Raw genomic sequence first — 72,089 nt, 5'->3', positions numbered from 1 at the left:
TTTAATTAAAATCTTATTCATGGAAGTCGATTTTATAAAATGTACTAACCTGGCAAACTTCGGAATTATGCCATGGTCACGGGACCGCAGTGAAAAACTTAAAGAGCTCAATAATCTCGCTCTCAAATGTCGTAGCTTGTGAAAACGTCGAACACATAAAACCATCTCCTCCCCGAAGAGGTACTTGATGTGAATCTTCAGGTTTTCGCGGCGCAAAGACTGCTCCATTAGGTTTCGGGAATGCAGCCGCATAAATTCTGCTTCTTCTTCTAATATTTCGGCTGTATACCTTTCAGCCATCTTCAGAGAGAGCCGTACGACTGACGCTCCAGCGCTCGCTCCATCCTTTTAAACTCGCGGACCGCGCCACTGCGCATGCGGCCACAGATAAACAAGGCGCCAGTGATGTTAATCGGCGGCAAAGACGTACAATATGTATGAGTTACGTCTGTGGCTGCGCATTCGATCCATACTGGGAGGTCGATGTATTACTGGGAGCTGAACTGTAGCGACGTCTTTGTAAGTTCAATATTGAAAGTGCCGGATTCCATGATTTATCTAATGTGAAACCGCTGTCTCTATTAATTAAATTCTTCGTCAAGCGGATTTCAATGGCCTCTTTTACTACGGAGTCCCAGAAAGATGAAACAGAAGTCAGAATTTCGACATTTTCATATACCATAGAGTGACCAGAATCAATACAATACTCTGCCACAGCCGATTTACTGGGTTGTAAGAGCCGAGTGTACCTGCGATGTTCCGTACACCTCTCTTGGACTGTACGATTCGTTTGTCCGATATATGAAAGGCCACATTCACATGGTATCTTGTAAACTCCAGGCTTGCGGAGTAGTAAGTCATCTTTAACGGAACCCAGGAGTGCAGTCGTCTTCGCCGGTGGACGAAAAATCACTTTTACTTTATGTTTAGTGAGGATCGGTCCTATTTTGGATGAAAGGCTTCCCACATACGGCAGGAAAGCCATGGATTTAAATGTTTCCTCGTCATTTTCTGCATTCCTTACGGACACCTTAGGTTTCATTTGTAGTGCCTTACGTATCTGTTGTGGAGAATACCCGTTGTCCTTTTGCCTACACCTGCATTCATCAGTGCCGTTGAAGAAGCTGTTCGACCACTCTCTACGGATTCTGCAGATGAAATAAGACGCGAAACTTGTCGAGCTGTTATGAAGGCTAGCCCACAAAGAAGCAATATATCTGTGGCAGAGAGGACTGCACTACGTATGCTCCGCCAAGATACTGAAACGGTGGTTCTCCCTGCTGATAAAGGTAATGTCACTGTTTTAATGCCACGTGACGACTATCATGATAAGATATACAGCTTACTGAATGATAGTATGTACCGGAAGATCAGTAAGGACCCCACCAACAAGGTGGTAAGGAAGACGGTGTCGCTTTTGAATGCCTCCCCATTTCCACCGGAAGTCATACGAAGACTGAAACCAAGTGGTGCAGTGCCTCCAAGGCTTTATGGACTCCCAAAGATCCATAAGAAAGACGTTCCTCTACGTCCTATTGTCAGCAATATTGGTTCTCCCAACTATGATTGTGCCAAGCACCTGGCGTCACTATTGAGGCCGCTTGTGGGAAAATGTGATCATCATATAAGGAACTCTGCAGATTTTATTGGCAAATTAAAATCTTTGAAACTGAACACCTCCGATCTATTGGTTAGCTTTGATGTAGTGTCGCTATTTACTAAGGTACCTCTCTCTGAATCTTTAGATCTCATTGGAAAAAGTTTTGATAATGAGATTTTAGCTTTGTTTCACCATGTGATGACCTCCACATACTTTTTATTTAATAACGACTTTTTTGAACAGACTGACGGTGTTGCCATGGGTAGCCCTTTGTCACCCTTGGTGGCCAATTTATTTATGGAGGACTTCGAGGAGAAGGCCCTTGAGTCTGCTAGTTTGAAGCCTACAGTGTTTTGGAGGTACGTTGATGATACCTTTGTAGTGTGGCCCCATGGCGAGGACAAACTGCAGGACTTCTTAAATCATCTGAATTCCATCCATGGACAAATTCAGTTTACAATGGAAGTGGAAAAAGAGGGATGTCTTCCATTTTTGGATGTCTTGGTTCGGCGCAAAGAAGATGGCACTTTGGGTCATGCAGTACATCGGAAACCGACCCATACGGACTTATATTTACATGCAAATAGTTGTCACCATCCTTCGCAGACGAGTAGTGTTCTAAGAACTTTGGTACACCGAGCACACGTCATATCTGATGAAAGTAGTTTAAAAGACGAACTTTTACATCTGAAGAGAGTTTTTGAGGACAACGGGTATTCTCCACAACAGATACGTAAGGCACTACAAATGAAACCTAAGGTGTCCATAAGGAATGCAGAAGATGAGGAAACATTTAAATCCATGGCTTTCCTGCCGTATGTGGGAAGCCTTTCATCCAAAATAGGACCGATCCTCACTAAACATAAAGTAAAAGTGATTTTTCGTCCACCGGCGAAGACGACTGCACTCCTGGGTTCCGTTAAAGATGACTTACTACTCCGCAAGCCTGGAGTTTACAAGATACCATGTGAATGTGGCCTTTCATATATCGGACAAACGAATCGTACAGTCCAAGAGAGGTGTACGGAACATCGCAGGTACACTCGGCTCTTACAACCCAGTAAATCGGCTGTGGCAGAGCATTGTATTGATTCTGGTCACTCTATGGTATATGAAAATGTCGAAATTCTGACTTCTGTTTCATCTTTCTGGGACTCCGTAGTAAAAGAGGCCATTGAAATCCGCTTGACGAAGAATTTAACTAATAGAGACAGCGGTTTCACATTAGATAAATCATGGAATCCGGCACTTTCAATATTGAACTTACAAAGACGTCGCTACAGTTCAGCTCCCAGTAATACATCGACCTCCCAGCATGGATCGAATGCGCAGCCACAGACGTAACTCATACATATTGTACGTCTTTGCCGCCGATTAACATCACTGGCGCCTTGTTTATCTGTGGCCGCATGCGCAGTGGCGCGGTCCGCGAGTTTAAAAGGATGGAGCGAGCGCTGGAGCGTCAGTCGTACGGCTCTCTCTGAAGATGGCTGAAAGGAATACAGCCGAAATATTAGAAGAAGAAGCAGAATTTATGCGGCTGCATTCCCGAAACCTAATGGAGCAGTCTTTGCGCCGCGAAAACCTGAAGATTCACTTTAGTAGTTGTTTAATAATGATTTATTTCCAAGAAAAAAACTTTCACTCACTATTTTTCACTCATAGGATAAAAATTTCCTAAATGTTGAAACACGTATTACTTTAATTCTGGCTGAGAAATCCTATACCAGTTTTAGTAGGTCTAGCTTCAAAATTGCCTTAATAGCGACATTTTTCAGAAGAAACTTTCATTCCCTATTTAACCCCCTGAGGTGTGGAATTTCGAAAGATCCCTTCTTAAAGGACGCCTACCATATAAGATCCACACCCTCTCCAAAATTCAAGTTTCTATCTTTAGCAGATTGAGGTGGGTGATGATGAGTCAGTCAGTCAGTCAGGACATTGCCTGTTATATACAGTGTGCAGATGTTCTTTCAAGATTGGCCACTTGTAGGGAAGCAGCCTACTCACGCTGTAGTAAATTCACATCAGTCTTTCCATTGTGTGCCAGCCAGTCTGCTGTAACTAGCTCTGACGTCATAAATGTTGCGCAATACTTTAAAAATCAAGCAAATAACCTAAAACTTTTCTAGCATGTCAGAAGTAATACTAAATTAATATGTGTTAAATATCAATTCGATAACTTCAGCCATTTTCGAAATTTGGACGTTTTTCTGAAAAAATCATTGGCGCAACAGAAAAGAGCTAGAGACTTCAAAATGTATATTTAGATTCATCTTTCATAATGATTTAATAAAAACAGCACTTTGGATTTCACAAATTAAGATTTTAGTGGAAATTCATGATTTGTGGTTTTTGTCTCAAAACTGAAGGAAGCAAGATAGATTAAGTAGGCTAATAAATAAGGCTAGGATGTTTAGATTTAAATAGGTTGGAGGTCCGCTATGACTATGAAGATGTGAAAAGTTTCTTTTGAATACCTATAAAATTATAGCGATAGCGGATCTCAAAAGGGCCAGTTCAGAGCTCATCTACTGCGTGCAGTGTAATTTAATTAATTCTCTCGCCCAAAATATTTAACTTAGCCACGTCAAAATTTTATTATCAGTACTTACCTGCGTGCTGAATGCACATTTAAATTAAGAGCTTCATCGGCCATCAGCAAAAGAAGCTATAATTTATTATGTAACTTGAAGTGGTGCGTTACTAGCCCAGTGGCTAGTCGGAAGAGCCGATTTGATCAGGCGTTCCCTTAGCCGTCCGCACCGCGGCTTTATATATAAGAACGCTGCGCGAGGAAGCAAGGCCCCAGTTCTCTCCAGACGCTGAATAACACGCCATCTGTGTCGGGAGTCGCGTCGCGCCGGTATCACTGCTACAAACAGCCTCGGGTGCCGTATTAAGTTACTAGAGATACGCGTAACCATGAAATCATTTCGAGTGAAGTGTTAATTCTGGGTTGACTTTCATTATCTAGCTTCAGTTTGCGTATTGTCGTATTTTCACGTGCCGTCGCAGGACAGACATTCTACCAATTATTTACCGTGGCGTTTGATGAAACTAATCATCAAATTATGGCGAGCATTCATTTCAACATTTAATTCGGACATTTATAGTTGCATCAGCGCATTAGACTCTGAACTGCTCTGATAGTTAGGTTGTAGGGATACTTGTGTTTTTTTTTATCTGTGACTTTGAGAATATACTCAACTATTTTGGAAAATCGTTTTTGATTAGAAATCCCGGACAATCTCCTAATTCCTCAGAGCTATAAGCTGCAGCTATAATTGTATTCTCAGATGAAGTGGGCACTAGGAACTCTAATTACAGGCTTCACGTTTTGTTAAATCACTTTCTGGGTGCTAAAAAGTAAATAGAGAGCCAGTGTTGAGAACGGCGAAAGACAGCATAAATAACATTCTAAATAATAGAAACAGGAACTGATTCAACATTCAAACATTTATACAGCAACAACAATATTTACAATTAACCGCCGCCCCACACACTGTCAAAATCTACAACAGTTTGTGGCAACTATTGTAACCTATTCTGGGGCATTGCCCAATTGTTTTCAGTATTTATCATGTAGCTGTCATGCCAGACAGTAAACGAGTTTTAAGGCAGTTTGTTATGATCTTAAGAGGTCAGCATCATGTAGAGGAAAGGATACCTGAGTTGCTTGGGGGACTTTAACGTAAACAAGCAAAAATGTTTTTTGTTCATTGTTGATTGATGAAATTAATATTTAAGACACTACCTAGTTGAACTAGCTTTCTCTTGAATTTGTTTATCCTCAAGGTATAAGGATACCAAGATTATTTCACAGAGTAACTTGCAGTTTTTACTTCGCATAAAAAGGATTCCTATTACATTTAGAACTGCAATTTAAAACAAGTAACTAGCACCTGAAAGGAAATGACAGGCCTTTCAGCCTCTAATTCATATTTCCTAATGTGGAAGCAAACTTCATTTAAAATTATAGCTGAATTTATTTCTGCAGTCATGCCTGATGATTGCTCAGGGTACGAATGTACTCAGATATCTCGAAAAATGTTTGATGACTGTTGCACATATATTTGTACATGTTCTGTAACTCGGCTGTATTTTGTGTACCTTGATGTATTTGTTTACTTGTGTAACAGATCTTGTTTCATCCAATTTCTCCTTAACATATTACCTTAAGCCATTTTATATGCTGAGAATTTTGTGACGGTAGAGAATCCTGACAAAGGCTCGCCTTATACTCTGAAACATTTCCAAAATGTTAGGAGCGCAAGATTACAACCCTTGTGATGAATGAAAATTTAGTTGTGTGTCTTCCACCTTTGCCCACCAAACGTATGCCGAAGCTGCATGGTGTAATTGTCCTAGAGTCATCTTGGGAGCAGCGCAACTAAATTGTGGACAATGGAATTTTGAAATATAAATTGCATATCATGATATGGTAAGCACTCTATGCTGTGTAACTAGTTAAATTTCTCAGACTTCTTCTTTGAATGACAGCAGGTTCAGGTTGTACAATAAGCGAAAAAGATATTGAAAATTTGTTACGAACTCACGTCAGTGGCAGATAGGTGCCACAACGAAATGTTGCGTCTCACCTACAAAAGGCCGAAAAATAAAACTGTTGATACATTGGTAGCATAAATATGTGAACTGATCTTGCATGAAACTATATGAACAGATTTTGTTTAAGAGCTAGCTTAATATATTATAAGTTATACAGAGATACAGATTACCATGCTTAAATGATAAGAAAAAAGACGGCAAAAGACAGATGCGAAGTGCCAGGCATCTCGTAGCTTCCCTCAAAAAAACTGAAAGGCCGTGTCTTCATTTATTTATACAGATAATGTAAATGTTAACATATTTTACACAAAATATAATTTTTAGGAAGATGTATTACTATACCCCCTGAATGATACGAAACAATTTGTTGCTTTATAGTGAGTAGTAGATCAAGAGAGAAAAGAAAAAAATTAATGTACACTTTTTTACAAGTTCGACGAGAATAGCCCGATAAATGAATGACTTATGAGTTATCAAGTTCGTGGCACTGGCTTGTCCATGGAAACGCGTCAGTATTACACGTGAGCAACACTATTGTTCTATGGGTTGTTGCTTTGAGTACGCAATGCAGTGCAGGACGCAGGTCCAGTGGGGGACGTCAGATACGAGTTGCATGACGTCACCAGGTGGCGGCAGGCTATGTACACAGTGGTGTGTTATTGCCTCTCACCCCACTACCCGATGTCCACTCACGTACGTGCAGCAGTGCCAAAGCACCAAGGTTCAAGAAACATTTGCACTGTGCATTTGTACCTCCTGAAAAAGGTGAACTGCTACGTTGCATACAGAGTTAAAATACATACACATTAGATAAAGTTTAAATTTCTTTGGTAATTACAAATAGTAATACGAGTTTAGAATTTTCTTACCGTGTTTAACAGAAGTTATTCCTTTTCATTGGACTTTACTAAATTGCAGAAACTTGGGCGTTGCCCAATCCAGACCAAGTTCAAAATTAATTTTTACCTTTTTTCTCGTTATGGTAAGCAGCTTCTCAACAAAAGTCAAAAGTTGATAAGTGTATGCGAATGTTATAGCGTCCATGTTTTTTTTTCTTATAAGCATGTATATTTGAATGTTCAATAATGCCCATCGCACAACCTCTCGGCAACGATCACATTTTACTGTGGGCGCTACCCCAGCTTAGTTCAGATATAGCCATTCGATGCAGCCCACCCTGCTGATTTGATCTGAAATTTCTCTGTGAAAGTTGGTTTTCCCATGAGATATGTGCACACCTCTTTATATAGCAGAATTGCTGTTTATTTGTTTTAATGTTCCTTCAGCACCCTGCCAGGGATTGGGATTACACACGATGCACTAATTCTGTACCCCAACACACGTTTGGTCATCTTTTTATCACTTACTCATCACTAGTCTGGTTTCACTATAACAGAAGCTTAGGCAGCTTTGTACGAGGTTTCTTATTTACTAGGGGCATTTTTACATTTACAGATTCTCTGTCCGAGGTATTTTATCTACAATTTTTTTGTCAACATACTTTTACACGTATCATGTAGCCTTTCTCAGCCTTTTAAAATGTGTTTTAGAAACTGGGGGTAGGATTCGTATACCATTAGGTTAATATTTCATTTGTGATGTACATATAAAAGTGAGGTCAGAGAAAGGCACTACAACACATCCCTACCGAAAGTATATGAGTCGAAATTAGCAAAGTATCTACTATTATAAGCGATGCAAGCATGCTCACACAAAAGGAGCAGAGGAAACAAATCTCTAGTTACACGTCTCACTTCAAAAGTGCGCTAGCGGTCATGCTGCCTAATAGTATATTGTGCGAGTGCACTACTCAAGTTTACTTTTTGAGTAGGCTAGTGCATCATGCATATGCATGTGATTGTGTTATGTTTAGACTCTGTGCAGTGTATCTGCATAAATATTTTCATTTACTGCCAGATTATCATTCTCAGACATTTTAATGTTCACTCAGTTTTATCAGTCCTGATCGTCATTCACTTTCTCCACGATATAAATGTCATAGTACTAAAATGCGCTAAGATTGAGTTGCACTTTTTCAATCGGAGAAATCAACGTTATACGTGTACATGTAAAAATACGTTTCCTTGTCATCAGCTTTGTGACCGGTTTGATGCGGCCCACCACGAATTCCTCTCCTAAGCCAACGTCTTAATCGCAGAGTAGCACTTGCAACCTACGTCCTCAATTATTTGCAGGATGTACACTCCTGGAAATTGAAATAAGAACACCGTGAATTCATTGTCCCAGGAAGGGGAAACTTTATTGACACATTCCTGGGGTCAGATACATCACATGATCACACTGACAGAACCACAGGCACATAGACACAGGCAACACAGCATGCACAATGTCGGCACTAGTACAGTGTATATCCACCTTTCGCAGCAATGCTGGCTGCTATTCTCCCATGGAGACGATCGTAGAGATGCTGGATGTAGTCCCGTGGAACGGCTTGCCATGCCATTTCCACCTGGCGCCTCAGTTGGACCAGCGTTCGTGCTGGACGTGCAGACCGCGTGAGACGACGCTTCATCCAGTCCCAAACATGCTCAATGGGGGACAGATCCGGAGATCTTGCTGGCCAGGGTAGTTGACTTACACCTTCTAGAGCACGTTGGGTGGCACGGGATACATGCGGACGTGCATTGTCCTGTTGGAACAGCAAGTTCCCTTGCCGGTCTAGGAATGGTAGAACGATGAGTTCGATGACGGTTTGGATGTACCGTGCACTATTCAGTGTCCCATCGACGATCACCAGTGGTGTACGGCCAGTGTAGGAGATCGCTCCCCACACCATGATGCCGGGTGTTGGCCCTGTGTGCCTCGGTCGTATGCAGTCCTGATTGTGGCGCTCACCTGCACGGCGCCAAACACGCATACGACCATCATTGGCACCAAGGCAGAAGCGACTCTCATCGCTGAAGACGACACGTCTCCATTCGTCCCTCCATTCACACCTGTCGCGACACCACTGGAGGCGGGCTGCACGATGTTGGGGCGTGAGCGGAAGACGGCCTAACGGTGTGCGGGACCGTAGCCCAGCTTCATGGAGACGGTTGCGAATGGTCCTCGCCGATACCCCAGGAGCAACAGTGTCCCTAATTTGCTGGGAAGTGGCGGTGCGGTCCCCTACAGCACTGTGTAGGATCCTACGGTCTTGGCGTGCATCCGTGCGTCGCTGCGGTCCGGTCCCAGGTCGACGGGCATGTGCACCTTCCGCCGACCACTGGCGACAACATCGATGTACTGTGGAGACATCACGCCCCACATGTTGAGCAATTCGGCGGTACGTCCACCCGGCCTCCCGCATGCCCATTATACGCCCTCGCCCAAAGTCCGTCAACTGCACATACGGTTCACGTCCACGCTGTCGCGGCATGCTACCAGTGTTAAAGACTGCGATGGAGCTCCGTATGCCGCGGCAAACTGGCTGACACTGACGGCGGCGGTGCACAAATGCTGCGCAGCTAGCGCCATTCGACGGCCAACACCGCGGTTCCTGGTGTGTTCGCTGTGCCGTGCGTGTGATCATTGCTTGTACAGCCCTCTCGCAGTGTCCGGAGGAAGTATGGTGGGTCTGACACACCGGTGTCAATGTGTTCTTTTTTCCATTTCCAGGAGTGTATTCCAATCTCTATGTTCCTCTACAGTTTCTAACCTCTACAGTTCCCTGTAGTACCATGGAAGTTATTCCATGCTGTCTTAACAGATGTCCTACTATCCTGTCCCTTCTTCTTGTCAGTGCTTTCCGTATACTCCTTTCCTCTCTGCTTCTGTAGAGAACGTCGTCATTCCTTACCATATCAGTCCACCTAATGTTTAGCATTCTTCTGTAACACCACATCCCAAATTCTCCTCTGTTCCGATTTTCCCACAGTCTATGTTTCACTACCATTCAGTGCTGTGCTCCAAACGTACATTCTCAGAAACGTCTTCCTAAAACTAAGGTCCGTCTTTGATACTAGTGAGCTTCTCTTGGTCAGGAATGCCCTTTTCACCGGTGCTAGTCTGTATCCTTACTCCCACTGTCATAGGTTATTTTGCTGCCTAGGTAGCAGAATTCCTTAACTTCGGCTACTTCGTGATCACGAATCCTGATGTTAAGTTTCTCGCTGTTCTCATTTCTGCTGCTTCTTATTACTTTCGTCTTTCTTCGATTTACTGTTAATCCATATTCTGTACTCATTAGACTGTTCATTCCATTCAGCATATTCTGTAATTCTTCTTCATTTTCGCTGAGGACAGCAATGTTATTAGCGAATCTTATCTTTGATAACCTTACATTGTGAATTTTAATTTCGATCTTGAACCTTTCTTTTATTTCCGTACTTGCTTCTTCGGGGTGTATATTGAACAGTAGTGGTGAAAGACTACATCCCTGCCTTACACCCTTTTTAATCTGAGCACTTCATTCTTGATCTCCCACTCTTATGGTTCTCTATTGGTTCTTGTACACATTGTATGTGAAGGAGATTAGTGGTATGATTGCACCAAGTTACTGCATCGAAAGGGAGTAGCTTAACTTTTACAAACATTGTGTCTTTTTTTTTCTTCTAACTGTCCTTATCCCATGCCTTCGTGTGATTGGCTAATCTGAATTTGGCAATGTTAGTGTCAGAGAGTGGCCAGACTTGCCAGGGTAGCCGAGAGCGCTAACGCGCTGCTTCCTGGACTTGGATCGAATTCGCCCAACAGATTAACGACGACGGCCGGTGTGCCGGCCAGCCTGGATATGGTTTTTAGGCGGTTTTCCACATCCTACTAGGTGAATACTGGGCTGTTCTCCGCGTCCCACCTCAGTTACACGACTCGCGGACATTTGAAACACATTAACACTATTTCACGATTTACCCTAGACACAAACAGCTGGTGAACACTAATTCCATCCCGGGGGGGGGGGGGGGGTATGTGATGGCGGCAGGAAGGGCATCCGTCCACCCCTTCCACTTAACCATGCCAAATCCATACTTAACCCTGCTGGCCCTGCGCACAATTTGGGATAAAGGCGGTAGCAAAAGAAAGAAGAAAGGAAAGTGTCAGAGATTGGTGTTTGCAAATCATGTAACTTAGGTGATACATGGGTACCAACCCAATATTCACCTAGTCAGACATGAGAAATTACCTAAAACCCAAACCCCCTCTAGGCAAGCCAGCAATCCCTCACTCGTTGTTAGTCCACTGGGTGGATTCGATCTACGGCTGGCACACCTCCCCAAATCACAGAAGCTGCACACTAATTTTCCATGTGTGTATATGGGGTTCTCTTTACAATTTACATTAATAAATACGTATATCAACAATGCAGTTAATTAATGTAACATTAATTTAAGCAGATAATTAACTTGATTTATGGGCCCAAGTAAATAATTTTATTTGTTGAACTTTTGCCATTTTAATCAGCACCTCAACTGCTCCATTCTGCCTCAGGTTTGTCACATTTCATGTTGTGAAACATGTGTTGCAGTCCTGTGTTCATAGATGTGAATCTGTCTTCTGCCTAAAATGCAACATCAGTTGTTCTGATGGTTGTTGTTTGATGAGGAAAAGTAGACATGATGAGGAAAAGTAGACATATAAGACAGTATAATTTTATTTTTTATGTTTGCTCCCTTAATTTCTATGTTACTGCATCTGATTACTGCTTCAGCCTTTCTTTTTTTAATGTAAATAAAATGGATCTAGAACATATTTCATTTGAGATCACTTGTTTTCTGAGAATCTGCTTTAAACGTAGTTACATTGCGTTGTCATTGCTTCACCGCCTGTAAGATAGATTGCAGCTACTAGCTGGTTGCCGAGACTGCTGACCACAATGTTATATTATTTGTTTTGGCGAAGTGTGAAGTTTATTTCTAACTGTGTAGCCATTTTATAAACTCCTTCGCATTAGAGCAGCATTCATGTGTTGTGTGACTGGATTGGTGCAAAAATTTCCAAATTCAGTTTTACGGTTTCCACAAGTTGTAGTTGGGCAGATTTCCAGCTAATACAGGGAGGGCGCTATCAGCAGTGGCACCTGTCAGGTCAGAATTGCAGTATTGTAGCCCCAGAATGTGCTTTGCTGATGTGACAATGGGCTGAACCAAATGCACTGAAGATGTACAGAAGGACAAGGTGAAAAGAGAAGATCTTTAGTAGCAGCCTGCAATGTGAGAGTGAAGATCCATTTTACCCACCACTTGGAAGTATGCCATGTAACTAGAACATTACAGCTGCGTGGGAAAAGAATTTTTACAGGTTGCTCTATGACTTTTTAAATTGAAAATAAATGGATAATTCGATTTCAGATGGTAGGACAAGGCATGCATATAGGTACCAGTTGTAACGCCGGAAATGTATATCCTCCTATTTCCATCTATTGTGCTATAAATTTTTTCTTTATTTTGTTACCTGAAGATATGACATTTCTGTGTCTTTATATATTATAATTGTTTTACTATATATATATATATATATATATATATATATATGTGTGTGTGTGTGTGTGTGTGTGTGTGTGTGTGTGTGTGTGTGTGTGTGTGTGTGTGTGTGTGCATTTATGTCGATTTATAATTGGTTTGTTTTGTAAATACTATTTGTATTTTTACGCTGGGTCTTGCCTAGGGAAAACTATGCTACCGAACGATTACATCGATAGGTCGTGTGGAGAACCAAAGTGTTTAGGATTTTTGGTAGTGTTAACTCTGCCGCGTGGAGCGCGGGCAGAGCAGAGTCTGGCTGGAGTAGGGCGGTGTGTTGAGTGACGCTCCTGAGAGTTGCCGCGCTTTCGGGGTCTGGCAGCATGTAATTGCGCTCGACTTGCTATAATAGTTTCTGACACGGTGTCGCGGACGGGAAGCATTAGCTGGCGCACATCAAGAGCCCGTTTCGCCTGGTGACCGTGTCGAGAAGAAGGCGCGCCAACATCCAGCTTCTGCAACAGCGACGGCCGACAATGAGTGACTGTCGCCACCTCCTCGATCGACGATTTCAAACCTTCAATCAACCAACAAGGAAGACTGGAAGCACGTAAAGTTTTATAACTGTATCGCAGACCTCAGCTTTTCAAACTGTTCCATTTGCCTCACAAAATTACAGCAACTTAGCATGAACCTTTGTTGCTCATTGTCCCAATTGCATTACCAAGCAGGGTCCCTTCCTTTTCCGGAATGAAATCGAGTGTCGTTGAAATTCAAACGCCAGCATTAAAGTAATATCATTCCATTTCACTGCTTTAATTTCAAAGTTCAGTTGAAGTATTCATAGCTGGCTACAATATTTAGATTACACAAGCACAAATTAAGAGTGCGAGTTTTGTTACCATATTTTAGCTTACCTGTGACTGTAGCTCAGCTTGGTACCTACTAAATTTTACTATTGTTAATTGTTGAGAATCATTTAACTCAAGTTCAAAGTTAAATCTCTTATTTCTAAATTGTGTAGATTCAAGTAGCTTTTGAAATGATTGTTGAGGTAGCCCATGACTAACCTTATTTTACTGAATTACGTAGTGCTTCAGAAACAAAGTTCACTGTTAATTTCAGTCACTAAATTAACTTTCAATCTTCCGGTTTTATTTATTCTTTTGCTAAGTCAGAGTGTAGCGAAATTTATTACATCTGACAAACATTCAGTTTTCACACAACACGTGTCAACCTTCAGTTGCCACGCTTTTAGTGCTAATTATATGTGCAATAACCTTTCTTTTTCAGTTATTATAGTAGTTGTCCATAGGACTGGCGACCGTAATTTTCCCCAAATCTCAAATATCTGATTAACGCCAGTTAACTATTAACGTAATGACCGCACATTTACTTTCTTATTAACTTTACCCCTTTTCAAAATTAATTTCCACCAGTTTCATTTGCATTTTTCCTTTTATTTAGATGTAACCCTTTCCTCCCTCTTTACCGGCAGATTAACTTCGGTGACGATTGCTTTTCCCAAATTACCATTAGGTACACGTGGTTTAATTTTTACTGTCATTAAGGTCGATAAGTGAGGGGGAGGTTACAGAGTGTCACATGTTGTAACTAACACACTAAGTATTAATATCCTGATGTGTCTACAGTACATACAGTAGACACATCGGTAGATTCAGTCTGGGAACAGAACTGATATGGAATGCATATTCCTAGTAATATCGTTGAGACATAAATTACTGTGTGGTCCACTCGGCAGACACAGAAGTAAGTTTAGTCCTATATCTGAACTGAAGGTGCATTCCAAGCATACAGCTTATACACCAGTAATTGATTCCTGTTGAAATTTGCAGCTGTTTCATGCAGCACCAATCATGCTCCTACAACATGCTTTTCAATAATCGACTATTTGTAATGGAGTGTACATAGATTTTTGTTGAGTTTTCACAATAGGAAGCTTGCCTAATGTTGCTTTCATTAGTTTATATGGGTACAAAAATTAGAATTTTTTCTATTCTTTATTCTAAAAACAACGAAAATTCATGTTAGTTTTTTTTTCTCCTGAGATGTTTGTTGGACTGCTAGGTTCTTCTTAGTACGTCTATGAGCTGCTGGTTTTGCTTGTCCGTGGCGATGTCCAGTGGCGTGAGCTCATCCTCATCCCTGACCGTCCTGTCAGCTCCTGCCTCCAACAGCGCAGCCGCCACCTCTGTGTAGTCATAGGACGCAGCGTAGTGCAGCGGAGTAGACCCCCACTGATCCCTGGCGTTGACTTCTGCTGAGGCCGCACAGAGCAGCCGCACCACAGCCCAAAGGCCTTTCGCTGCAGCCCAGTGCAGAGGCGTCTTCTGGTAGCCATCCCTGGCGCCCACATTTGCCCGCGCCTCCAGCAGGCACTTCGCCACGTCCGAATATTCCAATGTTGCTGCCCAATGCAGGGCGCTGAACCCACCGTCGATTCTCCCTCCCACGTCTGCCCCCGCCGCCAGCAGACACTTCAAGGCCTGTACGTTTCCCGCCCTCGCTGCCGCGTGCAGAGCAGTCCACCCTGAACTGTCCAGCGCTTCGATGTCCGCCCCTGCTGCGAGCAGAGCACGCAGCTCGGCCACTTGCCCATCAAAAGCTGCATCTGTCAGCCTATCGGCTCTCTCCTCTCCAGAAAGGTTCCTGCACAGAACAAAGAAATTCTTACACTTTACTACAAACATGCAACCTGTCGAAGAAAAATATCCTAGAAGCACAATTATGCACAGTTCTAAAAATTCATCTGTCCAGAGAGACAAATGACCACTCTCAGTCCTGTCCCTTCTATGATACAAAACGGTCGGAAAGTCTATGTACTGGGTGATCAAAAAGTCAGTATAAATTTGAAAACTTAATAAACCACGGAATAATGTAGATAGAGAGGTAAAAAATTGACACACATGCTTGGAATGACATGGGGTTTCATTAGAACCAAAAAAAACAAAGTTCACAAAATGTCCGACAGATGGCGCTGTACAGCAAAACGTCAGTGACTGCGCATGACAATCGTGTATAAAAGGAGCTGTAATGAGAGAGAGAATCTACGACCTCATCCCCTTCCCCAACCTTCTCCTTTTCCTTGAACACAATCACACACTATATATTGTCTGCCACCTTGATCCCCCTCACCCCCTGGTGTCTCCCTTCCTCTCCACCCCCACCCAGTTGCCGCGCCTTTACCGTTGTGTCCCACCCTCTCTCCATCTCCACACGCTCCATCTCCTTTCCCAACACAACTTCCACTGTGTACCCCTCCCGGATGATGAGCTTTGCCCTGACATCTACCCTTCCTACCAACTCTAACCCCATCTTCCTGCCTCCTCCTCAGGGCTCCCTCTCCTCCCCCTCTCTCCTCCTGAGCGTATTCCCCCTCCTACTCCCCCTACCTCTCTTGTGCCCCCTTTCAGTGTCTCTGCACTAGCTCCTGCCCTGTTTTCCCTCTTCATCTCCCACCCCATGTGGCTCTTGCCTCTCCGTGTACCTGCTGACGCCCCTACTCTCTTCATCCCACCACTTCTCCTGCTGCCCCTTGCTCTCCCCTCCTTTTCCATCCTCTCTCACCTTTCCCTCGGCAGGTCCTACCTGGCAGTTTTATTCTTCGTCTTGTGTGCTACAAGTGGGTTTTAAGTGTGTTGTTCTGGAGTGTTTTTAATACTGTGGCCGACTTTTAACCTGTGCATGTCCATTCAGTGTCTTCTCTGTGTTTTAAGCATCGCCAACTGTTTTTTTAACTTTCTGGTGACTTTTTTAACTGTCTCCATGAACGTCTCCATATCAGTCTATTTTTACCTCCATTTTCTCCCATTACTCTGTTTTAAGTTCCCCTTTTTTATCGCCTTATGTATGTAACATTTTATTCTTACTTTAAGTTGTCATGTCACTCGGCTGAAGAGCGGCGGATTGTGCCGCTGACAGCCCTCCCCTGCCCATATGGGGCGGGGGAATGAAATCACAATAACGAAAAAAAAGAGAGAGAGAATCAGATGCGTCAGCAGTCACAGCATGTTGACGTTACCTGAAAAGGCGCTTTTAGTGAAGCTGTATTATCAGAATGGGGAATGTGCTAGTTCAGCGTTACGATCCTATCGCCATGGGAAGGGGACATGAATGGGTAAAGGTCCGTTGACAAATGCAGCTCTGGCGAGAATGATTTCGAAGTTCGAAGTCACGGGTTGTTTATACGATAGTGGCCGACTGAGCACAAGGTGTAATGTTGTGGACACAGTTCATGAAGAAATGTAGACTGTAGCGGGTTCGTCTATGCATGGGGAAGTCAGCGCTCATGCAGTCGCATGTTGCACCGGCATTCCATACACTACTGTTTGGTTGGCACTTAGGCGTACCCTCCGTTGCTATCTGTACAAAATCTATCGGCATCATGAACTGTTCCCTGGCGATTTAGTGAAGTGGAGAGCATTTGCGTTGTGGGCGTTTCAAAAGATTGCGAAAGATGACGATTGGTTGAGTAACGTGTTGTGGACCGACGAAGCCCATTTCACGCTCCGTGGGTCTGTCAACGCCCACAACTGCAGAATTTGGGCTACCGAAAATCCTAGAACTGTCGTGGAAACTCCATTGCACGACGAGAAAGTCACGGTATGGGTTGGATTTACCACATCTACCGTTATCGGGCCTTTTTTCTTCGAGGAAATGCGTGATTCTGGTTTTGTCACCGCTACCGTGACGGGTGAGAGGCACGCCGATATGTTACAGAATCGCATCATCCCCAGCATGGCTGATAAACACCTGCTGGAACATACGATGTTTATGCATCATGGCCCTCCACCCCATATTACTAGACGCATGAAAGATCTCTTGCTCGCGTCGTTTGGTGACCATCGTGTGCTCATCCGCCACTTTCGTCATGCTTGGCCTCCCAGGTCCCCAGACCTTAGTCCGTGTGATTATTGGCTTTGGGGTTACCTGAAGTCGCAAGTGTATCGTGATCGACAGACATCTCTAGGGATGCTGAAAGACAACATCCGACGCCAATGCCTCACCATAACTCCGGACATGCTTTACAGTGCTGTTCACAACATTATTCCTCGACTACAGTTATTGTTGAGGAATGATGGTGGACATATTGAGAATTTCCTGTAAAGAACATCATCTTTGCTTTGTCTTACTTTGTTATGCTAATTATTGCTATTCTGATCAGATGAAGCGCCATCTGTCGGACATTTTTTGAAATTTTGTATTTTTTTGGTTCTAATAAAACCCCATGTCATTCCAAGCATGAGTGTCAATTTGTACCTCTCTATCTACATTATTCCGTGATTTATTCAGTTTTCAAATTTATACTGACTTTTTGATCACCCAGTATATTACGGTACAGGTTTACAGATGCATTACCCTCTCTAAGTGTACACGCACTCTCTATCAAAAAGTATTACATTCCGTCTCTCAAGAGATTCTCTTCTCACATTTTGTCACATTGATTGCTAACAGTGAGTTTTTTGACCTCATAATGCTGTTCTCAAGTAACTGTTGCCCTCCACTGAAAGAGGTGCCTCATTTTGTCAATACTAGTCGTGTGAGCAGCAGTCCCTTCTGACTCTTGTGCAGATATCTTGAAACACACTAGTCAGAAACACATACTTTTTAATGATTATAAAGAATCCGTCTCGACTGCAAATAGAAACCGGATGTTGACCTAGGTTTCGGCGCGGATAACCACGCCTTCTTCGGAACACACTAAAACTACAAACTGCCTTAAGAGTCACGGTCCAACATTAATACAGAAAGCCCAAAAGTGCAAAAAACTCGAATAAAATGTAAAATAAACGGTACGTGTGTACCATGGCAATAGCTGTACTTAGCTCAAACGTCAGAAGCGTGCTTCCTCACCCCATCCAACGTTCAGTGGGCCGCTAGCTCTAAGATAAACTGAGAGCCCGCGGCCCACGGAACGTTGGATGGAGTGAGGAAGCACGCTTCTGACGTTTGAGCTAAGTACAGCTATTGAAATGGTACAAAAATGGTTCAAATGGCTCTGAGCACTATGGGACTTTACATCTGAGGTCATCAGTCCCCTAGAACTTAAAACTACTTAAACATAACTAATATAAAGACATCACACACATCCATGCCCGAGGCAGGCGCCGGCCGCGATGGTCTAGCGGTTCTAGGCGCGCAGTCCGGAACCGCGCGACTGCAACGGTCGCAGGTTCGAATCCTGCCTCGGGCATGGATGTGTGTGTTGTCCTTAGGTTAGTTAGGTTTAAGTAGTTCTAAGTTCTAGGGGACTGATGACCACAGATGTTAAGTCCCTTAGTGCTCAGAACCATTTGAACCATTTTTGTAGCGGTCGCGCGGGTCCAGACTGAGGCACATAGAGCCGCTCAGCCACACCGGCCGGCTGACATGGTACACACGTACCGTTTATTTTACATTTTATGCGAGTCTTTTGCACTTTTGGGCTTTCTGTATTAATGTTGGACCATGCCTCTTTAGGCAGTTTGTAGTTTTAGTCTGTTCCGAAGAAGGCGTGGTTATCCGCGCCGAAACCTAGGTCAACATCCGGTTTCTATTGGCAACCGAGGCGGATTCTTTGTAATCATTAAATTATTCACGATTGCTGACGCGCTGCTATATTAGAAGTTCTCACATACTTTTTACCAGGAATCCAGTTAGTCGAAGTAGTTCAGATATAACGATGCCACTAACGAGAATCCCCTACCGCTACACACAAACACACCACTTACTGCATGCACATGTTCATATTTATACAGATGAAGGCGTTGTATAACAAAAACCACAATCAAAAACATACACATACATATAACTGTGTAGGCCTCCACTGTCGTATTCAGTTGACATAAAAGTTTTCTGCGTATCTTACCGCGTCATAATGAAAAAAACTACACTGGAGAAACCAACGTTTCGGCCACGGTTACAGTGGAATTGTTTTGGGTCTACTGATGGTCCTCAGCTGTGAGGAGGCGCTTACATTATGTCAGTGCCGATCGATAAGCATGACGTTACGTCATAACTTTATAAGGTCGTAGTTATGGTTGGTCATTTGAGGTGGAAGAAGCTGGAACTTTACTATGGTAGGTTGCTATGGTGGGGGGAGTGGCGATCCTCTGTCGTCTATTGCATTTGCATTATTTGCTACGATTGGTGCTCGTTGGAGAATGTGACATGGGCTACTGTTTTCCTCCTACTGGATGCGGGCAACATGGCGGCAGCTACTCGACGGTAGCACTCGTGGCATCTACAGCTACATCTACATCTACATGATTACTCTGCAATTCACATTTAAGTGCTTGGCAGAGGGTTCATCGAACCACAATCATAGCCGGCCGAAGTGGCCGTGCGGTTAAAGGCGCTGCAGTCTGGAACCGCAAGACCGCTACGGTCGCAGGTTCGAATCCTGCCTCGGGCATGGATGTTTGTGATGTCCTTAGGTTAGTTAGGTTTAACTAGTTCTAAGTTCTAGGGGACTAATGACCTCAGCAGTTGAGTCCCATAGTGCTCAGAGCCATTTGAACCACAATCATACTATCTCTCTACCATTCCACTCCCGAACAGCGCGCGGGAAAAACGAACACCTAAACCTTTCTGTTCGAGCTCTGATTTCTCTTAATTTATTTTGATGATCATTCCTACCTATGTAGGTTGGGCACAACAAAATATTTTCGCATTCGGAAGAGAAAGTTGGTGACTGAAATTCCGTAAATAGATCTCGCCGCGACGAAAAACGTCTTTGCTTTAGTGACTTCCATCCCAACTCGCGTATCATATCTACCACACTCTCTCCCCTATTACGTGATAATACAAAACGAGCTGCCCTTTTTTGCACCCTTTCGATGTCCTCCGTCAATCCCACCTGGTAAGGATCCCACACCGCGCAGCAATGTTCTAACAGAGGACGAACGAGTGTAGTGTAAGCTGTCTCTTTAGTGGACTTGTTGCATCTTCTAAGTGTCCTGCCAATGAAACGCAACCTTTGGCTCGCCTTCCCCACAATATTATCTATGTGGTCTTTCAGCTGAAGTTGTTCGTAATTTTTACACCCAGGTTGAATTGACAGCCTTGAGAATTGTACTATTTGTCGAGTAATCGAATTCCAACGGATTTCTTTTGGAACTCATGTGGATCACCTCACACTTTTCGTTATTTAGCGTCAACTGCCACCTGCCACACCATGCAGCAATCTTTTCTAAATCGCTTTTCAACTGATACTGGTCTGCGGATGACCTTACTAGACGGTAAATTACAGCATCATCTGCGAACAACCTAAGACAACTGCTCAGATTGTCACCCAGGTCATTTATATAGATCAGGAACAGCAGAGGTCCCAGGACGCTTCCCTGGGGAACACCTGATATTACTTCAGTTTTACTCGATGATTTGCCGTCTGTTACTACGAACTGCGACCTTCCTGACAGGAAATCACGAACCCAGTCGCACAGCCGAGACGATACCCCATAGGCCCGCAGCTGGATTAGAAGTCACTTGTGAGGAACGGTGTCAAAAGGTTTCCGGAAATCTAGAAATACGGAATCAACTTGAGATCCCCTGTCGATAGCGGCCATTACTTCGTGCGAATAAAGGGCTAGCTGCGTTGCACAAGAACGATGTTTTCTGAAACCATGCTGATTACGTATCAATAGATCGTTCCCTTCGAGGTGATTCATAATGTTTGAATACAGTATATGCTCCAAAACCCTAATGCAAACAGTCTATGATATAGGTCTGTAGTTCGATGGATTACTCCTACTACCCTTCTTAAACACTGGTGCGACCTGCGCAATTTTCCAATCTGTAGGTACAGATCTATCGGTGAGTGAGCGGTTGTATATGATTGCTAAGTAGGGAGCTAATCTGAAAGGAACCTGATCGGTATACAATCTGGACCTGAAGACTTCCCCGTATCCAGCTATTTGAGTTGCTTCGCAACCCCTAAGGTATCTACTTCCAAGAAACTCTTGCTAGCAGCTGTTCGCGTTTCAAATTCTGGAATATTCCATTCGTCTTCCCTGGTGAAGGACTACATCTATCGTGTTACTGGTGTGGCCTGTTGGACTCTGTGGGCTGGCAGGCAGGATAGGGCAAGCTTATACCCGTCCTTGTTCATGCTGTAAGGTTTTTTTTATCATTTCTGTGGCTTCTCTTGTCTTATGTTTCGTCAAAGCCGGCTGCTTAGCTGGTACACGGCTTTCATTAAATTTGATTTGCTTCCAAAGTCTTGTCGCTGTTCGGCCGCTATAGACTTCCTGTGCTGCCCAGGCGAATGTAGTGCTCACTTTCTGGTATGTGGGTTGCTATCGGCCTGTCGGTCTCGACGATGTGTACCTCTGCACACTGACATTCCATCTTGTACACACCTGCGGTGTGCAAAACATCTGTCTTGTCCTTTGTGGATCCTAGCACATCCTGAACCTTGTGGTTGCCAGGGCAGACAGTCTGCCTTCTTAGCTGAGTGCTACGGCGTTCGCCTAATACATTTGCCGGCAAAAAACTGGGTCAAGACATCAACGATCAACTTGAACGGATGTCTTGTGACGTCCGCCCAGACCAATGTCATCGACGCGTAAGTCGCCCAATGTGGCGCCACCTGAAATAAGATTTGCAACCCAGCGGCCGAATTTCCCCATGAAGGGGGCTCCCAGTCAACAATGTCACACGATAATTTCCTTTTTTTCTGGTAGACAGGCTGGAAACCAACCGGACGGAGGAGTTTATCAATCCAGTCAGTGATATTTTTCACGTAAGGTAGGCGCGTCCCTGCTGCAGTTTGTCGATTTCTTGCCCATCTAGTCTCCATCCGTCTGTTGCCATGGCTCTTTGAGTTGACTTACGGCTGCAGCCACTACAACAACATGAACAGAGAAGGCGTATAAAAGCTTGCCAACTCCTGTCTGTCAGCCTCAGAGTCCAACGGGATGCACAAACAGCGCGTGACGCGAGCGATATCAGGCAGCCTGCGTGCAGCAGTAGCTAAACAGGAGCCCACGTCCCATTCGCCGATGAGCACCAACCGTAGCAAACAATGCAAGAAGCAATAGACAACAGGTGGTCCCCACTCCATCTACCGTAGCAACCTATTATAATAAAGTTCCCACGCCTTCCACCTAAAGTGACCAATCACAACTACGACCTTATAAAACGTCATACTTATTGATCGGCAATGAGAAAATACAAGCGACTCCTCACAACTAAAGCACATCAGTAGACCCAGAACAATGTAACCGTGGCCGAAACGCTGGTTCCCTCAGTATAGAAATGGTTCAAATGGCGCTGAGCACTATGGGACTTAACTTCTGAGGTCATCAGTCGCCTAGAACTTAGAACTTCTTAAACCTAACTAACCTAAGGACATCACACACTTCCATGCCCGAGGCAGGATTCGAACCTGCGGCCGTAGTGATCGCGCGGTTCCAGACTGTACTGCCTAGAACCGCTCGGCCACCCAGGCCAGCCCCTCAGTATAGGTTATTACATTATGACACTGTAAGAAACTCAGAAAACTCTTATTTCAACACACACATACGCTTTCAACCTAAGTTCTTGTGGCTGGGATGTATGTGCCGCTGCTTTATGTTACACATTTTTGCCTTTGAGAGTGTTTACACTTAAATCTTATATGATTATTCAATTTTTTCCTGTTTTCTTTTCTTTTCCTCTTACCAAAATCTCTTCATTCTTTGACAGCGGCCGGCCGGGGTTGCCGAGCGGTTCTAGGCGCTACAGTCTGGAACTACGCTGCTGCTACGGTCGCAGGTTCGAATCCTGCTTCGGTCATGGATGTGTGAGATGCTCTTAGGTTAGTTAGGTTTAAGTAGTTCTAATTTCTAGGGGACTGTTGACCTCAGAAGTTAAGTGGTTCAAATGCCTCTGAGCACTATGGGACTTAACTGCTGAGGTCATCAATCCCCTAGAACTTAGAACTACTTAAACCTAACTAATCTAAGGACATCACACACATCCATGCCCGAGGCAGGATTCGAACCTGCGACCGTAGCGGTTGCGCGGTTCCAGACTGTAGCGCCTAGAACTGCTCGACCACTCCAGCCGGCCAGAAGTTAAGTCCCATAGTGCTCAGAGCCATTTGAACTTACAGTGTTGTTTCCTTTGTTCATATTTTCCCCTGTTCTCTTCCTTTTTTCAGTTCAAATTTCGCGTTCACAATTTTGCTTCTGAATCTGTCTCTTTCATTTATCACTTCCCTACTGATTACTGCATGCTTTGGGTCTTCTTTTACATATGGATACCAATTATTTTTCTTGATAGAAATTTTTACAACATAAAAAATCCTCTTTGTTGTTGCTCGTTCTGTATATGTGTCTCTAGAATGTTAGTAGGCATTTCCTAATTTCGTCAGTGAGTCCGTGTGTTTGTGTAATTCTTTGGTTGGTCTATTCATCCATACTCTAACTACGTGTATCACTCTAAAAGCTTTTCTGAGGATTTTTCACTCTGTTCTTTCTATCTCTGTGATACATGTTGCTCTGGTTGTGGTCGTTTTCGATGTGTAGAGTTCTTCTGGTACTACTGTAGCGTAGTACATGAGTTTAGCCTGTCTTGATATGTTTCTTTTATTGTGTGTCCTTGTTAGTTTGTATGCTTTCTGAGGTTTTTCTGCTCTTTCTATGCTGGTTGTGTTGTTTGAGCCTCCTTTTTGCATATATTCCTCTGGATACTTGAATTTTTCTACTCTTCTGACCTTTATGGATTATGTGTGTTGTTCTCTCTCTCCATGCATAGTGTTTTCTCATGCGATACCTGTAGACCCGTTATGGTAGAGAATTCGCGTAAGTGTTCCAGTGCATCTTTTTTGTTGATGCTGAGTATTACCAGGTCATCTGCAAAAGTCAGGCATTTTATGATTTTTTTGTATGTATGTGTTCTTCCTAACTGAATCGCTTTTACTTTCTTCTGCCATTCTCAGTTTCGTCCAAGACAATGTGGAATTATAGCGTGAGATCCCATCTCCTTGTCTGATCCCTCAGTGTGTCTCGAATGGTTCTGAGAAGTCTCCAGTAAATTTTACTTTAGATGTGGTGTCTGTAAGTGTCTGTTGTGTAAGTTCACCAGTTCATCTGTCTGTTCCATATTCTTTTAATGTGTCAGAGTTTGCCTGTCTATGGAGTCGTAGATGAAAATGATTACAGTGTTGTTTGTCTGTCTGACATTCAACAGTGTTCCCCAGTTCTACGAGGGTTGTTTTTTAAGTAAGGGCCGTTTTTATTTTTTAAAAAAGATACAAATACTTTTGTAAAAAACCTTTTATTTTCTGATTCTACACACTTTTACCTATTTTTCTACATAGTTGCCTTGTCATTGAAGCGCTGCCCGCCAAGATGGTGTTTCAGGTACCGGAAAAGGTGAAAATCGCTAGGAGCAAGGTCGGGGCTGTATGGTGCATGGTCCAAAACTTCCCAGCCAAAAGAATCAATCAAATCCTGAGTCTTTTGAGAGGTGTGAGGCCTAGCGTTATCGTGCAGGAGCAAAACTCCTTTTGTCAGCATGCCGCGCCTTTTGTTTTGAATTGCTCTGCGGAGCTTCTTTAGAGTTGCATAGTAGGCATCTGAGTTGATTGTCGTTCCTCGTGGCATTAAGTCCACTAGCAAACCACCGCGCCGGTCCCAGAACACAGTTGCCATAATCTTGCGCTTTGACAGCGTCTGTTTGGCTTTGACCTTGACGGGTGAGGTTGTGTGTCGCCATTCCATCGATTGTCGCTTGCTTTCGGGAGTGATATGGGATACCCATGTTTCATCTCCAGTGACAATTTGACTCAACATGTCATCCCCTTCTTCCTCGTAACGAATCAAAAAGTCCACTGAAGTGTCAAACCTCTTCCCTTTGTGGTCCTCTGTGAGGAGTCTGGGTACCCACCGAGAACACAGTTTCTTAAAGTTTAGGTTTTCAGACACAATTTTGTACAAAACCGATCTTGATACTTGTGGAAATTCCAAAGAAAGAGTGGAAATTGTGAATCTTCTGTCCTCACGAATCTTTGTTTCGACTGCAGCCACCAAATCATCAGTGATCACAGGGGGCCGGCCTGAGCGTTCTTCATCATGGACGTTTTGACGGCCATTTTTAAACTCTCTAACCCATTGACGCACTTTACCTTCACTCATTGCATTCAAGCCATAAACTTCTGTTAACTGACGATGAATTTCTGCAGCCGATAGGCTTCTCGCGGTCAAAAAACGTATCATTGACCGTATCTCACACGCGGCGGGCGATTCAATAATCGTAAACATTATAAAGTAGCACAGCGATGCGTACACGTCAGCTACAGAGCTGCAACTTGCATCAGTGTGAACGGGAAGGATGCCGGCAAGTGGCGCGGTGACTTGTTGCGGCGTCCGCGCGAACTACGGGACTATACGCGCGAACGGCCCTTACTTAAACAACCCTCGTATATCTACGACGATTGGAACGTAAATAGTGGCAACTATTTATTCACAACCGATACAAAAGAGTTACATGTTTGCACCTGTTACTGACCTTCAAAGTAGTTACCAGGGTTGTGTAGAACCCGTTGCCAGCTACGTGGAAGGCGTAGTATACCGTTAGCAGAACTTGTTCTGTTGATGGTGCGAATGGAGCGGTCTACTGCCTGTCGAATCTCTGGAACAGTTCTGCCACGAAGTGATCTTTCATCTTCGGAATCAAATCAAAGTCACAAGGACTTAAGTCCGGGGAGTATGGTGGATGGTACAGTACTTCACAGTCCCATCGACCGAACACAGCAGCCACAGCTTGCGCTGTATGCTCCCGCGCATTGTCGTACAAAATGATGGGTGGGTTGCGCAGAATGTGTCGGCGCTTCTACACCAATTAATGAAAACAGAAGTTCGGGCTCTTTTTTTTCTCACAGAGCTTCAAGCGGTGAGAGTTCACAATATGGGCTATGTCCAAAAGGAGAAGATAGTCGGTGCAAGCACAATAGAGGCAAGGTAACTAAACAACACGACAATCACCCTTATCATTTACCACCTGCCATAATGGACGAAATAAAACCAATTTTCCGATATCTCGTAGATATCATCCTATTACGGGGTTATCTTCATGGCTGGACTCAAAATCCAAATGAGTGTGCCAACCATGTGATATGGAACACACTACCTAAAATTGTGTTTTTGGGTATAAGAACACTTCACTTTGGCGTTTATGATGCTGTAATATAACTAAGTGCAAAATTTTGCAGAAGATTTGGCTCTGGATAGAATGAAGAACTGCTTATTTGGACAAGTAATGGCTCGGGTCTCCGGATAATACAGTGAAAATCGTTTCATAGATGATTAAACAGCATAGGTGCGCCATCAAGAGGAAGCTGTTGGACAATTCTGATGATACTATCTCTGGAAAAGGCACACATTTACACTACTGGCCATTAAAAGTGCTACACCACGAAGATGACGTGCTACAGACACGAAATTTAACCGACGGGAAGAAGATGATGTGATATGCAAATGATTAACTTTTCAGAGCATTCACACAAGGTTGGCGCCGGTGGCGACAGCTACAACATGATGACATGACGAAAGTTTCCAACCGATTTCTCATACACAAACATCAGTTGACCGGCGTAGCCTGGTGAAACGTTGTTGTGATGACTCGTGTAAGGAGAAGAAATGCGTACTATCACGACTTTGATAAAGGTCGCATTGTAGTCTATCGCGATTGCGGTTTATCATATCGCGACTTTGCTGCTCGCGTTGGTCGAGGTCCAATGACTGTTAGCTGAATATGGCATCGGTGGGTTCAGGAGGGTAATACGGAACGCCGTGCTGGATTCCAACGGCCTCGTATCACTACCAGTCGAGATGACAGGCATCTTATCCACATGGCTGTAATGGATCGTGCAGCCATGTCTCGATCCCTGAGTCAACAGATGGGGACGATTGCAAGACAACAACCATCTGCACGAACAGTTCGACGACGTTTGCAGCAGCATGGACCATCAGCTTGGAGACCATGGCTGCGGTTACCCTTGACGCTGCATCATAGACAGGAGCGCCTGCGATGGTGTACTCAACGACGAACCTGGGTGCAAGAATGGCAAAACGTCATTTTTTTCAGATGAATCCAGGTTCTGTTTACAGCATCATGATGGTCGCGTCCGTGTTTGGCGACATCGCGGTGAACGCACATTGGAAGCGTGTACTCGTCATCGCCATACTGGCGTATCACCCGGCGTGATGGTATGGGGTGCCATTGGTTACACATCTCGGTCACCTCTTGTTCGCATTGACGGCACTTTGAACAGTGGACGTTACTTTTCAGATGTGTTACGACCCGTGGCTCCACCTTTTACTCGATCTCTACGAAACCCTACATTTCAGCAGGATAATGCACGACCGCATATTGCAGGTCCTGTACGGGCCTTTCTGGATACAGAAAATCTTCGACTGCTGCCCTGGCCAGCACATTCTCCAGATCTCTCACCAATTGAAAACATCTGGTCAGTGGTGGCCGAGCAACTGGCTCGTCACAATACGCCAGTCACTACTCTTTATGAACTGTGGTATCGTGTTTAAGCTGCATGGGCAGCTGTACCTGTACACGCCATCCAAGCTCTGTTTGACTCAATGCCCAGGCGTATCAAGGCCGTTATTACGGCCAGAGGTGGTTGTTCTGGGTACTGATTTCTCAGGATCTATGCACCCAAATTGCGTGAAAATATAATCACATGTCAGTTGTAGTATAATATATTTGTCCAATGAATACCCGTTTAGCATCTGCATTTCTTCTTGGTGTAGCAATTTTAATGGCCAGTAGTGTAAGTAAGAACTTTGAAGTTGATTAGCTGTAACTTTTAGTTTTTTTTGGATATGAGGTCTGTTTAGTGTATAGTCTGTTTACAGTAGAAACATGAAAATTTCAGGACTTTTTCCTTAAGGCTTCAGATATACCTGAATTAATAGATTTATGACATTATTTTGTATTAGGAATTTGTATTTCGAAATACTTGTTAAAATTTATAATTCTGTTAACATTTGGAAAATATAAACTATCAGAGAATCTAAACATTCTTTTTGCAAAACGGTTGTTTCAAAAGAAAACCAGAACATATATTTCTGTTCTGTGAGAAAATGAAAGTATAGTCCCAACAAATCATGAGAAAATGTTCCTTAACTTTGACTCAATTTAACATTGTAAGCACAGGGCATTCCGTATTCTCTTATGTCCATTCAAACATTTCTTACCCCTTTGTCACTGTTAAAATACTTGTTTTACTGCCGTGTTTCCACCTGCACGTTTAAAGAGATTTCCATGTTGTGCAGTAGCTTGTTGTGTTCCGCTCTGGTTAATTACAAAAGGCATGCTGACTGTTTTCACTGTTGCTAGTTGTCTGCCTGTACAACTATTATCGAGGTACCAACTGCATTGACTTTTACCTTAACAGCAATTGCGTGGCAGTTAAGTCAAGTTCAAACTCTATCAATTCATAATCTTTGATAAAGCAGACTACCGACGTCCACTAAAATCGATCACTGATTTCCAAAAATAAAAGTCAACTTTAAGTGGCATTTACACAGAAACTCCTCCATGATGAATTAAAAAACCAGTACTCAGGACAGATGCGAAATTCTGAGCTGCAGGGGATTGTTTACAACTATCGATACATATGCAGATCATTCAACCATCCAGCAACAATACTGCCAGGATTTCCTGATTACCTCGAGCAGCCATATTAGCCTTAGGCTATCTGAGCGCACCTACAGATCTGACCTCAACTTGCCTGAGGCTGTTGATCCTTGAATGATTTCTGCACACTACCACCATAGGTTCTCACTTACACCTCTCGCAGTAAAATAAGCCGCTTTTCTTCAACGATTGTGTTCCCCCGGTGGGGGTGTTCCGACATACCCTGTATGAGAACCATTGATTCTAGTGTTTGAAAAACAAAGGTGAAAATATAAGCGACAGTGGAAGCTTGAGCTAGACGTGGACATGTTGTAAGGCAACCCAAAGATCAAGGCGACTGCTTATTCCACATTCGAGCCCTTTGTGACAAAAATGTTTAACGTTAATTTTAATGTTCTTTCACGATATTTACATATTTAAGCAAACTCTAAAACTTCTCATGGATTTGTTCCACTCCCGTATACCGCTTAGTTCGTCTTTCCTCCCTTATGAGTTCCTCATCATCTCTATTTTAGAACTGCTTAGATTCACAATTATGTATTCTGTAACCACTAGGTCGTCTGGAGTTGCAATGCATCAAAACCCTTTTCCAGATCCATTCCGTCCAGAATGAAATTTTGAAGACAGTAAACTACAACTGAAAACATAAACTGTATCCAACACGCCAGTACGTTCATTATATCGTGCGCCCCCTCAGCTGAGTAGTCAGCGCGTCTGACTGCTCTCCAATGAGCCCAGGTTCAATTCCCGGCCGGGTCAGACATTTTCTTCGCTCGGGGGCTGGGCGTCGTGTTGTCCTTATAATTATTCCATCGTCCTCGCCACGCAAGTCGCCCCAAGTGAAAGGACTTGTAACCGAGTGGCCGAATTTCCCCGGTGAGGATTCCCGACCATCAAAGCCATACAATCATTTCATTATTCATTATCTTTGAAGAGGAATTTAGTTTTATAGCATTTAGTATCTCAGTTGAGTTCTCAACTGAATATAATTGACAATGGGAATCCTGAGAAGGTTGAAGAGAATCCATTTGATCTATGTCAACTCAGATGTCAAAATTTATGTGAGGGTCGTTCAATAAGTAATTTCCCACATTTTTTTCTCAACACATATTTATTGTTAAGAGTCAGAATTTGGTGGCAATACACATAAACATGTCTCGTCCATGTCCTATTTTTCTACGTAATCTCCATCACTTTCTATGGCCTTACGCCAACGTCATAAAAGAGCATGTATTCCCTGCTGGTAAAAGCTCTTGTCCTGTAGGCGCAGCTGTGTTTTCACTGAATGACTGACACTCTCGTCATCTTCAAAGTGTGTTCCCTGTAGAGAATTTTTAAGTGGCCCAAAGAGATGAAGTCCGAGTATGCCAGGTCTGGGATGTAAGGGGGATGAGGCAATGATGTCCAACCCAATTTGACGATGTGTTCCAGGGTTAGCAGACTTGTGTATGGGCGTGCGTTGTCGTGTTGGAGGAAGATTTCTGCTGGACTCTTGTCCTATCGAAAAGGTCGGCAACGGTTCTTGAATTTATTCAGGGTCTTCACGTATGCCTCTGAATTGATGGTTGACCCTCTTGACATGACATCCACGAGAATGACGCTATCAGAATCCCAGAAGACTGTCACCATGACTTCTCTGGCAGAGGAGGTTGTCTCGAATTCCTTCTCTTGTGGTGTATGAGGATGATGCCACTCCACGGACTGCCTTTTTGTTTCCAGCGCAAAGTGGTGAACCCAGCTTTCGTCTCCCGTAACGATCCGTGATAGAAAGGCCTCTCCGTCGGTCTCAAAACGCTCCAAAAATTCTGATGAAATGCCCTTTCTCTGAATTTTGTAGTCCGCTGTTAGCACTCGTGGAACCCATCGGGAGCACCTCTTTGAATATCCGAGAGTCTCAATCATTGCAGACGCACTTCCAATGATGACCGACAACTGTACAGCCAATTGTCGAGTTGTGATGAACCGGTCGTCAAGAATAATGACATCTGCACGATTCAGTATATCTGGAGCAGTGGCTGTGACAGGACATCACTAAATGGTTCAAATGGCTCTGAGAACTATGGGACTTAACATCTGAGGTCATCAGTCCCCTAGAACTACTTAAACCTAACTAGTCTAAGGACATCACATACACCCATGCCCGAAGCAGGATTCAAACCTGTGACCGTAGCAGTCGCGCGGTTCCGGACTGAAGCACCGGACATCTCGAGTGTGGCTGATCATGGAGCTCTGTTTCTGCATTTCCTGAGGCTGTAACTTTCTTTGCCCATCTCTCAACTGCACTCCTATTAACTGCAGCGTCGCCAAACACTGCACACAAACCTTCATGCATGTTCACCACGGTTTCTTTTTCTGCACACAAGAATCAATAACAGCACGCTGCTTGTAACGTGATTCGTATACAGGGTGTTACAAAAAGGTACAGCCAAACTTCCAGGAAACATTCCTCACACACAAAGAAAAGATGTTATGTGGACATGTGTCCTGAAACGCTTAATTTCCATGTTAGAGCTCATTTTAGTTTCGGCAGTATGTACTGTACTTCCTCGATTCACCGCCAGTTGGCCCAATTGAAGGAAGGTAATGTTGACTTCGGTGCTTGTGTTGACATGCGACTCATTGCTCTACAGTACTAGCATCAAGCACATCAGTACGTAGCATCAACAGGTTAGTGTTCATCACGAACGTGGTTTTGCAGTCAGTGCAATGTTCACAAATGCGGAGTTGGCAGATGCCCATTGATGTATGGATTAGCACGGGGCAATAGCCGTGGCGCGGTTCGTTTGTATCGAGACAGATTTCCAGAACGAAGGTGTCCCGACAGGAAGACGTTCGAAGCAATTGATCGGCGTCTTAGGGAGCACGGAACATTCCAGCCTATGACTCGCGACTGGGGAAGACCTAGAACGACGAGGACACCTGCAATGGACGAGGTAATTCTTCGTGCAGTTGACGATAACCCTAATGTCAGCGTCAAAGAAGTTGCTGCTGTACAAGGTAACGTTGACCACGTCACTGTATGGAGAGTGCTGCGGGAGAACCAGTTGTTTCCGTACCATGTACAGCGTGTGCAGGCACTATCAGCAACTGATTGGCTTCCACGGGTACACTTCTGCGAATGGTTCATCCAGCAATGTGTCGATCCTCATTTCAGTGCAAATGTTCTCTTTACGGATGAGGCTTCATTCCAACGTGATCAAATTGTAAATTTTCACAATCAACATGTATGGGCTGATGAGAATCCGCACGCAATTTTGCAATCACGTCATCAACACAGATTTTCTGTGAACGTTTGGGCAGGCATTGTTAGTGATGTCTTGATTGGGCCCCATGTTCTTCCACCTTCGCTCAATGGAGCACGTTATCATGATTTCATACGGGATACTCTACCTGTGCTGCTAGAACATGTGCCTTTACAAGTACGACACAACATGTGGTTCATGCACGATGGAGCTCCTGCGTATTTCAGTCGAAGTGTTCGAACGCTTCTCAACAACACATTCGGTGACCGATGGATTGGTAGAGGCGGACCAATTCCGTGGCCTCCACGCTCTCCTGACCTCAACCCTCTTGACTTTAATTTATGGGGGCATTTGAAAGCTCATGTCTACGCAACCCCGGTACCAAATGTAGAGACTCTTCGTGCTCGTATTGTGGACGGCTGTGATACAATACGCCATTCTCCAGGGCTGCATCAGCGCATCAGCGCATCAGGGATTCCATGCGACGGAGGGTGGATGCATGTATCCTCGCTAACGGAGGACATTTTGAACATTTCCTGTAACAAAGTGTTTGAAGTCACGCTGGTACATTCTGTTGCTGTGTGTTTCCATTCCATGATTAATGTGATTTGAAGAGAAGTAATAAAATGAGCTCTAACAGGGAAAGTAAGCGTTTCCGGACACACGTCCACATAACATATTTTCTTTCTTTGTGTCTGAGGAATGTTTCCTGAAAGTTTGGCCGTACCTGTTTGTAACACCCTGTATAGACGCCATTTTGACGCTGTACTACGGCTCTGCCATCTGACAGAACGGTTCGAAACTTCACCGGCGCACGGAACAAACATCAAACGTGAAGCACCAACAAGGACGTCTGTCTATGTATATTAATGGCTTTTTTTAAAAAAAAAATATGTGGGACATTAATTATTGAACGACCCTCGTAAAATGAAAAAATAGACAACTATAAGCTCTGGTTTATGAAAAAATTAAGCTACGTTCTATTTTTTTAGCATAAATTTTGGCTAATGCTCCCATAAATCACACTAGGAATTTGGACGACGCGTGGTGACGGAACTCACCGCAGGAGGGAGAAGTGGGGCAGTCAGGCGTCTTCTGCGCAGCTGCGAACGTGGTCTGGCCGTGGCCTGCGTGCGGGCGAGAGGCGGGGGCGGCGCCGGGGGGCGGCGCCGTGGGGGGCGTCGGGGGGCGGCGTCGGGGGGCGGCGCCGGGGGGCGGCGCCGGGGGCGTATATAATCGCTAATGTGTGACAAATTCGTTGTTTTTCGGACACTTGCAAAAGTGTACTAGCGTACTGTCAAGTCGTTTTGCAAGACTATCAATGTAAAAATGTACGTCAGGCTCTGTAATACTATAAAGTGCCGTATCATACCGAAAACTACCAAAAATCGAGTGTATCTGAACTGCGACACCTATCCCAAAGAAGCAGGATGTAAAATCACTTGCCCTTAAAAGTTACGTGGCTAGTTTCATTCCCGGTATCAAACGGATACTGTTAAAATGTCTGCGCAGCATATGTAAATGATCCACGATACGTTCGAAAAGAATCGGTCTGTACTGGGGATGTAGTGACATTCTAAATATACAGGGCGCTATACGGACAAACACACGAAGCCCCGAGATCACGTGACCAGGCCGGCAATGTATGTCGACTACACAAAATCTGTTCTGCGCATGTGAATGCTCACTCCAGAGATATTTAGTCTATGGCTGCATTACGTGAAGTATAGTCTGCGGCCTGTGAACCTCTCTCATTGTAGCAATGCGAGGTATGGTACCATATTTCATGTTTTAGAAGGCCGCGAAAGTATAAATTCAGATTCATAATATAGTTTCCGTTGTGTGACCGTATTTTAATATACACATGATGCCATGTCATTGGTGGTAGTTAACAGGTTTCAGAACTTCACTGTGGGTTGGTTCAAATGGCTCTGAGCACTATGGGACTCAACTGCTGAGGCCATTAGTCCCCTAGAACTTAGAACTAGTTAAACCTAACTAACCTAAGGACATCACAAACATCCATGCCCGAGGCAGGATTCGAACCTGCGACCGTAGCGGTCTTGCGGTTCCAGACTGCAGCGCCTTTAACCGCACGGCCACTTCGGCCGGCAACTTCACTGTGTCTCAGGAGTACGCTTTTTGCTAAACTGTAGTCTCAAACACAGGAATCAAGGAACTTAAACATTGCCCATAAATACACTGTATTTACTTCACACTGATCAAGAAGCGCACTCACTGAACTGGTGAATGTTGAGTATCATATGACTCCAAAATTTACTAACTGTGTGGGTATGTGCTTGTGTGTGTGAGATCAGTGAAGTAAGCAGAGACAACACGTACATGTGTGCCTGACTGCTGACAGCAGAAGCTCCTGAATAATGGAGATGGAATTATATTTAAAGTTAACGCGTCAGTAACAGGATTTCTGAAAGAGACAGCTATGGTGATATGATATTTGTTTTGAAAGTTAATTATCATATGTAATTATGTAAAATTGTTCTGCCTTGAGACAACTAAATAAGGAATAGGTCATGCAGAGTAGGCAATGTTGTCTCCAAGAGAAGAATTACGGTTTGTCAACCAGATTGTTAAGTACGGCATAAACACACACACACATACACACACACACACACACACACACACACACACACACACACACACACACACACACACACACACACAGAAAACAAAAATCACCATGCTCAAAAAAATGGTTCTGAGCATTTTGGGGTTTAACATCTGAGGTCATCAGCCCCCTAGAACTTAGAACTACTTAAACCTAACTAACCTAAGGACAGCACACACATCCATGCCCGAGGCAGGATTCGAACCTGCGACCGTAGCGATCGCGCGGTTCCACACTGAAGCGCCTAGAACAGCTCGGCCACCCCGACCGGCACCATGGTCCACGAAGGAGTTACCCGAATGGAACTGAAATTGGTAGCTATGAAGTACAGACACAGATAAACAAATGATTACAAACCCTATAAACTGGGTGACTTATTGAAGGGAAAGAGCTTCACAAATTGAGCGTGTCAATAATGCGTTGGTCACCTCTGAGCCAAGAAAGATCGGAATTGGATGGCTGCTCCTGCAGGAACCAAGTACAGTATTTTGACCCATAAACCTCTTCCTGAGTGTGGTCTAGAAGGAAGTGTTCCAAAGTCTGGCACATACCCTGAGGAACAACTGAAGACGAGGGGAAAGAAAATTTGAAAGGAAGTTCCATCAAAGTGTGAAGCTGCTCAGAGCTACTGTGTTGTTGTGAGACCAGGTTACATGTTGAGAGTGAGCAGCTGCACACTCCTGCACACATGCTTACGTCTTCTTCTTCACTGTGTTTCTTCCATACATGCTCCAGTACAGACAGACCCCATTGTTCTTGGAGCCTAGGACACCTCTTAAAAGTTATATCTAAGTACACTGTACAGCCTAGAGAGAATAAACATACGAGAATTTTGCTACGGAAAATGTAGGCATATTTCACAGATGACAGATAAATATGCAACACATCAAAGTGTTGTACTGATGTAGGAATAGTAATTACTCTGACCGTCCAAACTTTCCACGGGCCAGTATTTTACAGCACGACAGCATCAGAAGTGGGAAATTTTAAATGCCTTGCCGGCCTCCTTGAACTGTGCTGCAGTATACTGCGGAATTGACGCTCACCGCCATTCACCCTTTACGCTGCATGACCTCGTTTACAGGTACCTCATTGTCTGTAGTAGCAAAACAGCTAGCAAAAACAAAGCTTAGTTTGAGCAAACAGGTTTCCACTGAGGTGACCAACGTTAATGTTACTTAAAATCTGTCTTGATTGTAAACTTTTTATTCATATGACCGGTTTCGGTTCATTCAGAACCATCTTCAGATCTGATATTTCAGTTACCGGAGTAACCCGTCCAAATCCAGCAACTTTCACATGCTACGTCACATAAAACGTGACGTGACGTAGCATGTGAAAGTTGCTGGATTTGGACGGGTTACTCCTGTAACTGATATATCAGATCTGAAGATGGTTCTGAATGAACCGAAACCGGTTATATGAATAAAAAATTTACAATCAAGATGGATTTTAAGTAACATTATAAAATCACTGATTGCTGTTATCCCATAAGACATTATGTCTATTTTTGCAAAGTGACAAACGTTGTTGGATACCTTGCAATATCGTGTCGGACATCCTTTTGCAGACGTTATCAGGAGCTACTACAAACAGCATAGTGAACGCATTATTAAGGTCAAGATAGACACGAAGCCCACGCCTACTACAGTAGTACAAGTTTATATGCCAACTAGCTCTGCAGATGACGAAGAAATTGATGAAATGTATGATGAGATAAAAGAAATTATTCAAATAGTGAAGGGAGACGAAAATTTAATAGTAATCGGTGACTCGACTTCGATAGTAGGAAAATGGAGAGAAGGAAACGTAGTAGGTGAATATGGATTGGAAGTAAGAAATGTAATACGAAGCCGCCTGGTAGAATTTTGCAGAGAGCATAACTTAATCATAGCTAACACTTGGTTCAAGAATCATGTAAGAAAGTTGTATACAAGGAAGAACCCTGGAGATACTAAAAGGTATCAGATAGATAATATAATGGTAAGACAGAGATTTAGGACCCAGGTTTTAAATTGTAAGACATTTCCAGGGGCAGATGTGGACTCTGACCACAATCTATTGGTTATGGACTGTAGATTAAAACTGAAGAAACTACAAAAAGATGGGAATTTAAGGATATGGAACCTCGATAAATTGACTAAACCAGAGGTTGTAGAGAGCTTCAGCGAGAACATTAGAAAACGATTGACAAGAATGGGTGAAAGAAATATAGTAGAAGAAGAATGGGTAGCTTTGAGAGACGAAATAGTGAAGGTAGCAGAGGATCAAGTAGGTAAAAAGACGAGGGCTAATAGAAATCCTTGGGTAACAGAAGAGATATTGAATTTAATTTATGAAAGGAGAAAATATAAAAATGCTGTAAATGAAGCAGGCAAAAAGCAATACAAACGTCTCAAAAATGAGATCGACAGGAAGTGCAAAATGGCTAAGCAGGTATGGCTAGAGGACAAATGTAAGGATGTAGAGGCTTATCTCACTAGGGGTAAGATAGATACAGCCTACAGGAAAATTAAAGAGATCTTTGGGGAAAAGAGAACCACTTGTATGAATATCAAGAGCTCAGATGGAAACCCAGTTCTAAGCAAAGAAGGGAAAGCAGAAGGGTGGAAGGAGTATGTAGAGGGTCTATACAAGGGCGATGTACTTGACGACAATATTATGGAAATGGAAGAAGATGTAAATGAAGATGAAATGGGGGATATGACACTGCGTGAAGAGTTTGACAGAGCACTGAAAGACCTGAGGCGCCGGGAGAAGACAACATCCCATTAGAATTAATGACAGCCTTGGGAGAGCCAGCCCTGACAAAACTCTACCATCTGGAGAGCAAGATGTATGAGACCGGCGAAATACCCTCAGACTTCAAGAAGAATATAATAATTCCAATCCCAAAGAAAGCAGGTGTTGACAGATGTGAAAATTACCGAACTATTACTTTAATAAGTCACAGCTGCAAAATACTAACGCGAATTCTTTGCAGACGAATGGAAAAACTGGTAGAAGCTGACCTAGGGGAAGATCAGTTTGGATTCCGTAGAAATATTGGAGCACGTGAGGCAATACTGACCCTACAACTTATCTTAGAAAATAGATTAAGGAAAGGCAAACCTACGTTTCTAGCATTTGTAGACTTAGAGAAAGTTTTTGACAATGTTGACCGGAATACTCTCTTTCGAATTCTGAGGGTGGCAGGGGTAAAATACAGGGAGCGAAAGGCTATTTATAACTTGTACAGAAAGCAGATGGCAGTTGTAACAGTCGAGGGGCATGAAAGGGAAGCAGTGGTTGGGAAGGGAGCGAGATAGGCTTGTAGCCTCTCCCCGATGTTATTCAATCTGTACATTGAGCAAGCAGTAAAGGAAACAAAAGAAAAATTCGGAGTAGGTTTTAAAATCCATGGAGAAGAAATAAAAACTGTGAGGTTCGTCAATGACATTGTAATTCTGTCAGAGACAGCAAAGGACTTGGAAGAGCAGTTGAACGGAATGGACAGTGTCTTGAAAGGAGGATATAAGATGAACATCAACAAAAGCAAAACGAGGATAATGGAATGCAGTCGAATTAAGTCGTGTGATGCTGAGGGAATTAGATTAGGAAATGAGACACTTAAAGTAGTAAATGAGTTTTGCTATTTGGGGAGCAAAGTAACTGATGATGGTCGAAGTAGAGAGGATATAAAATGTAGACTGGCAATGGCGAGGAAAGCGTTTCTGAAGAAGAGAAATTTGTCAACATCGAGTATAGATTTAAGTGTCAGGAAGTGGTTTCTGAAAGTATTTGTATGAAGTGTAGCCATGTACGGAAGTGAAACATGGACGACACATAGTTTGGACAAGAAGAGAATAGAAGCTTTTGAAATGTGGTGCTACAGAAGAATGCTGAAGATTAGATGGGTAGATCACATAACTATTGAATAGAATTGCGGAGAAGAGGAATTTGTGGCACAACTTGACTAGAAGAAGGGATCAGTTGGTAGGACATGTTCTGAGATATCAAGGGATCGCCAGTTTAGTACTGGAGGACAGCGTGGATGGTAAAAATCGTAGAAGGAGACCAAGAGATGAATACACTAAGCAGATTGAGAAGGATATATGTTGCGGTAGGTACTGGGAGATGAAGGAGCTTGCACAGGATAGAGTAGCATGGAGAGCTGCATCAAACCAGTCTCTGGACTGAAGACCACAACAACAACAACAGTGCAGCAACTCGATGTGGCATGGACTCAACAAGTCGTTGGAAGTCCCGTACAGAAATATTGAGCCATGCTGCCTCTATAGCCGCCCATAATTGTGGAAATGTTGCCGGTACACGATTTTGTACACGAGCTGACCTCTCGATTATGTCCCATAAATGCTCGATGGGATTCATGTCAGCGATATGGTGGCGAAATCATTCGCTAGAATCGTGCATAATGTTCTTCAAACCAATCAGGGACAATTGTGGCCGGGTGACATGGCGCCTTGTCATCCATAAATATTCCATCGCTGTTTGGCTGCAGGTGGTCTTCATGTAGCATAACCAATTCCAGTCAGTGATTGGTTCAGTTGGACCAGAGGACCCAGTTCATTCCGTATAAACAGCCAACACCTTTATGGAGTCACCACCAGCTTGCACAGTGCCTTGTTGACAACTTGGATCCATGGCTTCATGGGGTCTCCACCACACTCGAACCCTACCGTCAGCTCTTACCGATTGAAATCGTGACTCGTCTGACCAGGCCATTTTTTTCCAGTCGTCTAGGGTACAGGAATTATGGTCACGAGCCCTGGAGAGGTGCTGCAGGCGATGTCGTGCTGTTAGCAAAGGCACTCGCGTCGGTCGTCTGCTGCCGTAGACCATTAACTCCAGATTCCTCCGCACTGTCCTGACGGATACGTTCGTCGCACGTCCCACATTGACTTCTGCGGCTATTTCAGGCAACGTTGCTTGTCTGTTAGCACCGACAACTCTATGAAAACGCCGCTGCTCTGGGCCATAAACTGAAAGCCGTCGGCCACTGTGTTGTCCGTGGTGAGAGGTAATGCCTGGAGTTTGATATTCTCGGCGCGCTCTTGATACTGCGTATCTCCAAAAATTGAATTCTATGACGATTTTCGAAATGAAATGTCCCGTGCGTCTAGCTCCAACGACACTCCTTCCGCCTTCAGAGCCCGTTACCTACCATCGTGGGGCAATAATCACTTCGGCAAAGTTTATCACGTGATTCACCTGAGTACAAATGGAAGCTCCGCCAATGCACTCTCCTCTTATACCACGTGTGCGCGATATTACCGCCACCTGTATATGTGCATATCGCTGTCCCACCACTTTCAGTGTGCAGTGAAGTGTACAGCACACAGAGTAAAGGCTGCGCACTCGCTCACTGTGACTGCAGACTGTACACGCCGCCTCTTCCCTCCCTTTTCTGAGCGGCCATCGTCTTATTCACTACTAGAATGGCTACCGTTCCTGTTTTTGTAATCAACGTAATTTTTGTTCAGATAATTGAGGCCAGAACATAAATAACATACAACGCAACTAATGACTGCAAAAGAAGTCAAAAGAATTTATGAAACTGCGTAGAACTTGGCTCTTCCATGACTATTGTGAGCTAACTGATTTACTAATAAACACAATTCAATTTAGAGATTACTTGAGCCTCTCATGAGAAGTCAACAAACTTGTTGTAAGGTATGGCTGGCTGGCTCTGAGCACTATGGGACTCAACTGCTGAGGTTATTAGTCCCCTAGAACTTAGAACTAGTTAAACCTAACTAACCTAAGGACATCACAAACATCCATGCCCGAGGCAGGATTCGAACCTGCGACCGTAGCGGTCTTGCGGTTCCAGACTGCAGCGCCTTTAACCGCACGGCCACTTCGGCCGGCTTGTAAGGTATGGTTTTAGTTTAGTTTAGTTATGTGATGTTCCGTGGATCATTTTTATTATTATTTTATCGATATGATGTGGAACAAGTCAGATTACAAGATATATATATATATATACAGTCATGAATAGTGCTAATATTAATATCACCGAAATTTTTAGTTCTACATATGCAGCTACATTTAGAGGTACAATTTTTTTACCAGTTCTGAAACAGCAAATCGTCCATGGAATAGAAGCAGTTGTCTAATAGAAATGATTTTAAGCTAGATACAAAACTTTTCTGTTACGTGCCTTACACTTTAGGCTGTTAGGCAAATGATCAAAGATTTTTATTGCTGAATAGTGTACTCCTTTTTGAGCAACTGACAGCTTCAACAACGGATAGGAAAGGTCATTTTTCCCTCTAGTGTTGTACGCATGAACATCACTGTTCTTCGTGAATTGAGATGGATTATTTATAATGAATTTCATTAGCGAATATATGTACTCTGATGGTGCAGTTAAAATACCTAACTCCTTGAATAGGTGCCTACATGACGTCCTTGGGTGAACACCACTAATTATTCTCACTGCTCTCTTTTGTGCAATCATTACTTTATGTCTAAGTGGTGAGTCATCCCAGAAAACTATTCCATAAGATATTATTGAGTGGAAACATGCAAAGTACGTTAGGAGGCTGATCTGTTTATTACCAAGACTAGCGATTATACGAACAGCGAAAGAAGCTGAACTTAATTGTTTGAGAAGCTCAGTAATGTGCTTTTTCCGGTTCAAGTTGTCACCAATGTGAACACCCAAAAATTTGGAGAAATCTATCCTGTTAACTGAGCCCTGTTCATATGCTACATCATTTGTCGGTATGACTCTAGTCGGTGTATAGAACTGGATATAGTGAGTTTTTTCAAATTTAAGTGAGAGTCCATTTTCTGAGAACCACTTAATAATTCTTTGAAAGACATCCTTAACAAAATGATAATTAAATGGACACCCTAGCTGCAAACAGGCGTTGATGTACTTCATTGGGGACATGTTGAAAATGTGTGCCCCAACCAGGACTCGAACCCGGGATCTCCTGCTTACATGGCAGACGCTCTATCCATCTGAGCCACCACGGGCACAGAGGATAGTGCATCTGCAGGGACTTATCCCTTGCACGCTCCCCGTGAGATCCACATTCCCAACATGTCCACACCACTACATTTGTAGTGCGCCTAATATAATCCTTAACAATATATTCAGCTGTTTTTTTCTGGAATGGGATTTATTATAACACTCGTGTCATCTGCAAAAAGTACTACTTCTGCTTGCTGAACGTTAAGTGAGAGGTCACTCACATGAAAAAGGAACAGCAGAGGACCCAAAATTGAACCCTGTGGGACTCCTTTTGTGATAACTCCAAAAGAATGGCCACGAATGATGGCTATTTTAAATCACAGACACACGTACAGGAACGCAGAAGTAAACACTGTAGCCTTGGAAACAGACGCAGACGTGGAGAACTGGGCAACAGGCGACGGAGCTCGCCTCGTGCTTTTACCTGTCTCCTTCTGGCTGATCAGGCAGCGGCCGGCTGCGCACTGCGTCTGCAACAGAGGGTGCGTTTTGTCCGTCACAGAACGTTTACATCAGTGTGAAACTGATATCACAGATGAAGAGCAGCAAATCTTTAATAATACCACTTAAAGAATTTGCCATTTGTTGGCACAAAAACCTGAGAAGGGACGCAGACGTTCTTTCCTTAATTTCTTTTAACAGTCGATTGCTCAGGAAGTCATCCAAAATAGTATAACGACAGAAGTAACTTTAGTGGTTCAGTATTGAACGAGTTATCCTTGTAATTTCTCCAGTTAAATAAGCAAACAATGATATTTGTGGATGAATTCTGTATTACTGTACTCTGAACCGATAGTAATAGCTTGTATGCAATAACTGCGGCACCATCAGTTGCGTTTACTCCCTTTATTTATAAGCACCTCGCTTTGGTGTTACAATACACCATCTTCAGGTCACCTCTATGACTCTACTCGATCCCGATGAAATCGGGAATCATCACCATAGCTTTTGTAGGAGGTCCAGCAACATCGGCGTCCACAAAACTTCTTACCCTCTGTGATGCGTATGGCGTCAGCTGGCTAGCTTCCAGGGTCGAGGAGAGACCTGAGTATTGTAACAAAGCAGTGGGTTGCTTATAAATAAGACCATAAAAATGGTTCATATGGCTCGGAGCATTATGGGACTTAACATCTGTGGTCATCAGTCCCCTAGAACTACTTAAACCTAACTAACCTAAGGACATCACACACATCCATGCCCGAGGCAGGATTCTAACTTGCGAGCGTAGCAGCAGCGCAGTTCCGGACTGAACCGCCTAGAACCGCTCGGCCACAGCGGCCGGCAAGGATATAAAACGCAACGGAAGGTGTTACCATTACTACATATTGCCACTCAGTAAGGGGTCACAGAGCACCAACCACATTCTACTAGAGTCTGGGGTGCCTTTGCGCAAAACATTACTTCGTGATGTCAAGCAAGGTCACGATAGCAACTCATTGTATATTTTTTCTATATTTTCTCGGTTCGATTGTCAGATTTCATTGCACTTTGTATACAAGAATATGTGTGCGTAAGTCAGTTCAATGATGCTATAAGAGGATTAAATGTTTTCATAGTTCTCCTCCAGCTGCTTAGAATGTCGCGGATACGTTTGCTTACTGTCTTTTATAAATTACCAATTTAGCTTTAGAAGTCCATTCCAGTTTCTTTCCGTGTAGAGACACATGGCCGCAGGTTAGTTTGTTGTGCTGTGAAACGGGTAAAGATTTTCGTAACTTCTGTATGTGCAACACATTTTGTTTCGCGTTCTTCTCCACCCCACTAGTACAAAAATGGTTCAAATGGCTTTGAGCACTATGGGACTTAAGATCTGTGGTCATCAGTCCCCTAGAACTACTTAAACCTAACTAACCTAAGGACATCACACACATCCATGCCCGAGGCAGACTGAAGCGCCTAGAACCGCCCGGTCACACTGGCCGGCCCACTAGTACACTGGTAGTCAAATCTCCAAACTGTGTGCGTAATCACGAAATGCAACAGACTATCATATCACCGTAACTGATCCGCGTGTACCCTGTTGTGGGTAGTGTGTGTTCTCCACCATCAGTGCAGTACTAATCGTATGACTTACTTTTGTAGCGTCCCGTTAGAAAAAACTTTATAAATGACAGTGCTGGTAAACCTCTTACGTTATTTGATTTTCAAACAGCTGAGCAAAACTGAACGTAATCAGACATTTCTCTCTTTACTTATTCTGATCGACACTAAACTGACACACGATATTTTTAGCGTAGCGCAATGTGACTTTCAATAATCCCCACAAAAGAATGGCCCTGACGAACAATAATCTATACCTATCATGAATCACTTACCTCACAAAAATCGAACTACTGCAATACAGAGAGCGCCAATACTGCCAGCTAAATAAAAGACTGAAGGCACTAACTACTGATAGACATGGTTAGCAAATGAAAGATTTTGATAGAGAACAAACAATGTATTTACCTTAATAATCTTCAAAAGTCATCATATACCAATTTTTTATATCCATCTTCACAAATTTCCTTTTTATGACGGACACACGTCCAGATCGTCCGCTCATATTAACATCTCAAAACTGGCTTCTCTCTCCCCACATCCACCACTGCTGGCGGCTCACCTCCAACTGCGCAACGCTACGCGCTGTTCACATCCGACTGCCCACCACTACAATAGCAAATATTCCAACAATGCAAACCAGCCACAGAATGCACACAGCACAGTCAGTGATTTTCATACAGAGCGCTATGTGGCGTACCAACATAAAAACCTAAACAGCCTACTTACACTTTTTTAATGGTGATCGTGCTATTTGGTTCCAGTTCTCTGTTCAGTGAGTAAGTTATCTATACAATCAATGTTATTTCATTATTCAATGTTTTATTCACGAAGCAGTACCGCTGCCCCCTTGTGATAATACTTGGTTGAATGCCTCTGGTTAAGAGCGAGATGATCAGAGAACTTAAATATACGAGTTGCATTCAAGTTCTAAGGCCTCCGATTTTTTTTTCTAATTAACTACTCACCCGAAATCGATGAAACTGGCGTTACTTCTCGACCTAATCGTCCTGCAGACGTACACATTTTCCACAACACTGACGCCATGATTCCATGGCAGCGACGAAGGCTTCTTTAGAAGTCTGTTTTGACCACTGGAAAATCGCTGAGGCAATAGCAGCACGGCTGGTGAATGTGCGGCCACGGAGAGTGTCTTCCATTGTTGGAAAAAGCCAAAAGTCACTAGGAGCCAGGTCAGGTGAGTAGGGAGCATGAGGAATCACTTCAAAGTTGTTACCACGAAGAAACTGTTGCGTAACGTTAGCTCGATGTGCGGGTGCGTTGTCTTGGTGAAACAGCACACGCGCAGTCCTTTCCGGACGTTTTTGTTGCAGTGCAGGAAGGAATTTGTTCTTCAAAACATTTTCGTAGGATGCACCTGTTACCGTAGTGCCCTTTGGAATGCAATGGGTAAGGATTACGCCCTCGCTGTCCCAGCACATGGACACCATCATTTTTTCAGCACTGGCAGTTACCCGAAATTTTTTTGGTGGCGGTGACTCTGTGTACTTCCATTGAGCTGACTGGCGCTAGTTTCTGGATTGAAAAATGACATCCACGTCTCATCCATTGTCACAACCGACGAAAACAAAGTCCCATTCATGCTGTCGTTGTGCGTCAACATTGCTTGGCAACATGCCACACAGGCAGCCATGTGGTCGTCTGTCAGCATTCGTGACACCCGCCTGGATGACAGTTTTCGCATTTTCAGGTCGTCATGCAGGATTGTGTGCACAGAACCCACAGAAATGCCAACTCTGGAGGCGATCTGTTCAACAGTCATTCGGCGATCCCCCAAAACAATTCTCTCCACTTTCTCGATCATGTCGTCAGACCGGCTTATGCGAGCCCGAGGTTGTTTCAGTTTGTTGTCACACGATGTTCTGCCTTCATTAAACTGTCGCACCCACGAACGCACTTTCGACACATCCATAACTCTATCACCACATGTCTCCTTCAACTGTCGATGAATTTCAATTGGTTTCACACCATGCAAATTCAGAAAACGAATGATTGCACGCTGTTCAAGTAATGAAAACGTCGCCATTTTAAGTATTTAAAACAGTTCTCATTCTCGCCGCTGGCGGTAAAATTCCATCTACTGTACGGTGCTGCCATCTCTGGGACATATTGACAATGAACGCGGCCTCATTTTAAAACAATGCGCATGTTTCTATCTCTTTCCAGTCCGGAGAAAAAAAATCGGAGGCCTTAGAACTTGAATGCATCTCGTATATGCTGTTGGATTCATGTACCACGCATTAACTGGGAATTTGCGTCATGATCCGCCACCTTCTTGTTAAGTTACTTTTAGTTAACTGATCTGTTCAGTGGGTTACTTATCATTCCATTATGTTTGTGCGCTGCATACTTCATTTCAGTTATCTGCATTGATGTTAAACGAAGATTGTCTTCGTGCTGTCTCATACAGTACACTGGAAGGTGCTTCTCCGTCCCTGTCGTCACTGTTGTGGTTACGATCTGATTTGTTTTTCTATTCAGATTTTGACATCAGTTGCGTCGTATAGTGAAATAAAATTGTAGTTACGTGTTCATTCCACGTTGTTTTTTCGTTTCTTCACATGTCTCTACGGTGTGGTTTTGGTGAAGAATTGAAGAAGTCTTAGGGTTTTGCTTGAAATTCACCCCGTGACCCAACCCACCCCTTTGGATGCGACTTTCTAGTTTGCTGGGTGTATCAGGAATCACTGAATTCAGATGATTAGTATGTGACAAGGCCCTGTCTGACAACTGGTACGGCAGCGTGAGCTTCTTTGTCTAGCAAGTGTTTTCCCATTGCCTATTTAGAAAGAGCTTTTTAATTCAGAATATTCATCGGTATTTTGGAATAAATCTGTGGTTTGTGTAAACTTGGTTTACTGGTTTAGTAACTTGGTTGTAAATGCATGAAATGTGTCCCATAGGAGCTGTTGGCAGCTCATGACGATGGTTTTGTTCACTGGATTATTTTTCATTACTTAGTTTAAGGCTTGTCCACATTTTTGTGATGAATATCCTGCTGCCATAAAAGTTGTGTGAATTTTGTTTCTGATGACTGTATGATCGTCTCGCCTTTCTGAACTGCAATACTATCGGTAAAAGTATTCTTGTATTATTGTAAGTGTTGTTTTTTGTTTTCGGTTTTATGCCTGTGTTGTGTTTTTGTGGACTTCATTTATATTGTATGTTGACAGAGTAATAGATACGAGAGTGCTTGGATCTGTTTCAGTTAGTGGATTGGAATGATAAAGACCAGAAGCCAGACTAAGATTAGGAAGACTATTCGGTTCACGAATAGTTCATTTCCAGTGGAAACTACTCTTGCCGAGGAGGTGAATTTCCGATAGCTCCTTGCAATTTCTCCAGTGAGGCAGAATAATGCAGATGGGAGAGAGGCCAGTCAGGCACGTCCTGCAACGATACGGCAAAGAAGCGGCGATTAACTGCAGAAAAGGGCTGGAGACACTGTGTCTGCTCTAAAGTACGAGGAGCAGGTCTTCTGGGAGGAGTCTGAATCCAACTGCCTTAAGCTCTATACTGAGCCAGAATGGGGCTCTAATAATTCACATAACCGACCAGTTGGTTCCGATATTTGATCGCAGCTGAGCAGATAAGGTTTAAATGTGGAAATCGACAATGATATACGGCGACCGCTAGTGCAGTTGAAAACATGAGTGAAAATGAAAGTCAGGGCCTACTAAACTTCGGTGTTTTCGCCCACTCTCGATACTATTTCAGTTTCTTTTACACGAAGGAAACAGCGTTTGAAAATTTTTTGTCCACTTCATCAAAGCAAATTGTTCAAGACAACAGAAGGAGAATACTCTCACTGACATGAAAACAAAATGTAAGGCTCTATCCCAAACAGCTGTTGGACAGTGATATTTCATGCGAAATTCGTAAAAAAAAGCATTCCGACTTCAGATCACAAATGGTCCATCGGGACCATCCGACCGCCGTGTCATCCTCAGCTGAGGATGCGGATAGGAGGGCCATGTGGTCAGCACACCGCTCTCGCGGTAATTACGATGGTTTTCTTTGACCGGAACCGCTACTATTCGGTCGAGTAGCTCTTCTATTGGCAACACGAGGCTGAGTGCACCCCGAAAAACGGCAACAGCGCATGGCAGCCCTGATGGTCACCCAGCCAAGTGCCTGCCACGCCCGACTGCGCTTAACTTCGGTGATCTGACGGGAACCGGTGTACCCGCTGCGACAAGGCCGTTGTCTGTTTTGGCTTCCTAACTTTGACGAATTCTTGGGGTTATTGTGACCTCCTGATGCACCGGTGAACAAATAAATGTGGTACACTTATCTGGGCTATGCTCATCACGGTCACGAGAAGTGTCTCTACAAAGTGTGCTCCACCTTCCACTTTCATAACGAGGACAAGGGCATCAGGAAGGTGCTCTCTGCTTGTAAAGCATGCCAAAAACTCAGGCAGAGTTAGCAGCAGTACATCTTTCTGAGCCTCATCCTCACACGTGATGTAGTTTCTGATTGGCTCTTGTCATCAGTGAACCGACCCCTAAGTATCTAGTCCACTGAGGAAGGCCACTGCGAGATCAGTGGCAGCGGCCTTTTTCAAACATTTTCTGTAGGAGATCAGTCACGTAGACAAAATATTCTCAGAGAACGGACTACAGTTTAATTGTCGTCAATAGGTTTAGTATTGCTGGAGAAATGCCGGATCTAGCCTGCTTTCATCTCAGCGTATTACCCGTCTTTGGACACCATCAAGAGAGAGATGAAGGAACTTGGCAAACTGTGTCACACTCTATAGGGCGAACATTAATAAAACCGACAAACTGCAGGGACAGATTACTGACTGCAAATGGAGAGAAAAAAAATGTCCTATGAACATGTGTCCAGAAAAGCATCGTTGCCATGGTAGATGACGCTGTCAAATGAAAGTTCCTCTGACCATGTGGCTTGTGTGTTCCTTGTGTGCTGCGGGCTGTGTGATTGACGCAGTGTACTGTAAGCAGCAGAATGGTCCGGTATTCGTGTCAGGAACAAGCCGAGGTGTTTGTGTACGGCCAAGCAGATGAAAACGGTCCAGACACAGCACGGCTATGCCAAAACAAATACCCTCGTAGACACCGACAACATCACACAACATTTCAAGTCTTCTTTCGGCGTTTATGTGATTGTGGGTCCTTTCAGACAGTGAACGTGCAGGTAATCGACGGACTGGCGTGCACCAGATCTGAAGGACCAGATTCTACAGGATATCGAGACGAACGCTAGTAGATGCTCAAGGCAAATGACCTGTCAACGTGTTGCAAGCCAATGTACAAATATGAATTGGCAATTCATGATGCTAAGTGTGAATAAAATGGTTCAAATGGCTCTGAGCACTATGGGACTTAACTTCTAAGGTCATCAGTCCCTTAGAACTACTTAAACCTAACTAACCTAAGGACATCACACACATCCATGCCCGAGGCAGGATTCGAACCTGCGACCGTAGCGGTCGCGCGGCTCCAGACTGTAGCGCCTAGAACCGCTCTGCCACCACGGCCGGCAAGTGTGAACACATGCATTGCATCCCATGGAGGTCACTTTGAACATTTGTTCTGACGTGGATGGCATGCGGCTCTGTACTGTGCTCCGGGAATATTTGTTGTCGTTGCAAGCACACCGTCCGTTTCCGGACATTTGTTCATAGAACCTTTTTTTTTCGCCTTTCCCAGCCAGGAATCCCTCCCTGCAGTTTCTCGGACTTACTGATGTTTACGCTGTATTGCTCGACGCGTCATGCTGGGGGAATGTGTTTCTGTCAGACCCTACCCTGGAAGTCATAAAGGAGTAGTTCCCACAACTAATCTTCGCTGCCACCAATCACGGTTCTTAAGAGTGAACCACCTGGCGCCAGCACGTGGTCAGTCAATTTTCCTCCTAAACGTGTCTTGTGACACGGAGAAGTTGTCACACTAACACCCGACCACATTAAGAAGGAAGCCGAAGGAGTAAGGAAAGATAAATTACAAGACAAAGTTTAAGAAATGTCAGATTGGCTGTAAAGTCCTAATAAACACAACCGGCTGTCAAATAAACAGAGTTGCATGTCACAAATTCATCATTCATACGCCCCTCGGAATAAGGAGCACCGTTAATACAAATGTTGTGGAAGCTGAAATCCTAAAGTCACGCTAATCGTGTGGCGTAGGTCACTTATCGAATACCAAAATGTCTGTAGAATAATTTTCGCTAAGGTGAGATCGCAAAGTTCATCACTGTGCCTATTTCTTGTAATTCCAAAGTTTAATATCTTGCATTTCTCTGTAACCAGTTAATCAGTGTATAGCTACCGACTTCATTTTATTTTATTTTCCATGGGTGTTGGAATATCGTTGTTATTGTATCCTAGATTCCATCTCTAGAGCTTAGTTATCATGTACCAGGTGCGCTATTCTGTTTGACTGAAATTCATTTACGCTGATTATTAGATAATGTATTGTTTAGATTATCGTTGCGTGCAAATGGATTTCGGTGCTTTTACGGTGAGCCACTAATCGTACCAAGTGACGTGCTGGTTTAGTTCTCCATCGCGAAAGGATCCATTACACTCACCGACAACTGGATTTTTTTTCCAGGAACTATTTCGGTCTCATTTAATAATGGTTTCGAAAACGTCCACATTTTCTTGTGACTGGCTGTACCGTGCTTCCTGGTTGCGGTCTGTCTGGAAATTTCATTCTGTAATTGCCCGGTGATGTTTGAACATTACTGAGTCTCAGAGTCAAATACTACGTCTCGCCGTTCTGTGATCAATCTAATGTAGAAAAATCTAGATGACGCAGATTTACCCGTAATAGGACAAGTTTTAATTTTGCTCTGACACCTAAGCGTTTATCTGTTGGTTATTTTTTATGTCCTGTCGAACAGGCTGGTTTTAAACTACCTCTTTATGCTACCGAGGTGATCAGAAGCACGTCGTTCGTTCATCCACAAAGGCAGGGATTCCTCTTGGGCCCTTTGTTGGTAGTACTGGCAGCCCTACTGTGTAGCAAACCATCCATCTACTCTGTTGAGCCCACTGTTAGGTCGGCATGATATGACCCCACTAAGCGAAAATTTAATATTTTGTTTTGATTGGTTGGATAGTGCTTCTTGTTGTTCTCAATCTGACAGGGAATTAGAGGGGTTGCGTTTGAATGCCTGTGATCTGCAGTGCGTCTTGATGTGGTCTGTCTTTCACTCGTATTCCTCTGCGTAATTATATTATGGTTAACTGAAGTGGGGTTTGATGTTCAGTTACCGAACTTATTTCGACATGTGTTGTCTTCCACTTGCTTTTCAGTCAATTCTGTGAACTGACAAACAGAGTTGCGACGGGTAGCCCATTGCCACCTGCTACCGCCAATACGTTCGTGGAAGACTTCGAGGAACGTGCCCGGGATTCGCCAGCACTGAAACCTGCGGGTTTCGTTTCAGATATGTAGATGATACCGCTGTTGTCGGCCTCGTGGAGATGAGAATTAAACGGATTTAAGAACATCTGAATGGATGCCTTCCCTTCCTGGATGGGTCAGAACGGACGTTTGTTGTATGTTGGGACATGCCACCTCTAGGAATCTAACATATACTGACTTGCATCTACAGGCTGAAATTTGTCACCATCTGATTCAACGCGAAGGGGTGTTTCTTACTTTGGTTCGTAGGGCCCACGTCGTCTCAGACCCCGACAGTTTGTCAGCTGAGTGAAAGTGGAAGACAGGTCAGAGACGCGTTGTGCGATCGACCAACAGTGAATTTGGTGAATGATGATAATAGCAAAGTGGCACGAAAGAATACGACCTTTTAGTCTTACGCAGGTCGTATTTCCAATAGGACTGATCGCATTCTGCGTAAAAATGAACTGAAATCTGGTTTTCGACCACCACCTAAGATTAGGTCCTCTTGCCGAAGCCGGGTGTCTGTCGTTTCCCTTGCAGTAGCGTCATGACATACACTGGTGAGACTTCTGAGCACCTCTGTACAGAGCACAAGCGTCACCCACGCCCACAACAGCTGAGCAAATCTGCCGTTGGAACACTAAAACATGGAGATTCAGGCAGGCACTCCCAGGTACTGGAGAGAGTTATAAGGAAGCAGTTGAGATTAAATTGGCAACTTGCTTCATACGTAGCGATGAGAGCTTTTGCTCCAACTGTATTCGGAATCTTGCTTTCTCCCTGGGCGAACAACAGAGGGATGGAGTTAATGATACCTCAGCCACTGGTTATTAATATTCACTATCGGTAACTTCTTTGTCATCATTTGCTGTGCGGTGGAGCTATCTTTTATGGTCTGAATGTATCCCTTGACATGTGCTCTGCATACCAAGCTTTTAAATTTTCCTCCACAGTGATCTCTCGTAGCTTTTGTGGCTTGAAAATGAGAGGTGGTCACCTGGGACAGCTGTCGAAATACCGGCGGTTGTCGTAGGCGCCCTCCGGCTGCATTATCGTACGTTATTTCAACATTTTAGACGCCAGGACAAGCTTAAGTTTCGCATAATGTGTTTCACATGATATGTTTCCATAGGTCATTTGACGAAGACGTCATGATGATATGTCCATTATAAAAATAATTCGGACTGGACCGCCATTTCTGTTTTTGAGAGGGGACTGCGGAAGTGGAATTGACAAAGAGAAGAAGATTGAGTGCTGTTTCCGACCGAACAGTAACATTCTACAACTCTCAGTGTAGAATTTCAGAAATCTGGATGTGGAAGGTAAGATATAAAATCTAAAAAGGAAAATTCAAAGGCTCAGTCCAGGTACAGTGGGGGCCAGTAAGTGCAGTGGAAGAAAGATAAGGACTTCTGGCCATATTATATAGAAGAATATCAGCAGCAGCGTAATATGGTATAATGGTAGTAGGATGTGTTAGGAGTAGGATGGTAGGGCAGAGAGTGGGTTACTGCGAACAGTTGATGAAAAGACATACTATTATCAGATTCGACGGCGAACTGACGCCAACAACTTTGCTGGTATAAATGCCGACGTGGTAAGGAGAAGATGAAGATGCAGACAACCTTTTAGGTGGGGCTGCCACACCTATGTGTAGTCCTCTTGGGTATTAATAACCGCTTCAGCTGTTTTTAGGCCTTTCTTATTGAATCACTACCGGTTTCGTTGCAATAACAGCCACACCTTTGCCCACCAAACCCTGAGTGGACAAACGGAGTTGAAACACCGTAGCATACTGGCAAATTTCGACCGTCTAAGTTAGTTGACAAAATTCTCTGTACTTTCTTTACATAGTCCATCTTTTTTTCTTCTTGGCCTTGGCCTTGGCCTTTACATCCCCCCCCCCGCCACTCCATCCTTACCTCACCTTTGCACCTCCTATGCGTTCGCCTTATTATCTTAGGTTTCCACTTCTTCCTTTCAAGCATGTTTTAAAATCTTTATACTTGTAAATTTTCTGAAGTTTTCTCTACTCTTAATAAGTATCAAAATTCACTACAGTCTTGGATTCTTTTAACTCCCAAAGGGAAGAATTTTTTGAAACATTTTTACGAAACAATAATTTTTAGATAATTAATGTACTTACAGTTTTTTGAAGTTTCAAGGTTTCTTCAGTGGACTTTGCCGGAAGATCTGTTTCGTTGCCGTAATATATACATGTGATCTTCCTCTTTTACGCTCTATCTTTAGCATAACTTACGGGCTTTATTAACGAAAAGTATGTCAACTGTCACTATCATATTGTTATTCTACAGACCATTTACAAAAGAGTTTTTCTACTTTTTATCCCAATATTCATCCTCCTAATTCACCACTCGTATACCCCCCCGAAAGACCACCAATCATTCCGTCGAACCCGCGCATGCGCATGCCGTCTACAGGCAAGGTGTTTACTTTCTTGCCGTCAGTATGACAGAGCACGCGGCCGCGTCCGCTGGTTGCGATTCCGTATACAGGGTGGATCACTAACTATTGCCACCAATAATAACTCCGAAACTATGATAGGAGATGAAAAGTTTGTTGGACAAAAGTTTCCATAATATGACGTTGGTTTTTTGTTGCTAGGTGGGATCGCTTCAGAGATATGAAGGTCAAGTGGGATGCTATACTTTGGTACTTATTTTCTGATAGAGGCTATAGAGACGAATCCAATGATGGCTAACAGTGAGATCTTCGAGGGTCAACGGAGGTCAGGAAGGTGACACGGACGTCCATTTACAGAACGTGTTCGAAGTGGTGACCATTGGTATCAATGCAGTGCTCCAATCTTCTTACTATGGAGTGAGTACTACTGCTTATCACATCGGCACTTATGTAAGCACATGCTCTGACAATTCTGTCTCGCATATCTTCAGTTATAATTGAAACGTCTTTATAAACAATGTCTTTTACGAATTCCCACAAGAAAAAATCCAGAGGTCTCAAGTCTGGCGAACGAACCGGCCACGACACATCTCCGCGTCCAATCCAACGATTTGGGAATTGTCTCTGCAACTCATTTCTAGCCATCAGCGAAAAATGTGCCGGGCAACCATCGTGATGGTATCACATTCTGTTCCTTGTTTAAAGGTATTTCTTCCAATAACGGACCTAATGTCTCTTGCAGGGATGTTGTGTACTTCCTGCTATTAAGATTTCCTTCGATGAAATAGGGGCCTATAATACTGTCCTCCAGAATCCCACACCATACATTCCCCGACCACGGTTTTTGATGTGCAACTTGCCGCAGACGACATGGATTTTCAGTTGCCCAATAATGTACGTTATGCAAATTAACATTTCCATGGTTCGTGAATGTAGCCTCGTCAGTAAATAAAATCAAATTAATAAATGTGTCATCTCTCTGAATCTGAAGTTGAGCCCATCGGCAGAATTCAATGCGACACATACAATCCGTACCAGTTAAATCTTGGTGGAGACTGATATGGTAAGGATGATATTTATGGCGATGCAGAACACGAACAACAGTACTCTGGCTCATGCCAGATTCCCTTGCGATTTGACACGAATTAACACAAAGATCTTGAACCACGGTGGCAAGAGTATCAATTTCTGTTTCCTCGTTCGTAACTTCATCTACATCTACATCTACATTCATACTCCGCAAGCCACCCAACGGTGTGTGGCGGAGGGCACTTTACGTGCCACTGTCATTACCTCCCTTTCCTGTTCCAGTCGCGTATGGTTCGCGGGAAGAACGACTGTCCGAAAGCCTCCGTGCGCGCTCTAATCTCTCTAATTTTACATTCGTGATCTCCTCGGGAGGTATAAGTAGGGGGAAGCAATATACTCGATACCTCATCCAGAAACGCACCCTCTCGAAACCTGGCGAGCAAGCTACACCGCGATGCAGAGCGCCTCTCTTGCAGAGTCTGCCACTTGAGTTTGCTAAACATCTCCGTAACGCTATCACGGTTACCAAATAACCCTGTGACTAAACGCGCCGCTCTTCTTTGGATCTTCTCTATCTCCTCCGTCAACCCGATCTGGTACGGATCCCACACTGGTGAGCAATACTCAAGTATAGGTCGAACGAGTGTTTTGTAAGCCACCTCCTTTGTTGATGGACTACATTTTCTAAGCACTCTCCCAATGAATCTCAACCTGGCACCTGCCTTACCAACAATTAATTTTATATGATCATTCCACTTCAAATCGTTCCGCACGCATACTCCCAGATATTTTACAGAAGTAACTGCTACCAGTTTTTGTTCCGCTATCATATAATCATACAATAAAGGATCCTTCTTTCTATGTATTCGCAATACATTACATTTTTCTATGTTAAGGGACAGTTGCCACTCCCTGCACCAAGTGCCTATCCGCTGCAGATCTTCCTGCATGTCGCTACAATTTTCTAATGCTGCAACTTCTCTGTATACTACAGCATCATCCGCGAAAAGCCGCATGGAACTTCCGACACTATCTACTAGGTCATTTATATATATTGTGAAAAGCAATGGTCCCATAACACTCCCCTGTGGCACGCCAGAGGTTACCTTAACGTCTGTAGATGTCTCTCCATTGATAACAACATGCTGTGTTCTGTTTGCTAAAAACTCTTCAATCCAGCCACACAGCTGGTCTGATATTCCGTAGGCTCTTACTTTGTTTATCAGGCGACAGTGCGGAACTGTATCGAACGCCTTCCGGAAGTCAAGAAAAATAGCATCTACCTGGGAGCCTGTATCTAATATTTTCTGGGTCTCATGAACAAATAACGCGAGTTGGGTCTCACACGATCGCTGTTTCCGGAATCCATGTTGATTCCTACATAGTAGATTCTGGGTTTCCAAAAACGACATGATACTCGAGCAAAAAACATGTTCTAAAATTCTACAACAGATCGACGTCAGAGATATAGGTCTATAGTTTTGCGCATCTGCTCGACGGCCCTTCTTGAAGACTGGGACTACCTGTGCTCTTTTCCAATCATTTGGAACCCTCCGTTCCTCTAGAGACTTGCGGTACACGGCTGTTAGAAGGGGGGCAAGTTCTTTCGCGTACTCTGTGTAGAATCGAATTGGTATCCCGTCAGCTCCAGTGGACTTTCCTCTGTTGAGTGATTTCAGTTGCTTTTCTATTCCTTGGACACTTATTTCGATGTCAGCCATTTTTTCGTTTGTGCGAGGATTTAGAGAAGGAACTGCAGTGCGGTCTTCCTCTGTGAAACAGCTTTGGAAAAAGGTGTTTAGTATTTCAGCTTTACGCGTGTCGTCCTCTGTTTCAATGCCATCATCATCCCGGAGTGTCTGGATATGCTGTTTCGAGCCACTTACTGATTTAACGTAAGACCAGAACTTCCTAGGATTTTCTGTCAAGTCTGTACATAGAATTTTACTTTCGAATTCACTGAACGCTTCTCGCATAGCCCTCCTTACGCTAACTTTGACATCGCTTAGCTTCTGTTTGTCTGAGAGGTTTTGGCTGCGTTTAAACTTGGAGTGAAGCTCTCTTTGCTTTCGCAGTAGTTTCCTAACTTTGTTGTTGTACCACGGTGGGTTTTTCCCGTCCCTCACAGTTTTACTCGGCACGTACCTGTCTAAAACGCATTTTACGATTGCCTTGAACTTTTTCCATAAACACTCAACATTGTCAGTGTCGGAACAGAAATTTTCGTTTTGATCTGTTAGGTAGTCTGATATCTGCCTTCTATTACTCTTGCTAAACAGATAAACCTTCCTCCCTTTTTTTATATTCCTATTAACTTCCATATTCAGGGATGCTACAACGGCCTTATGATCACGGATTCCCTGTTCTGCACTTACGGAGTCGAAAAGTTCGGGTCTATTTGTTATCAGTAGGTCCAAGATGTTACCTCCACGAGTCGGTGCACTCAGTATAATGTCACTCGATGCTCTGTCCCTACCACCCGTCCTAAACATTTGAGTGTCCCAGTCTATATCTGGTAAATTGAAATCTCCACCTAAGACTATAACATGCTGAGGAAATTTATGTGAAATGTATTCCAAATTTTCTCTCAGTTGTTCTGCCACTAACGCTGCTGAGTCGGGAGGTTGGTAAAAGGAGCCAATTATTAACCCAGCTCGGTTGTTGAGTGTAACCTCCACCCATAATAATTCACAGGAACCATCCACTTCTACTTCACTACAGGATAAACTACTACTAACAGCGACGAACACTCCACCACCGGTTGCATGCAATCTATCCTTCCTAAACACCGTCTGTACCTTTGTAAAAATTTCGGCAGAATTTATCTCTGGCTTAAGCCAGCTCTCTGTACCTATAACGATTTCAGCTTCGGTGCTTTCTATCAGCGATTGATGTTCCGGTACTTTACCAACGCAGCTTCGACAGTTTACAATTACAATACCGATTGCTGCTTGGTCCCCGCATGTCCTGACTTTGCTCCGCACCCTTTGAGGCTGTTGCCCTTTCTGTACTTGCCCGAGGCCATCTAACCTAAAAAACCGCCCAGTCCACGCCACACAACCCCTGCTACCCGTGTAGCCGCTTGCTGCGTGTAGTGGACTCCTGACCTATCCAGCGGAACCCGAAACGCCACCACCCTATGGCGCAAGTCGAGGAATCTGCAGCCCACATGGTCGCAGAACCGTCTCAGCCTCTGATTCAGACCCTCCACCCGGCTCTGTACCAAAGGTCCGCAGTCAGTCCTGTCGACGATGCTGCAGATGGTGAGCTCTGCTTTCATCCCGCTAGCGAGACTGGCAGTCTTCACCAAATCAGATAGCCGCCGGAAGCCAGAGAGGATTTCCTCCGATCCATAGCGACACACATCATTGGTGCCGACATGAGCGACCACCTGCAGATGGGTGCACCCTGTACCCTTCATGGCATCCGGAAGGACCCTTTCCACATCTGGAATGACTCCCCCCGGTATGCACACGGAGTGCACATTGGTTTTCTTCCCCTCTCTTGCTGCCATTTCCCTAAGGGGCCCCATTACGCGCCTGACGTTGGAGCTGCCAACTACCAGTAAGCCCACCCTCTGCGACCGCCCGGATCTTGCAGACTGAGGGGCAACCTCTGGAACAGGACAAGCAGCCATGTCAGGCCGAAGATCAGTATCAGCCTGAGACAGAGCCTGAAACCGGTTCGTCAGACAAACTGGAGAGGCCTTCCGTTCAGCCCTCCGGAATGTCTTTCGCCCCCTGCCACACCTTGAGACGACCTCCCACTCTACCACAGGTGAGGGATCAGCCTCAATGCGGGCAGTATCCCGGGCAACCACAGTCTTAGTCCGATCGGGGGATGCGAGGGACGAGCTGGCCGTCCCCGACAAACCCCCATCCAGACCCCCACAGTGATGCCCATTGGCAACAGCCTCAAGCTGTGTGACCGAAGCCAACACTGCCTGAAGCTGGGAGCGAAGGGATGCCAACTCAGCCTGCATCCGAACACAGCAGTTGCAGTCCCTTTCCCTTGTTTCCGCTGCGTTAAAGACCCTGTTGTTCTCAGTTTATCATACACATATTTAAATGTGCGACGTGTAGTGTGAGTACGTCAAGGATATCTTTCAGCGTGTAAGTCTCTATCTCTCACTGAATTTCGTTGGCATTCTCCGCAAATGAGAAGCATATCGACTTGTTCTTCGAAGGAATACATCATTCACATTCGCTTGATTCGACGATACTAGTCTAACCGTTCCTATTAGTGTTGTATCGCGAAACAGTCGAATGGTATTTACATGTCAATGGTACGTTAGATGGATACGCCGTATTCGGCGAATATTTACTGTTTGCACGGTATACGAGAGAGCATGTGCTTCGATAAGTGCCGAAGTGATAAGGAATACCACTCAGTCCATGATAAGAAGATTGCAGCACTGCATTGATACCAATGGTCATCACTTCGAACACATTTTGTAAATGGACGTTCATGTTTTCTTTTTGACCTCCTTTGACCTTCAAAGAGCTTAGTGATACACATCGTTGGATTCGTATCGATAGCCGCTATCAGAAAATAAATACCAAACTATAGAATCCCACTTAAAGAAACAAAGTTGACCTTCATATCTCTGGTGCGACCCCACCTAGCAACGAAAAACTAATGTCATATTATGGCCCACGTTGTCCCATGCAACATTTGTCCGACAAACTTTTCAGCTACTATCATACTTCTGGAGTTATTCTTGGTGGCAATAGTTAGTTACTCACCCTGTAGATTGGAGACGAGGTAAGTGCGGTATTTTAGGTTCTGCTTTTCCGCCAATACTTATTTACTTGACGGTTCTGTCCAGGTAGAACATCTCTCTATTTTGTGGCAACCACTTCTTGGTTTTTCATTCTGGCCCAAAACTTAGGTCTCAATAGTTTTCATCTATTTTCTCCTTAGCGATGGATCGCTACGGTACGATTTGTTTAGGACCCATCCAGTATAGGGGAATCCGGCTGTTTTATTCTATGACATATCGCCTTTCAGCGGTGTTTCGTTCTGAAAGACAACGCACGTTGGGTAGAAAGGTCCCGAGCTTCCGCGCTCTCATGTTTTAGTCATGAGAGTACTAACATTTTGATATTCTCATGCAAAGTTTTTTAATATTAAAAAAATGGCTGGCCGCTGTGGCCGAGCGGTTCTAGGCTTTTCAGTCGGGAACCGCGCTGCTGCTACGGTCGCAGGTTCGAATCCTGCTTCAGGCATGGACGTGTGTGATGTCCTTAGGTTAGTTAGGTTTAAGTAGTTGTAAGTCTAGGGGACTGATGACCTCAGATGTTAAGTCGCATAGTGATTGGAGCCATTTGAATTTTTTTAAAAAAATTTAAGAGCTTAATAATTTACCATACCAGTGCATACCTCAGGTTGTTATTCCTTCTGAATTTATTGTTATACAGATGTACAACTGAAGATGTGGCTTTTAGTGCCACGAAACCGATATTGCTCCAATATAGCTAAATATAGCTGAAGCGTTACAAATACCCAAGGTATACGAAGATGTTGAACAGATAACACAGTATTTCAGTGGCGGTGAAACTCTTATAACCAAGGAGTACCGTAAAGGTGTGAGAAATACCATCTGGATTATCATCTCTACGAGATCAGGTACTCGATTGTAAGGCATACCTAGGAGCAGGTAGACTCACATCACATTTTAGTAGTTATGAAGACTAAGTTGAAGTTTAACTGAATATTCAGCAAGATGCAATATGTAAAGAACTGGTATATTGATATAATGATATATGGTAATGTGGATTTGAACTCCTCTGAGACTGTAGATCGTGTGATAATAAATACAGTGTTATTCATAAGTACCTCTGAAGTTTCAGATGACGATTGCGTGAAAACTACAAGACACAGAAAAAAACGACACACGCTGCACAGAGCATAAGTCTCGATTCGCAGGTGTGTCAGGACGTTTATGGTAGAGATAAATCACCTGCTCTGTACTGCCGCATCGAATTAGCTGGCGCCTGCGGTTAGGCAACCCGACGGACAGGTGTCCATAGAGGGTTGCTGTTGCGCCTTGCTGTGTGGCAGGCGGCCTCTCTCTCTCTCTCTCTCTCTCTCTCTCTCTCTCTCTCTGCCCCCCCCCCCCCCCTCTCTCTCTCTCTTTCTAGTTGACTTACCACGTACCCTGCTGGAGTCCGCTGCCTTCTCGAACGGCGTCCGTACTGAGCAGCTGAGCATCTGTCACATGGGTCAAAGACTTGCAGAGATGCTGTGTCCACTGATACGTGCCTAGCGTCTGTGTGCCCTGGACCTATTTATCAATAGCCACGTAGTACAGCAGGCAAATCAGGGGCAAGCCAGACATCGGAATATCTCTAACAAATAACTGAGGCCGTCGACTCTGAGACAAAGAGGTTGGCACAAGAGAGGGATTCGTGGTAGGTCGCATCAGAGGTCTTTAATGCAGTAGTTCACCAGCAGACGCCATTACATGACCGCTTCCAAAAGACGTACCCCACGCAAAACCCTGAGGAACTCTAATTGGATGTCACAAATGTGTTCAGTTACAGACTCACCTAAGTTCTTCCCATCTTTTCAAAATAATTACGATGATTAATTCATACAACCAGAAGCAAGTATGTCGATTGTTTTGAAATTATTAGTAGAAAATAAATAGGCTCCAGAAGAACTTTCCACTCGTTATATTTAGAGTGCATAATTTGTTTTTGGGCGGGATTACGCCTTGGAAAAAAAAAATTCTTCTACTCTTCAGTGGTTCGCTCGAGGGCGCCAAAACCAAAAAACAAATTTATTTGTAACAAAGAGCAAAAAATAGCTTCATCCTCAAGATGAATAAACAATAAGTATTTGTCAGTGTTTTGACTAAATCCTTTGTGTTGATCTCAGTCTCTTATCTGCAGCTGTTGGCGCTCCAGCGTCAGTGGCTCATCAGTTAACCAGCTAAACCACTGTCTCAGTGAAAGCAAATGTCTGTGGCATCAAGTTAGGCATCTGCAGATTTTTTCGGTTCCGTCTTGTGTCCCCTTTTGTTTTCAGTTTATAGTAACAGTCTACTCACAGGACATGAGTATAAATTCAGTGTCCACAGGTTGTGGTTTATTACTGGTTTTCTTTCGTTGCTGAGGAGACAGTCATGAAGCTGCCTATTTCAACTGCATAATTCCAGTGTGTGCTGTGTAACTAATTTTTAAGGGAACTTTTCTCTTTCTCAAATAATCTCTTTTATCGAGACAAATGTGATTAGCATCATATGCAAAATAATGTCAAAAAAAACAAGAAAAACTCTTGCTGCAAATTATTGCCGTTGTGAAAGGCGGTCTCAGAAACAATGGTGTCGTAAGCTTGAACCCACTCTCTTATATTTATCTACACTGTACAAGTAAATCTTTGCAAAACTAGTAGTGATACGTTGCAAAATGAGGCTACGATTGTCGCCGTAAGTATCTGCGGAATATGTATGCAACATATAAATCAATGCTATTCCAACTAGCATACTCTACAGTACCAAAAGCAATGATATACTGAAACTCAATGATGGACAGAGTTCATTCGTTATAATCACATAATTACACTGTGACGCAAAGAAGTTATTAAATCACGAAATAAGAGTACCACAGTGAGATAAGTCACCACTAAGTGAATTTTTTGAACCATGATATGTCTAGGAACAACAGGAAAAAAAAATTTTTTTTTACCTGTAGTGGAAAGTGTCAGTGTCGGCAGTAGCCATGACTACTGCCACAAAAATGCAGGTGAACACACTAACGCGTCTCCAGAACATAATGCAAGGACAAAGGTATCAGGCCAAATGAAGAACTTTTCCTTCAAAATATCTTCTTCAGATTTGCACACTGTCAACAATCTGCAATTTTATGAATAAATGTAGTTAAAAATTAATTTCCTTTGTACATGCTACGTAGCGAATTAACTTTTGTAAACTAATACATAAATCTATCTTGTATTACGTCAGTTTAAAGGCTGAGTATACTTCATTCTGTCGAAAATATACTAGCTGTTTACCACAAATATTTCCGAAACCGTTTCTCGTATCGTTATTTCGTTTACGTCTGATTACTTGTAAGAAAGTGCTCAGTAAATGACGTGTAGTCTTTTGTCGTCTGAGATATCGGCACACGATATTTGTTTTTAAAGTCTTATCCCCTTACTATCGTATGCGAAAAATGGCTCTGAGCACAATGGGACTCAACTGCTGAGGTCATTAGTCCTATCGTATGCGTTTAGACATCTGAACCCGATGTAATGGGTCACTGTAGAAGGGGGATAGACTACGTTATGGAGCACTTTTGATATACAGTTGATATCAGATTAATTATTCAACGTGCCAGGTTTGCCGAGAGCGCTAATGCGCTGCTTCCTGGACTCGGGTAGGCGTGCCAGCCCCAGATCCGATCCGGCCGGCGGACGAAGAGGGCCAGTGTGCCGGCCAGCTTGAATGTGGCTTTTAGGCCGTTTTCCACATCCCACTAGGTGAATACCGGGCTGGTCCCCACGTCCCGCCTCAGTTACACGACTTGCAGACATTTGAAAACCGTTCGCACTATTTCATGGCTTACACTAGATGCAGACAGCTGGGCTACATTAATTCTGTCCCGGGCGAGAGGAAGGGTATCCGGCCACCGTCTGACACTAACATTTGCCAGATCCATAGTAACACGGCCGACGCCGCGTTGGAGTGGGCCAAAGGCCTAAAAGGAAATGATAATGATCAAATCAATTATTCAAATTAATTAAATTGATCATTTAATTACCACACACCCCCTGATGACATCATGGATTTCTCCCAGCCAGCATGTGCGTCCCTTCCCTCACCACCCTTCGCCTATTCCTTACCCTCCTCTCCCCCCCCCCCCCCCACCCATTCCTGGAAAGGAAGGGAAACTAGCTCAGTCTGCGTTTAAGCTGCTGGACTAGGAGGACCAATATAATATTTATTTAAACAATTTCACCTTATTTAAACAATTAGGACTGCCACAACTAGAGGGCATCCCATCCTTCCCAGAGAAAAAATGGCGGGTAAAATCGCTGTGTGTTGGACTGGGAGAATGTCACTACCGTAGGGTAATATACAGCTAGTCACATTGTGTTAAACAATTTAAGGCGTTGAAATATTATTTAAACAATTTGTAAGATATAAGGCAGTGCAGAATATTGTTTATTTAACCAGTTTGAAAGGATGAATTTCATACAGCTTACTTATTTATTTCTAAAATCACAATACAGCTCCATATTGACGATGCCACACAACTGGGGTTAAAAAAAATTCACAGTACCATTCGAAACTAGTAGCAGGCAGACTCACACACTACATAGAATGCCCCCTTTCACCTACAACTCGAACTAGATAAATAAATACCTCCATAACTCTAAATTGGATGTGCAACATTTTTCGGGTTTTAGCAGCTTGTTTGAAGGCCCTGCCAGAGAGAAAATATTTCTGAGTCCTACAGGTACCCGGAGTAGCCGAGCGGTTCTAGGCGCTACAGTCTAGAGCTGCGAGACCGATACGGTCGCAGGTTCGAAACCTGCCTCGGGCATGAATGTGTGTGATGTCCTTAGGTTAGTTAGGTTTTAATAGTTCTAAGTTCTAGGGGACTGATGACCTCAGAAATTAAGTCCCATAGTGCTCAGAGCCATTTGAACCATTTTGAACCTACAGCTGCTCTAGTGTTACTTAGTTTTCTGAAACGCTGAGTGGGCTTAGTTTATAATTAGTGATGGCTTCAGGGATGTTATTTTCCTCAGTTTTCGAAGCACAGACGGGAAAATCAGTACAATTACATGGCTGGCTCTGAGCACTATGCAACTTAACTTCTGAGGTCATCAGTTGCCTAGAACTTAGAACTAATTAAACCTAACTAACCTAAGGACATCACACACATCCATGCCCAAGGCAGGATTCGAACCTGCGACCGTAGCGGTCGCTCGGCTCCAGACTGTAGCGCCTAGAACCGCACGGCCACTCCGGCCGGCTACAATTACATGCCTAAAGGTACAAGACATATTTCGAAACCCACAACAGAGCGTGGAAAAAGGAAGAAACACAGACAGACAGCAGATCGAATGTCTAAAAGATTCTCCTAGAATTCAAAGTTCTGTCCTACAGACGGAAAAAAGGGCTTGAGTTTTCGATGTCCTACAACTGCTGGTCTGGAGAAGTTCTAAAGCCACAGTAGCGGGCGGAGGACAGCAACCCGCCTGTCTGAACCAGAGGAGGCTGGTCTGCCGGGACTTGTCTCTGAATACTCGAACGAAGAAGATATCAGGTGACTCTCTGACGTCACAGAACTTTCCGGGGATACCTTGCTCCACGGCCCTCCCCCCCTCCCGACCCCCGACCCCACCCCCCGACTTGCTCGAACCAGTCTGTAGAGGCTCCTGCAGCCCACACAAAGGATGTCTTGTGGCTCTCTGACGTCATGGAACTTCCTGTGAATGGAGCATTCTGATTGGTTCCCACTGAATTTACCCGCCAAATTGCTCCTGCTGGAGTGGGAACACTGTCCGCCACTTTGTTTAGACGGACAAATTACAAGAATTTTAGTGGCAAACTATTTTTCTTAGATCGAAAAACATACACCAGTCATATAGCACTGACAGTTAAACCTTGCAAAAGTTGTCTACCGATCATGAAATACGGAAACTATCGCCAAATACGCTTTACACTGCTCTGCTGGTGTCGAGGGAAACGCGAATTTTTCGGCGTGAAACCGATCTCCAACCAGGCTATACGACCACAAACGATTGCACCACCATGTCGTATCATTGAAGTAAACACAATTCGTGCCCTGCAGCATAGAAAATCATCGCTTCTGCATTCTGCGTTTAGTTGTAGACCACCAGACACTCATACCGCGAAGAGAGACAGAGCCCAGAAAACATAAGCACATGCACCGTATATAGATACTCCCTACGAGGTCTTTCCGTCATCCACAGCGGCCACCGGTCACGAGGCAGCTGCCACTCACCACACACACGCTGACCTGATGCGCCCTCCGCGGACAGCGGCCGTTCTCCAAACTGGTGTACGAAGGTTGGGCTATTTCCCCCCGGCACAAAGGCGTCCGCTAACGGTATTGTCTCCGCTCTGGCCTGCTTGGTGCAAAGAGTTGCAATGATCTCCAGATTATGCGGTTATAAGAACATTTGAGCTCTGTCGATGAGAAATGCTTTGTCAATCGTGAATTAAGTTACTGATCTCGAAACCGATATTAGCTGCAATATCCGATTTTACACACCAATAAACGACGTATTTATGACACTTTTATGCCGAAATCATCGAGTAGCATATGACAATTTCCGGAATTTAGAGTACTTTCACATGGTTTGCCAAAACATCATACCATTTTGGTAACTATTCTCGATATCTACCACGTAGCGGTATGTTACCGATCTCCTGCACAGTACAAATTCGAAGATGAAGACTGGAAATTATATCTCTAGAAACCTCAAACTTTTGCGAGATCATTATGTGGAATGTGCTGAAAACTAATGAGTAGCAAGGTGTTGTCAACAGGGGTAGGCGTTAATGGTCGTAAAGTAAGTCAAAAACAGTACGTCAGATTCCTCGTTGTTGAACCGAATTACATATGAAAATGGAGTCAAGACATCTATATTACGTTTAACCGACTAAACCGTTTCACCGTATAATTTCTTGCAATACGAGATGCAAGTTGCCTATGCAGGAGTAGCAAAAATTTCATTTTCTGTGTTTCTTATAATTATTAGCTGAATTTAAAAACTCAAAATGCTCTCATAATCTTCCTACTAGGAAGCATAATCACACGTTAAAGGTTTAACACGTTAAGAGAACTATTACAGTAAATATCTTGCGGCGGCGTAGTTCACTATGTGCAAATAACCCCGATTAAAGTTACCCGCTACTTGGCACTGAGAACATTTAAGCGAGTTCCTACAAACTTTACACATAACTTCTTTCTCGCTGACACGCTCCAAAACATGAAGAAAAGAAATAAAATATCGCTTACTGCTTTTTCGCCGTTATTTACCATCAAGCATAACGTTTTAATGTACACTACTGGCCATTAAAATTACTACACCATTAAGATGACGTGCTAAAGACGCGAAATTTAACCGACAGGAACACGATGCTGTGATATGCAAAAGATTAGCTTTTCGGAGAATTCACACAAGGTTGGCGCCGGTGGCGACACCTACAACTTGTTAACAGGAGGAAAGTTTCCAACCGATTTCTCATACACAAACAGCAGTTGACCGGCGTTGCCTGGTGAAACGTTGTTGTGATGCCTCGTGTAAGGAGGAGAAATGCGTACCATCACGTTTCCTACGTTGATAAAGATCGGATTGTAGCCTATCGCTATTGCTGTTTATCGTATCGCGACACTGCTGCTCGCGTTGGTCGAGATGCAATGACTGTTAGCAGAATATAGAATCAGTGGGTTCAGGAGGGTAATACGGAACGCCGTGCTGGATCCCAACGGCCTCGTATCACTAGCAGTCGATATGACAGGCATCTTATCCGCATGGCTGTAACGGATCGTGCAGACACGTCTCGATCCCTGAGTCGATAGATGGGGACGTTAGCAAGACAACAACCATCTGCACGAACAGTTCGACGACGTTTGCAGCAGCATGGACTATCAGCTCGGAGACCATGGCTGCGGTTAGAATTGAAGCTGCATCACAGACAGGAGCGCCTGCGATGGTGTACTCAACGACGAACCTGGGTGCACGAATGGCAAAACGTCATTTTTTCGGAAGAATCCAGGTCCTGTTTACAGCATCACGATGGTCTCATCCTTGTTTGGCGACATCGCAGTAAATGCACATTGGAAGCGTGTATTCGTCGTCGCCATACTGGCGTATCACCCAGCGTGCCATTGGTTACACGTCTCGGTCACCTCTTGTTCGCATTGACGGCACTTTGAACAGTGGACGTTACATTTCAGATGTGTTACGACCCGTAGCTCTACCCTTCATTCGATCCCTGCGAAACCCTACATTTCAGCAGGAAAATGCACGACCGCATGCTGCAGGTCCTGTACGGGCCTTTCTGGATACAGAAAATGTTCGGCTGCTGCCCTGGCCAGCACATTCTTAGGATCTATGCACCCAAACCGCGTGAAAATGTCAGTTCTAGTATAATATATTTGTCCAATGAATACCCGTTTATCATCTGCATTTCTTCTTGGTGTAGCAATTTTCTTGGCCAGTAGTGTATTACTTCTTTACTTCTAAATACCAGATCAAAATAAAATTAAAAACATTAGCCACTGTTTCTACATGTTATCGGCCTATCTATGTTCAGATATTCAAACGTTGTGTTAGCTACTTGAGTAGTTGCAGTGTTCGTTGTAAATCAGGATGACAAACAGTAAAGCGCTCTAAACTGGATTCAGTATTTAGAGATGGCGGTAAACGTTTTCTTTGAGAAAAATCAGTTCTAGTAAAATAAAGGTTAAGCTAACAACATTGGATAAATAACAGCTCTCTAGTGTAACCGAGGAGGCTTTACATCTATTGAAAGCAGCATCCTTCTTGCCAATTAACTCGATTAAATTTAAGTGGAATAAACGTGAGAGTATCAAGTACTGCAATACACAGATTAAGTTCCCGTAAGTTCCCCGTCTTCCGTTAATGTGTACATCGAGAAATCCCCCATCCACGAAAGTCTCCCTTCTTGGCGGAATCTACGGTGCACGGCGGCTGAATAAATGCGAACAGTTTTGTTTAAGAGTCATTAAAGACTTTTGTAAATATGCAAGAGGTCTAGAAGCAGTGGAAGGCGGAGAAATAGCTGCCCACTTCCCGAAATCATCTTGTCTGAGAGGCAACAGCACATGTTGTTTTTCTGTCACGTGTGCAACATTCATTTAAATGCGAATACTTTCTAAGAGTGTATTCACGTTTGCAGTAGTATCTGTGTAGCCTGGCAGCTCGAGAAGAATTATGGCGAGTTGTAGGTGCGCTACGACTGGAAGAGCTTAGAAAATAAAGCCGTGTTCAGCTGTAAGAAGTACACCAGTGAGTGACGAGACAGTCTGGAGATTTCACGATAAATGACTGAACGTGGCACTTGCTACTGGTCAGCATATCCATTACGTCTTACGGCTTTCCTCAAACGAATACCGAATTGATACACGTCTGGCAGGGTGGGGTGCAAGGTCGGATTGTGAAGATCTTTTTTTGTGTGTGAACGGAGGGGCTTGCGTCATGGATCCGATTACAGTGGAGGAGGTGGGGGGGAGGGGGCAATCCACGAGGCTCCGCAAACTCTGAAGGGTCTTGCAGGGCAGTCAAAGTACATCTCAGGAATACCAGCTTATGGGCCGAATGCAATCTTGAGGCAGTAAGGACTTTTGAACGTCAACGTTAACAAAGAAAATCAATGTGTGTCAATGGACACGGTGCGTATGTTCAGCAAAGATTATGTACTCTTTACTCAACAAGATTGTACATTGCAGAAGGTGTTCACAACGGCAACCACCAAATTCAGAACAAGCAAACCATTTTCGCAAAAAATTCTGGCGCATTCTGCCAAATACACCAGGAAACCACACTGCGTGTGTTCAGTACATACGTAGCTACCACAGAACGACACAGTCGAGAAACTCAGTACTAGATTGCAATGATGACTCACAACTTTTTGCTTCCTACTACGTCTCTAATCGTGTCCATACCTATGTTTTACATTTTTAGAAAATTACACTTCGCTAACACTGGATACATATACGTATTCATGTTTTGTGGATGCACGTACACCTGTACACCTCGTAAACTTTTTTTGATGTTGCGAAATGTCATCATCGATTGTGTGTGTGTGTGTGTGTGTGTGTGTGTGTGTGTGTGTGTGTGTGTGTGACGCTACAGTCTGGAACTGCGCGACCGCTACGGTCGCAGGTTCGAATCCTGCCTCGGGCATAGATGTGTGTGATGTCTTTAGGTTAGTTAGGTAAGTAGTTCTAAGTTCTAGGGGACTGATGACCACAGCAGTTAAGTCCCATAGTGCTCAGAGCCAGTTTTTGAGCGAGCGTAGGAGAGCTATGTGTCCCAACTTTTGTGCCCACGCGTTATTGCGCCTAAGCTACTTTACTGCAGCAGTATGGTGGATAATAATGAGTGTGTCTGTTGACTGTTTTGTGTGATACTATTTTTGTGGTAGCTAGGGGGGGTGTTTCTAGAATGAGATTTACACTCTGCAGCGGAGTGTGCGCTGATATGAAACTTCCTGGCAGATTAAAACTGTGTGCGGGACCGAGATTCGAACTCGGGACCTTTGGCTTTCGCGGGCAAGTGCTCTACCAACTGAGTTACCCAAGCACGCACGACTCACACGCGGTCCTCATAGCTCTACTTCTACCAATACCTCGTCTCCTACCTTCCAAGCCGGCCGCGGTGGTCGTGCGGTTCTAGCGCTGCAGTCCGGAACCGCGGGACTGCTACGGTCGCAGGTTCGAATCCTGCCTCGGGTATGGATGTGTGTGATGTCCTCAGGTTAGTTAGGTTTAAGTAGTTCTAAGTTTTAGGGGACTGATGACCTAAGATGTTAAGTCCCATAGTGCTCAGAGCCATTTGAACCATTTTTTGAACCTACCTTCCAAACTTCACAGAAGCTCTTCTGCAAACCTTACAGAACTAGTACTCCTGGAAGAAAGGATATTGCTGAGACATGGCTTAGCCACATCCTGGGGTATGTTTCCGGAATGAGATTTTCACTCTGCAGTGGAGTGTGTGATGATATGAAACTTCCTGGCAGATTAAAATTGTGTGCCGGACCGAGACTCTAACTCGGGGCGTTTGCCTTGCCTGCGATAGGCAAAGGTCACGAGTTGGAGTCTCGGTCCGGCACACAGTTTTAATCCGCCAGAAAGTTTCATAGGGGAGTGTTTTTTACCTGCTGCATGTTTTATTAGCTGAAATAACGTTTCGATGCCGATGTCTGTTTGATATTTTATTATCTGTTCCTTTTCAGTGATAGCCTCCCCTACACACACACACACACACACACACACACACACACACACACACACACACACACACACACGCAGAGGAAAAGCAGACACTTCGACAGGCACAGAAAATGAAACAAACGACAATCACATCTCACGACATCAAAACAAACTCGTAACTGTATGTCTGTCCCAGCAGATTCAAAACTTGTGTACATTTCCAGTGTCAGTGAAGTGCAGTGTTTCAAAAACGGATCACATATCTATGGAAGAACTTTATAAATGCACCAGGAAGCAAAAAATCTGAGACAGTTCAATAGTGATGATGGGAAACAATAGAAGTATTTACGAGGTGGACATACAAATTTGTAAGAAAAGCCACATTGTTACAGTGACCACTGAAAAAAATGGAAATGAGCGTACGGCATTGTGGGCCGGGAGTCCCCCATTCGGGGAAGTTCGGCCGCCGAGGGCAAGTGCTTATTGCATTCGACGCCACATGGGGCGACTTTGGCGCCGGAGATGGGGATGAGATGATGATGATTAGGACAACACAACACCCAGTCCCTGAGCGGAGAAAATCTCCTGCCCCAGCCGGGAATCGACCCCAGGCCCCTTGGCGTGGCATTCCCCACGCTGACCACTCAGCTAACGGGGGCAGTGACCACTGAGACGGTTTGATATAAAACGAAATGCCTGTGGCCTAAATGAGAATTTAATAGAAGTCGCAAAAGATTAAACGTAAGGTAACCGGTGCAGTCACATTAATGTGACCGCCGCCTAGGTTTGACGCCAATGTACAGTAACCATTGACAGACGGAAGCTGGCACCAGTAGCAGTGGAGGGTATACAAAGCGTATCGGGGGCAGGCGGAAAATTGTGCAGTCGTCGTCGTTTTGCAGGTCTGCCTACACTACGCTCGTTCGTCCTCTGGTAGAGTCTTGTTGTGCTTTATGGGCTCCTTACCAGACGGGATGGATGGAGAACATTGGAAAAGTTAAAAAAAAAAAAAAAAGGCAGCTCGTTTTGTATTATCGCGAAGCGAGGGGAGGGGAGAGTGTCACGGATATGATAAGGCAGTTGAGATGGTAATCATTAAACCAACCTACAGAGGGAGAAACGATCAAAATAAGACACGTTAGAGCACGTACAGAAAACATTAAGTGTTCATTTTTAGCGCGCACGGTT

General features: G+C 44.0%; 1 protein-coding gene and 1 pseudogene across 1 annotated transcript; both read right to left on the bottom strand.

Annotated features, from left to right (window-relative positions):
* Window positions 1-14,651: 14,651 nt before the first annotated feature.
* On the bottom strand, window positions 14,652-36,131 carry LOC126229163 (26S proteasome non-ATPase regulatory subunit 10-like). Its single transcript, XM_049942380.1, has 3 exons — window positions 36,126-36,131; window positions 33,475-33,689; window positions 14,652-15,237 (listed from the first exon to the last, which is right to left on the bottom strand). The coding sequence occupies exons 1-3, from the start codon at window positions 36,129-36,131 to the stop codon at window positions 14,652-14,654; spliced, it is 807 nt and encodes a 268-aa protein (XP_049798337.1).
* A 12,084-nt stretch (window positions 36,132-48,215) lies between these two features.
* On the bottom strand, window positions 48,216-48,333 carry LOC126207878 (5S ribosomal RNA; annotated as a pseudogene).
* Window positions 48,334-72,089: the final 23,756 nt, after the last annotated feature.

The sequence above is a fragment of the Schistocerca nitens genome, chromosome 1, assembly GCF_023898315.1.
Source record: "Schistocerca nitens isolate TAMUIC-IGC-003100 chromosome 1, iqSchNite1.1, whole genome shotgun sequence".
Lineage (NCBI taxonomy): Eukaryota > Metazoa > Arthropoda > Insecta > Orthoptera > Acrididae > Schistocerca > Schistocerca nitens.
This window is presented reverse-complemented; position numbering and strand designations above follow the sequence as displayed.

Excerpts from the sequence above, each read along its gene's own strand:
- LOC126229163 (XM_049942380.1), bottom strand. Across the intron at positions 15,238-33,474 it reads GCGTCGTCCAAATTCCTAGT|GAACCTTTCTGGAGAGGAGA; the intron begins GTGATTTATGGG and ends TGTTCTGTGCAG.